The sequence below is a fragment of the Micromesistius poutassou genome (assembly GCF_964030765.1).
Source record: "Micromesistius poutassou genome assembly, chromosome: 4".
NCBI lineage: Eukaryota > Metazoa > Chordata > Actinopteri > Gadiformes > Gadidae > Micromesistius > Micromesistius poutassou.
Window position 1 is genome coordinate 1198029 of NC_140274.1, and position 53754 is coordinate 1251782.

At 45.2% G+C, this 53754-nt stretch overlaps 3 protein-coding genes across 4 annotated transcripts; 2 read left to right on the forward strand and 1 right to left on the reverse strand.

The window, feature by feature from the left end:
• The first annotated feature begins 9988 nt into the window (after positions 1-9988).
• On the forward strand, positions 9989-12023 carry LOC311341713 (TLC domain-containing protein 3A-like). The gene is made up of 5 exons (XM_084466516.1): positions 9989-10253; positions 10348-10431; positions 10968-11181; positions 11309-11404; positions 11519-12023. Exons 1-5 carry the CDS (start codon positions 10132-10134, stop codon positions 11795-11797), a joined length of 795 nt encoding a protein of 264 aa, XP_084322642.1. The 5' UTR covers positions 9989-10131; the 3' UTR covers positions 11798-12023.
• A 285-nt stretch (positions 12024-12308) lies between these two features.
• Positions 12309-18809, reverse strand: gemin4 (gem (nuclear organelle) associated protein 4). The gene is made up of 6 exons (XM_084466664.1): positions 18658-18809; positions 16145-18193; positions 15701-15854; positions 15137-15407; positions 13044-13778; positions 12309-12570 (listed from the first exon to the last, which is right to left on the reverse strand). Exons 1-6 carry the CDS (start codon positions 18665-18667, stop codon positions 12349-12351), a joined length of 3441 nt encoding a protein of 1146 aa, XP_084322790.1. The 5' UTR covers positions 18668-18809; the 3' UTR covers positions 12309-12348.
• A 161-nt stretch (positions 18810-18970) lies between these two features.
• On the forward strand, positions 18971-35025 carry LOC311341685 (tapasin-related protein-like). Of its 2 annotated transcripts, XM_084466485.1 has the most exons (8): positions 18971-19123; positions 19357-19533; positions 22720-22995; positions 24207-24539; positions 32083-32463; positions 32802-32894; positions 33002-33021; positions 33233-35025. In XM_084466485.1, exons 1-8 carry the CDS (start codon positions 19078-19080, stop codon positions 33245-33247), a joined length of 1341 nt encoding a protein of 446 aa, XP_084322611.1. In that variant the 5' UTR covers positions 18971-19077; the 3' UTR covers positions 33248-35025. The 2 variants fall into 2 exon arrangements, with proteins under 2 accessions (XP_084322611.1, XP_084322612.1); XM_084466486.1 differs by lacking the exons at positions 32802-32894; positions 33002-33021; positions 33233-35025 and adding an exon at positions 32537-32728 and having other exon boundaries at positions 32083-32486.
• The last annotated feature ends 18729 nt before the right edge of the window (positions 35026-53754 follow it).

Here is a 53754-nt window from a genome sequence, read left to right on the forward strand (position 1 = left end):
ACTTTGCCTTAGAAATTTTGCACTGATGTTGGCATCATCAACCTTCTCCACCAATCCAACGAAATTATAGGTTGTAGTTTTACCTGCAAAGCTTACAATGACAAAGTCACCGGCAGATAGATCTTTGTCACCATCATCATCATCATTCTGGCCATCTGAACTCTCATCAGTGTGTCGTGTGGAATGGAGATGTCAGACTCTTCTGAGCTACTGTAGACAACCACTTTCTTTTTGGGTTTGGTTGGTTTAAACCCTTTCTTCTTATATTCATTCCTTTTCTCCTTTTCAGCCCTTTTACTTTCTCTGTTGTGTGTTCTCCAGGTTACTCCTGGGCAATAAAACAATAAATGATCGTATCGTAATAGACTTTTGATCAATATCAATATAAAACATGTTCAATATATATCGATAAGAGACTGGACCACCATCTAGCAGCTGGGTTTGTTACACAAACACGGTTCTATACTTATTTACAATATTTGAGTGTTTTTCATTGTTGTATCAACAGTAGAATTGGAGTATTTATCAATGAAGTGAAAACAGTGGAAGGTCAGATTAAGTGTTAAACAGAAGTGTTTAAATCCAGCATGGTAATTCCTAGTCTTTTTAGGACATTAAAATGATCAATAGTTATCGATATCGATCAATATGATCAAGTTATATTGTGATATGTCTTTCAGCCATATTGCCCAGGCCTACTCCAGGTCATCTTCTGCTTCATCGTCAGTGGTGTCCTCAAGTGGAATGCCCATGGTGCTTTCTTCTGAGCTACTGTACACAACCTTTTTCTTCTTGATTTTGGTTTGATGTGAGCCTTTCAGAGCCCTTTTATTCTGCCTTTCAATCTTTTTCTTTTCCTTTTCAGCCTTTTCATCTTCTTTTTCTTTGTGTGCCTTCTCCAGCTTCATCTTCTCAGGTGTGTTGGTCATGATTCTTGTTTTTACTTTCTTTCTTATCATTCTGGGCCTTCTTGCTGTGGCTTTTGGCAGAGGATGTATGACTTCTGGAGACACATAACCCAAATGAGCACAAGAACCAGTATCGTCACTTGATGAGTGCTTGGGATTTGGTTCCTGAAGAGTGGCAGGTGGCTCCCCTGGATCTACACCTGCTTCAAGACCTGTGGCATGGGTTGGCTCCTTGTGTGATGGTACAGGCAGGTCAGCAGCAGCACTGGTGGAGGACTCTTCTGGGTTTGGCCTGTCTGTTACCATTGATGGGGCATAATCTTCATCTGGGAAGATATCCCTGTTTAACGGGACCGTTGCTCTGAAACCTGACGTGATGTGTGTGGGTGTCATTGCAGGCATAAATACTTGCTTAACAAGTTCTGCAACCTCGTAAATCTATACGGTTCGACCAGGATGTGTGCGCATCCAACCAACACTGTTTTGTCCAATGGTTGCAAACGGTGCGAGGTGTGAGGTGGCAGGGTGAGCATAACTACACCATTTTCTTTAGCAGTTGTGACCGCCTTCAGTGAGATGTGAGATTTATGGTTGTCCAGAATGAGCAGGACTGGGTGATCAATGGAGCAGTTGGTGTGGCGGATGAAGTGCTCCAGGAAGATGGTCAAGGCTTCTTCATTCATCCATCCAGACTTTGTAGAATAACCTATGGATCCTGCAGGTGAGCCGTTCATGAAGTATTCTTTGAAACAGACACGTGGGAAAATAAACATGGGTGGGACTGCATTTCCAGTGGCGTTTACTGCACAGGCCACAGTGACGAGCTCTCCTCTTTCAGCCGATGTAACTGAACCCACTTGTTTCTTCCCTATGTGTGGAGGGAAGCTATGCCTGGAATGAGATTAAAGTTAGTGCTGTTGATCAGAGAAGTTTAGCTCGCAGTTTTAAGGCCGCCTCATACCTCTGGATCCGGACAAATTTCTTGGACTAACATGTAATCCCATCAGCATATCAAGGCCAAATGATCATTACCTGTCCATCACTGTAGAGAGGTTATCAAAGAACTCCCCCACGTTGTGCTGGGGGAGTTCTCATGGCACTTATACCGTGAAACATTGCTGCTAGTGCCTTTATATGGTCTGCCAGCTCTGTCTCCATGTTTTCATTGAAGACTTGGTTGGCATGTCCTGTTCTCTGATACCCTGTATTTGTGACTTCTCTCTTTTTATTCTCCATAAATCTTTTCAAGGTCATCCTGCAGATCTTCATATCCCTTGCCACCTGATGTATGGACTATGGACCCCTGTTGCACCTCTTTCACTGCTCTGTTGAAGCCCTGTCTGTCTTGTTTATAAATGCGTGGCATGATGGGTTTTGGTCTAAAATTAAGAAAAATCAAAATTAAAATCAACAATTCCAATAAAATTGTATATATAATAATAATAATAATAATCATAACTAGGGGGTGAGTTGTGCCAGTGGCCCTTTGGCACAAATCACCCCAACCCCACCATTTTGCAAAACTAGCATGATTCGGCAGCGTTCCCCGGGTCCTATGTTCCCGGTCACGACAAACTCGCACACTGACTCCTAACCCTAACCCTAACCGTGACCCTAACCGTAACCGTGACCCTAATATTCATGATTCTTCCGGATTCCGCCTACGAAAAACGTATTCGCTCCCCGGTCACATAGCTACAAAGCGGGGAACATAGGACCCGGGGAACATAGGGATGACCCCCATGATTCAGCAGTTTAGGGATAACATTGTGCTAACTGTATAAACTCATAGTGTAGCATACTAAATCACTAAAATATGTCAAATGTTTTCAAACCTGTCTATAATTGTTCAGATGCAACAATCAACAAACCTTGATCATAGAAATTGTACTTTGAAAGGCAAAAAACATTTTGAGCTTAAATGTGCTTACCTCTCATTCCATGAGTCAAATGGATGGCTCTTCAAAAAAAAATGTGGTCACATGAACAATGATTTCTATGGTTTCTAGAAACAAGGGGTGGCACTACTTCCCCACTTGCACAACTTAGCCCACTCTCCTCTATGTGAAATATATAAATACTATATCCTAAGTGTCATGGTACATTCAATTTGGTTTCTTTACATTTCACTTTGAATATGTTGCTTCTACATCAGAAATGTCTTTCAGGTGTTATGATCGAACAAGAGGAACCCAAGAACAGACAACAGATGTTGAATTAACCAAGAGGTTTATTGTAGTGAGGACGAGATCAGTAGGGAACAACAGGAGATGGACAGCAAGGAAGGATTCCAGGCAGCTAAACAGGCAGATGAGCACACGGGGTGGATGGCAGGCAGGTACGGGCTGGTGATCCTGGGCCAAGGAGAACACAGCGATTAAACACTGAAAAAACACAAACGGTATCTTGTTATCCAAACATTTGCTAGTTCCGCGACTGGTATCTACCACTGTAGTTGAAACAACGATCTGACGATGAGTGGCTGAAGAACTGTGGGGTATTCCAAGAACGGAGGTTTAACAAACAGAGTTAACGCTGAACTCTAGGTTGATTGATCCTGTGCCGACTAACCCAGAGCTGTCGGTTCCACAGCACCGGTTATGAATTAGTTCAATCAACACGGGGTTGGTTAACACAGGGTTGTGCGCGTTCACGGCAAACCTATAAAGACGTGATGTATGGATCATCCTGATCAAAATGGAAATCCTGATCAAAATGGCGAAACGGGCCACATATTTTACCGATCTTGAGCAGAAATTCAAAGTGGACATGATATTGCTATTCAAGGTACTAATTATATTATTTTTCCTCCCTCAGCAACTAAAGAATAAAAATGATGGAAGAAAACAGTGTTTGGTGTGTTGTTTTTTTAAATTGAAATGATTTCTGCAAATGTGGTCGCATCCTTTGTCCAGCCCTTACAAACATTTGCGGAATGTGTTCCTCCTCGAGGAACGGGTCAAAGGGGGGAGGCATCTCTTTGCGCAGAGTGGCTATATTGTGGAGGACGGCGCATGCAACAATTACATCGCATGCCCGTTCCGGACAAACTCTTAGTCCACGTAGGCATTGGAATCTGGACTTCAATATCCGAATGTATTTTCAATCTTAACGCGGGTTCTGCTGTGTGCCCGGTTAAATGTTGTCTGTGGTCCAGGAGCAGGGTTACGGTACGGGGTGATGAGCGTCAGGAGGCATGGATACCCTCGATCTCCTAGGAGATACCCGTCGAATTGCCCTGCCATCAAATACAAACTTTGAGCTATCTTGCACAAGCACAACAATTATATGAGGTCTATGATATGTTCATAATGCAACACACCCTGTTGAAATGTATTGCTCACATTGGATGTGTGCCATCAATGCACCCAATTACATTAGGAAATCCTGAAATATAACACCCAGATGAAAAGTCAACAAGGATAATTTCGGTGCCATTTGGGAACAATTAAAGTAGATAATGCTGACCTGCAAGTTGGTGAAACTCCATTTTAATGCGTCTCATGGGTTTATGGCCTGGAAAAATAATGAAGTTACGCAACAACCCCTTCAGCGCAATACAGACTTTACGCACTGAGCAGCAGACGGTAGCTTTGCCTATGTGCTCAGCATCTCCTACACTGTACAAAAAGCTACCCGTTGCAAAAAAACTGAAAGCTATGCAAATTATTTGTAGTGAACTGAGGGCAGATCCACGATTGGTAACATTTGCAATGTAGGGTTGGAGAAGGCAAATTAAATGTATCAAAGAATCACATGAAAAACGATATCTCTCCAGCAAAAAGTCATCCGGAAAGGACAATATGTCAAGCCGTGGTCTAATTAATCTCTCTGTGAATTGTATGAATTATTTGCGCTCCGATATCAACAGGCCTCTCGTCAAAAGGACATGCCATTGTGAACACGTAAACGCTGCGGTGAACGCGGGTTTAAATACCCTGAGCAAAACCGGGTTATCCTCCAAACTTAACCGGGTTTAAGTAGAGCAGAGATGATGACTGGAGATTGATGACAGGTGTGCAAGTCCGACAGCTGTAGAGTTGGGGACAACGAGGAAACACCTTGCCCAAGAGGGGGAGGCAGAGCTGAGCATCTGCTGGGTACGGCCACGGCAGTACCCTCCCCTCAATGGGCGCCTCCAGGCGACCCACCAGGTCTATCAGGGTGCCTTGGACCAAGGATGCATCTAAGCGGGGCTGCCAGCTACGCTCCTCAGGGCCATAACCCTCCCAGTGGAAACAGTTAAGTGTCCTTTTAAGATGACATGCTGAAAGCATACTTCAAGTATTACAGCAGCAGCATACTTATCATTAGTAAATCACAGTTGCGCTTGATGACATCCTGGCTGAAATACACTTTATCTGAAATATATTCTAAATAAACTTGAAAAAAGATCAGTTATGTAAGTATGTAAGAAGTATACTGAAATTATCCTTCAAATATTAAAGCAGTAGTATACTTATTTTCAATAGACTAAAGTTGAGCTTGATGACATCCTGACTGAAATACACTTGTATATATTCTAAATAAACTTTTAAAAATATCAGTTAAGTATACTTGTAAGATGTATACTGAAAGAACACTTTAAGTACATTAGCATTGGTATACTTATTTCAAGTACACTTACATTGAACTTAAATAGATCTCAGAAGAAGTATACTTTTCCAAAAGTCTACCTAAAATATAGTTAACATGAAAGTATATTTCTGAAAAATGTACTTGGAATGAATTATGTACTTCGGAAATATATTTTTAATACACTTCAGTGCACTTAATTTTCACTGAGGTAGAGATGGCATGTTCCAGTGTTTTAGAGAGGAATGAAAGAAGTGATACCGGTCGGAAAGCACCCAATATGGCATAGGTAGCCAGCTTGTATGTTCCGCTATACTAACCCAGGACTGCCAACTTTTGGGTTTTCGCTGGTGTGAGATGCTGTAGAATCTTGTAATGCATACCTTATAGCAGGGTCCGCGGGTGTAAATGGCTGGGGGGGGGGGGGGGGGGGGGGGGGGTGATCGGGATTGATCGGGGGTACAGACACGCAATGGTGGTTATCTCGGCCATGGTTGATGAGAATGAATTGGCATAAAGCACCGTTGGCGGGCAAAAGATGTTGTCAGACAAAATTCACTGCACGACAAAGTTTGCCTGACATAACTGCACACAAAACTGCACAGCGACAGATTTAGATTTGTCGCGCGGCAACATTTGCCTGTTCGTGCGAACAGGTGAAAAGTGTGTATTTTGGTGTGAACGCACAGTTCCTTCTCACCATGGGCGAGATAAACGCCACTAGGAGTCTTTACTTGTTGTGGAAGTACCAGAGAGTCGGAGAACCAGACGCAGTCTGTAAGATTCATAATATCAGAGAATACCCCCGTCAGTTCGGCCACGGCGCAATGAATGAATAAAGATCGTAGTTACTACTTTACAACCTTGTTGATGAGCAACATTTAGAAAAACATGTACTTTTAATTCAGCCTTAGGTGAAATCGAAGCGTAGTGTTTAGTGAATGCATGTTGACGATGATACACTCCTTATAGGGGGTAACTAAATCTAAATCGCTTATCCGAAGTGAGTTGACAACTGTCTACTGAAAACATCTTTCTCCCACAGGAGCAGCCCGTCCGTATACGGCATTCCCCGCCGCATCGCAAGGAATGAATAAAGATTGTAAACACGCCTGGAGAAAAAAACATTTATTTTGACAGAAGTTAAAGAAGTTAAAGCCCGAAGTTACTACTTTACAACCTCGTTGATGACCCAGATTTAGAAAAACGTGTACTTTTAATTCAACCTTTAATGAATGCACACAATTTTTATAGGGTTAACTACATTCACTGGCTTCCTCCATCTTCTGCGCCACCTTTTTAAATAAATCGCCGTTTCTCGTTTTCCGACGGCGACAACAACACGACTATCGTCTCCTTCTACTTCCAGCTCACGGCCCCGGGAAAAGATCTCAAGCATGCGCAGAATGCAATTCAACGCATAATCCAATTTGACTCCGTACATGCACGCTTAACTCGACTATGAATCGCATTATCTAGGGGTCTTAATTCGACTATGAGGAACCCAATTTGATTCGATTTTAGCTTGACTAAGGTGTATACATGCATCTTAGTAATCCAATCATAGTTGGACTAACCCAATAATTCGACTTTCTTGAGTGTCATGTAAACGCAGAGTGTTGTTGTTTTTACTAACACATAGTTTTGAGTCCCGGGGAACGTGACAATGTTGTTAACCGAAAGTCATCATTACTCAAGGCATCATTTATCTTGCTTTGCTAATGTTGTTCTCTTTCTTTCTTAGACAGTATCGGCTTACCGGCATTTCCTGGAGTGGATACTGCAAGGCCAGAGACTTGGGAGAGGCGGTCGCCTTGTTTTGCCAGCCTGTGTTGTTTAGCAAACGCTCCCTACACGTTTTATTTTTGTAAATAGTTCATATTTTTTCATGTATAAAACTTCAAATTCACGTTGGTTGTTGTGATTTGTTTACTAACCCAAGTGCTGTTATACTAACGTAGGCCTACTGTATAAGATAAACACTTATTTCAACTGGGGAGAAAAGGTTGAGTACAAATACTTGATATGCTGAGCTACTGTAATTAGCAAATGTTTTTATGCTGTACAGTAATATACAAAAGATACCTAAAGTACTTGATATTGTTATCTATTCTTGCTACATTCATACATGATGGCTGTATGCTGAACCTACTTTGCATCTTCGTGATTTATACCACATAAATTGTAGTTTTAAAAAAACATGGAAATAAGGTAATCTGACAAATGTAAATAATTATTGCAGTGCACCCACAAGTTTGTTATGGTGAACATGGGTTTATACAGGAGTCCAAGGTAAGGTGGTAAAAACAATATAAGATTTTATTCACAAAGGAAAATTATCCAATATATCAACATTACAAAGATAAACAAATGCTTTAATATAAAAGATAAGTTAAAAAAAATATATATATATATATGTACAATGTACCTATCCTATCCTATGGCTATCACAGCCTAAAAACAGCAACGCCACCTTCAACAGACCCAGGCTCCGTACATGCAAGCTCCAGGTAGTGACAACGCCCATACTACCCATCCCCATGGAACATGGGTACTGAGCAGTGCACTTTGAAGACCTCCAGCTGCCCTGTATGCAATAAAATAAAGGGAAAGAATATGAAAATTGCCCGCAGCCATCATTTGCAACGCTCAATGTCTCTCACTGGCAAAACGTGAAAACTTACTTTCTGTCCCTTCCTAGACTTTTCGGTGCAACCGGGTACCAAACAACTATTGGGCATTTTTTGCATTTGAAAAAACGAGAGCAGGGGCCTCATGTACTAAGACTTGCGTGGATTTCTGACTAAAACTTTGCGGACGCCAAAATCTGGAAAGCTGCTGCGCACAAATAAATCTGGATGTATCAATCCTTGCGTAAGCACGATTTCACACAGATTCTCTTTGTACATCCCATTAATCAACCAATCGATTATTGCCACATTTTGCGCATGCTTTTATATTCTCATTTATTTGGATGCATGCTGACGGTTGTTCCCATACACCCAAGGTGTCAATAATATGTCATCGAAATCGACCGACTGGTTCATTGATAGATTGAATTTAAGTAACAATGGCTTGTTCTTACTCCACGCAACATCAAATAATAATACTGTCAAGAATCTGACGACATATGCATGAAGAGAGATCCATTAGCGATGTCATGCGTGGTCATGAAATATGTAACGTTTAATAAACAAGTCATCACTGAAAATAATATTGCTGGGGCTTCCTTTTAATTTCCTTTTAACTCCAATAGTAACAATATATTTTTATGGGTCTGTTTACGTTTAGCCTAATATCAACAACAGTGTCACATTATGCGTCTCGACAACAATAATGTATGATTGAAGTGCATTTAAGATCACACATCCCGACGTTCAAATCCACTTTGAACTAGCCTCATATTGCAATATTACTTCATCATGACTCGTGATCGAGTAGCTAAGGCCTAATGTTGTTGCACTGCATTGCCTCTACATGCCGCCAACTGACAAAATGCAGCAGAAATGTGCGTAAGCCAGGCATTTAGTTTGCGTGGAGAACCGCACTTTCTCACGTCAAGTCAGTCTTTGTACATCCGAACGTTTGCGTGAGAAGTTGCTTACGCAGCTTTTTTGTGCGTAAGCAAGCTTTGTACATGAGGCCCCAGAAGTCTAAACTAGTCAACGTATCACGGGGATATGTTTACGCAAAGTTTGCTCGCGCTACCACTCACGCAGGTCCTTCCCCCTCCAAACTAAAACAGGCGGGCGGGGCAGCGAGCGCAATGCACTGTGGTAGTTGGAGGATTTCTTACTTTTGAGCCAGAGAGACCATAAAAACACTCTTTCTGCCTTTCCTCAGGCTAGGATGAACCAATTTCAATTTTTTTTGCACATTTATAATACATAGAATTATTTACTTCATACAACCTTCATATGTCCACCGGTGAAGTACCTCTTTAACCACCAACTTCCCCACTGCCCGAGCATCGTTATATTGTTTCTTGTTTTTGCAACAAACTCAACATTCCATTAAATAATATCTTGGCTTGGAAATCCTTGCCTATCAGATTCTCTAAGGTGGAAGTTACTTTTAATGGATTAATTGCTTTAAACCCCGGATCTCCCTGATTATCACTGATCTTAACTTTAAACAGCACCACAAACTCTTCACTTGCTCCAGTTCTCCTCACTTTATTCCCTTCATCTCCTGACATTTCAGGTCTTTCACTTGATGCCATTCTCTTATTTCCCCTCTTCTCCCGACACACCGTCTGCCCGAAAAAGAGTGAAAAAAAGAAAAACAAATAAAAACCGAAAGCCCAACGCAACGTCAGATACGATCTCCCACAGCTGCCATCGGCTTCCGCACTCCAGCGTCCCGCCTGTCAGCCCCAGACGGTCGTCCACCATGTATTCTCGATGCAGCCCCTGAATTGGGACACGGCCTATCACTCTGCTCCTGAGCTGCTGCCGCCCACACACGCGAGATCACGCTAGTCTCGCGAGACTTCTCGCGGTCGCTCCTATAACTAATAGCCTGATAGCAGAGTCCTTCAAGGACTTCTCCTTCTGTGGTGTCTCTGCTGATAGTACTCAAGTCGACTGTACTTATATTTGGTTTTCTTTTGTTCTACAAAGTGTGTGCGCTCGTTAACATTCAGATAATGCTTTCTATTTTAGCGTGTGGGACGGTGTTCTTCCCAGGTCTGTTCTACGGCTTGAGGAAAGTGCTAAAGTCCACATTTACACACTGGAGTGATGCGGATGTAGTGGTTGTTAGCGAAAGGTAATGGTTAAAAAGTGATCGTCTAAAATGTTAAAATGGACAGTTTAAATGGAGGTAAGGTGAACCGTATGTTAACGTCCCACTCTGGCTCCAGGTTGGTCTCCTCCGTCCATGCGTCCTTGGCCACAGTGTGTGGAGTCATGGTGGTTAACACCTGCAGGGATGTGATGACTGACCGGTAGGAGTTCACACTGCACTAATGAAACTGCATAGCCTACAAACCAAAGCACAATGTGGATCCCCAATGCAATATAATATGTGTCGTGGCAATTTCTTTAAGAGATATTGCGTCTAGGACAGATGAGACTTCGAAAGAGCACACGATAGTTAAAAAAAGTATTTTAATGTTTGCATACACTAGATTCCTCTCTAGCAGAATGAGTCCAGAATACCTTTAGGCAGAGCTATTTAAACAGTTTCACATCCTCCCCACAATGCAGATGTATATAATCAAATCAGGTTATGTTTACCCAAGACACAGCCTGTGTTCTCATCAAGCAGAATAATGCATAAGGGGATGCTTCTCCCTTGTGACTGGTTTACCCCAGGCTTAAAGGTTCACATTTATACAACACTGAGAAAAGGTAGGGTGGCTAGACAAAACAAGGAATAGGAAACAAAACTTTAGATGATTGAAAGGAAACAACATATGGATTTTCCCATCACATTCGCCTGCCTACTCACACAAACTGGCTTTGTATCATTGTATGGTAGACACTGGCTGGTGAACAGCTTTGTGCTCTTTGGGGCGCCCTACATGGCCTACGACATCTACGCCATGTACCTGAGCCACTACCACCAGCAGAGACTGATGAGTACTGCTCACCACAACCACTCTCTGCACACTGTGAAGGCGTTCCTCTCCAAGCAGTGGCTGCTGGTCGTCCATCACATGGCCCTCCTTCTTGTTTTCATGCCCATTGTTCTGGTACGCAACACTTCATTGAATCCTGTCAATTATGAAACTCAAACTGTAAAATGCTTTATGTACTAGATGAACCGTGAATAGAGAGATGGATCAATATGTGGACTGGCTGTCTGTGTGTGCCCATCAGTTCTTCAGAAGAGGCCTTGGAGACTTCTTTATAGCTTGTTTTTGGATGACAGAGTTCAGCACTCCCTTTGTTTCATTGGGGAAAATTCTCATTCAGGTAAAGTGGTTGTGTCCATTTTTAACAAAACATACTGTTAACTTTTAGTGTCTTAACTCTTGGGTACTAACCAATTCCTAATCTCACTAATGGTTTACACTTGCTTATTTCTAGTTGGGCCTTGAGAACAGCAATCTCCACTGGATCAATGGGGTCATGGTTCTCTGCAGTTTCTTCACCTGCCGAATACTGCTCTTCCCTTACATGTACTGGATGTACGGTCACCAGTTCGACATCCCCTTACACAGGGTTCCCTTCCACCTGCCATTGCACTGTAACGTGGGCAACCTTTCCATCTTGGCCCCCCAGGTCTACTGGTTCATATTGCTGGTGAAGAAGGCACACAGACTCTACCTGAGGAAGGGTAAAGCCCAGAGGCCAAAACCAGAGTGAACCTTTGAATGGCACCTTTAAAAACTATTGAAAGGTAGTTGAATTAATTGATGGTTTGTCCCGAGGCACTAAACCCTTCGTGAAAGTGCCATACGGAACAATATGAATGTATAACTTCAAAATCTGACAGGATCTTGGCAAATTTCATCCTTATAGACTCAAGTTTGTTTTGTAATGCACGTGGCTTTATGGGGAATTTCAGTCTTTCTAATGAAATAAAGTATACCTCTATTCTGCTTGTCAACATGTTTGTAAAGGTCTTAAACAAAGTCAAAGGCTCAGAGATGAGATGTCCCTTTCCTTGTTCTAAATGGGCAATGCAGTCAAGTGGTAAGATAAAGTGAAGAGCCATATTACGGATAGATGGCAGTGATGCTTCAAAATATTAGCTCGATTTTACCCTGGTGGTAAAATCCTTAACACAATCCCAGTGTAGCACGAAACTATGACCAGTTACATTTTTATATAACCTTTTTATTTATATTTCAAAAAAATCTTGAGGGCGGCATTTGACCATTCGACACAAAGGGAGCAGAGAGCATGGCTTTTTTTTAAGCCATAGAAGACGAGAGCTTGGCTATTTTCTGCTGCAGCACCGCCTTCATCTCCAGACTCTCCAGGTTGTCTGTGATGGTGGTGAAGAAGTGGCGCGTGTTGGCGCTCTCTAGGGGAGAGCTGCTGTCAGGGTAGGCGGCCATGACGCTCTCATACAGGCTCAGGGTCTCTAGAGCGCACAGGAACAACGCCTCGCACTGTCCGCCCGGCATCATCACCTCATGAAGGGAAACAAAAGTATTACATTATCACAAACACCGTCATCTCGGCTGTACTGAACAATTATTTGCCGAAGGCGAAGTGAATAGAAGTGAATGAATACTATTCACGGTGAATAATTGTTTAAGTATATATTACACGTGAACACAAAAATAAACAAGATAACACTTTTTGCCGGGATTAGTTTGATTTTATTAGCGGTTTATTTGTTTTCATTAGCGTGACCAGACGACCGTCACGCGCGATGAAAACAAGTTTGAGATCTCAATCTCGGGATATCGCCCAATATCCAGAGATAGCGAACCAATCAAATTGAGCCATCTTAGGAGGTTCACGTGTAGCATATACTAAATCGGTATATTATATATGCAAGTTGCATTTTTCCCCAAGACAAGCCTAGGCTTATGGCCCTACAATTTTTACTAATTTGTGACGTTGTGAACACATTAAGGTGTCCTATAGTATTTCATACCTGGACATGTTGGACATGACAAAAGAGTTGGCCGAGTACAAAGAGAACCTCAGCACTCCGATCTCCCACTACTCCCTCTGCAGAGTGGACCACGGCAGGGGACTGGGGGGGCTTTGGATGGAGGCTGGAGGAGGACTTCTCAGGAGACGCCTCTCTCCATGGTTCAACCTCTCCAGACTGGGTCCTGTTCTTGTTCTTGGGAGGATTGGGTGAGCCGGAGGTCGGGTCAGCCGAGCTGACCGATGAGGACGAGAGAGCCAGCTTGGTCCTGAGCACCTCCAGTGTTTCCCTGATGGCGTAGGCGTACAGCCTGCCCACGTGCGCCCATCCCTGGGCCGGCAGCCAGCCGTCACAGCTGGAGCCACAGAGGAACTGCAAGGCACGCAGCAGCAGCACAGAGAGGCGCAGCTGGCTGGAGAAGCAGCGCAGGTCCAGCAGGGGCAGGTAGTCTACGTACTCCAGGGAGTACGGCGTGTGGAGGAGACCCGAGTCCAGCAGCTCCCCCAGGGCCCCCAGCAGCCGCCGCCACTCAGACAGCGAGCACCAGGGCAGCGTCTGGGCCAGGGCCACCAGCAGGCCCTTGCTGAACATGTTGACGTGGTCGGGCTGACGGCGGTCCACGCAGAGGTGGGAGAGCATTGTGGAGCGCAGGGAGTCGGACACACAGCAGCACTCCATCCAGGCCAAGAGGCCTGACCCCTGGCCGTACTGGGGCAGCTCCAGACCCGTCCACTCCTGGAGAGAATAACAGAGGTAACAATGAATGGAACTGCACACTGAGACTAACATGACACTTGAAGAAAAGACAACACCAAGATTAGGGATTGTGAATGTAGAAGTTTGAATGGGACATACCGTAGGGACAGTGCCAAACATTATGGTATAGTTTGTAAATGGCTGAAATTGTTGTCAGTTGGGACACAGAACAGTCGCAAAGCAACAGTCTGACCACTCAGTGCAGTTGTTACGTTGCTGTAGGGGCAAATGTGATATTTTGCGCAGCTGCGCTGCTCTGCATCTGTTTCCCTACAGGCTGGTTGTTCCCGCCGCGGCCGATTGGTCACGTGACGTCGGCTATAAAGACACGCCCAGCCCAGACCGCAGACGGATTGGATTTGATCCCGCACGCACGCACGCATACTGTTTTCCTCGTCGCTAGTCCCGCGCGGTGCCACGCGTGACTAAGTTTGTAATCGCAATTTGCTTTAAAGCACCTTTTTCCCATGTGGGAACATTATTGCTGTTATTTTACTTTTACACGTTGATGGTTGGTGATGGTTGTTTTCACGGTTTTAGATTAGGTTAGTGCAGAGTAGGTAGAGGTCCCGGCTGACTCACATCCCATTTTATTTCTGGTCGGGAGTAGGACAGTTTGGGTCCCCCAGAGTTAGGGTTAGTTAGGGTTAGTTAGGGTTAGTTAGGGTTTTCTTTCTGTTTTGTTATCTTTCCTTTCGTTGAATTAATAACCGTCCCGCCATATGTACTAAGCAGTGTCTGACAATAAAACGTCTGCTTTACAACGCAAGCCCTGATCTCCAGCCTGTGTGTTACTCGGTCCGGGGTGTGACCAAAGTCGTTTTCGTAACAGCAGTGTTTCAGAGATGGTGCTAACCAAGATCATTCACTCCTAAAAATAAAATAAACCGGTGTACCGTAAAACTTAAATTACAAGCAGTGTCCCAATTAAACGCCGAGTCCCCTTTACTGCCGGGTGTGGCTACATGACAAATAAACTCCGGTCTCAATTAGACGCCGGTTCTGTTTTTTCTAGAAGTTGGCGATAACGCACCAATAAGCTGGATGGCAACCGCCGTAAACCAAGAACAAGAAGAAGATTGAAGAGCAAGTGTTCTGCCCTCTACCCCCAGCGCCCTGCCAGGGCATGACAACCTCAGCAGATGTATTTCTGAGCATTACCAACTTTCGCCAGTAGATGGCATCAGTGGACCCAAAAAATCTAAAGGAATTAAAGGCCTGTTCGATATAGACGCCTGCCCCAAATATAAGCCGGTTGAGTTCAGTGATTGAAACAAATAAAAGCCTGGTCTAATAATTGTAGTTTTACGATACGTACATTCAGGTCAAATTATTACCTGCTCAGCAAGATCACAAACCGCCAGCAGAGACGAGGGAACTTCGTTTTTGAAGTGCTCTCCCCAGACGGGCTTGAGATGGAAGCGCACGGTCCAGTCCAGCTCCTCCGCCCGGCCGTAGAGCCAGGACAGGGCCCTGGACCAGGTGGACGGTTCAGACGCCACCACTCGGCCCACGGCCTGTCCCAGAGCGCCCAGAACCCACACCAGCAGCTCCTTGGTGTCTGATGACAAGGGCCGGGTGGCGCCCCCTGCTGGAGGCTCCCAGCATCTGGCAGAAAGATGACATTACATGGAGATGATGAGGTTAATGGAGGACAGAAGACAACCGCCAAGCAGGACACTCAGTGGGACTACCGTAGCTGAATCATGATTAATAAGTGAAAAGTCAAAAACTTTCCAAAAAGGAAAGAGGAAATCTGTAAAAAGAAAAGTCTTATTCAACTATTGTCTTTTAAACTTTAGATGGCTGCAAACTCAAAGCAAAAGTGTATTATTTAAAATAATAAGCAGTGTTGCTAGGTCCAGATAGTCACATTAGTCAGCAGCATGGTAACAGCAGACCTGGATGCTTGGTTGAGATGCTGTGCCAGAACGTAGAGCAGGGGGAACGGAGAACACAGCAGCACCCAGTGAGCACAGGGAGGGGGCTGCTGCTCCTCCACACACAGGGCGCCGTGGAGCACCTGCACAGCCAGCTCCACACCGACGGGCCCGCCTGGAGGAAGGAACATAGTAATTATTCATCCTTCAAATCCTCCCTTACTTGATTCACACAAGATGCTACGCTGTGAGTAATCAGCCTCAGTGTATCCTATGCAATCATTAACACACAGACAGCCTAATCACTGAGATTCAGATTTATCCATTTAATTGCCTCCAATTGGTGCAGGGTAAAGTAACAATGCACGTATGTATCAAGCACTCATTAAGTTTGGGTCTTTTTACGTTTGCTTTGTAAAACAATTTAAAGAAAGAGAAATGAGTGTATCGATAAAGCCATCCTACCGTCAAGAGAAGAGATGTGGGGCAGGACGAAGGTCTTGACAACATCTGCGGGGGAGAGAAAGCATCCCCCCCCGTGGCCTCCCTCCACCCCGCCGTCATCCTGGACCGGCTGCATCAGCAGCGCCACAAACCTCACAAACTGATGTTGCTCGTTTGCCAGCAACGCTTTGTTCCCAACGGCCTCCCGCAGGCAGCAGCAGAGTAGACTCCCCTCTGGGCCCCCCCCTCCCCTCAGACCGGGCAGCTGCAACAGGACCTTGGCCATGAGGGTGAACGCTCCCTTGTTGAAGATGGCTGCACTACAGCAGCTCCGCAGAGTTGCCTCTGGGTTCTGGAACGCCATGCGCGCCACCAGGGACGTGGCCGTGCTCAGGTTGTCAGGGGAGCCAGCTTTGGCGCCCGCCGAGTCCCCTCCCTGGATGATGCAGTTGAAGGCCATGTTGAGTTCCTGGTTGAAGCCCAGCACCAAGGCCGGGGGCGGCTGTCCCCCGAAGAGGCCCCTGCTGGACAGCCTCAGCATGCCGGCCAGCGCCTGGTTCTTCTCCCCCAGCGGGAGCTCCAAGAAAATATTGGCAATGATTTTGGACAGTTTTTTACAACGGCTTACGTCCGCAGTTTCCCTGCTGCATATGCTTACCAGCATGGTGGCAAGCACAAACACAGTGTCCTTATTCCGGAACACGGCCTGGTTCCTTTCCAGGCAGTCTGTCCACTCGCTGCCACTAGTAGCCCAACTGGTCTCCCTGGCAAATAGGGCAGCAAAGTCCAAGTGCTCCTCCAGGCGGTGGTCAATGATGGTCATGGTGAGTCTGGCGTACGCCTCGGGGCTGCAGTGAGCGGCAGGGGAGGTAGAGAACTCGTCCTGTACACCTCGGATTAAAGTGACCATGTCATTCAGCGTCTGTTGGTCTTCTGCTCCGCTCGTTGACTGGTACAGGGCGCTATTTTCCAGAGCCACAAGGCCTCTCTGGAGGCTCTGCTGTAGTCTGAAGGTGGAGTTAGTGGGGTTGGCGCTGTCAGACACCTTCAGAAGACCCTTCTGAAGCCAACACTGGGTCAGCTCGGTGGTGAGCCGAAGAGCACGGGGCAGTGTTGTGACGTCGGGTCGAAACTTGGACGGCTTGCTGCAAGCGCGAAGGTCGAGCTGGGCCTCTCTGAGAAGCGCCAGGCTCCCCGTGTTGTCTTCTTTCTCCTTCAGGCTGACCACCATCGTAAGGAAGTGCAACTTTTCTTCTGTGGTGAGAATGACCACTCGGTCCAGTAGAAACGAGGTGTAGATGGCATCAAGGGCGACTACAAGGGCTCGCTGACTGAGGTCGGCAGTGGCTATACAGTCTCTGACGTCCCAAAGCGTGTGAAGTAGCAGGTACAGGATGTCTAAAGTGGGGGGGGGGCGCAACGCCGGCAGTGAAGGTTCTAACAGGAAAGATGTGTCCAACTTGAACCTCTTGGCGGCCTGATGTGACGCGCCACCGTTCTCAGGGGACGGCTGGGAAGTGATACGTGCAAACTCATCGGCAAAGACGTCCTCCGGGACGCCCGTCCCCCCGGCCCCGCCCCCTCCCCTCCACAGCTCCCACCACACGTCCAGCAGCAGGCCCACGTCGGCCTCGGAGGTCGGGCTGCGCGCCACATGCTCCGCCATCAAGCTGAGCTCGGAGCAGATCTGAGGGTGGGGTAGACGGAGGAGCAGCTGGCCGTACGTAGCGGCGGCGCCCTCCTTCACCAGCTCCAGCAGCACCACGCGGTTGACCTCGGGGAGGCCGCTTTGTACAGCGAAGAAGGGGTTCTCCCTCCAGGCCGTGTCCACGTCTTCTCCCCTCTCACTGCACAGCAGTTTGCACCACAGAACGGTCACTATGTGGGCCTTGCAGAGGACGGCGCTCGAGGCCGGACCGACGTTGCCTTCGGCTCGTTCGCAGAGTTCACCGACAGCCTCTAGGATGGGCCGTCCCACGCGGCCCCAGTCTCCCTTCTGAACGGAGGAGAGCGACGAGGGATGGCACAGCTGATTGGCTGAGAGGAAGCCTCCTTGAAGAATCGCCGCCTCTGAAAGGTTGGGAGAAGTGGCTGTTAGATGTTGACGCTTCAAGGTCCCGGCAGAGGGGTTCACATCACGGCTTTGAATCATCCCCTCCACTTTATATTACAGCTGGCCCACGTCTGAAACAGACCAGTCGGTCGATATTAAAAAGCAGATTGCATTGGCTGCTTATTTGCCATGGCCATATCTGTTGCTTTTCAAAAAATGTCTCAGAAATTGAGTTTTACAAATAATAAGTAATGGCCAAAGGGAATAAGACGCATTGTGCAATCTGTTGCTCAAACGGTAATAAAAACCCTCTCTCCCGTCTCAGATAATATCTCTCACACACACACACACACACACACACACACACACACACACACACACACACACACACACACACACACACACACACACACACACACACACACACACACACACACACACACACACAAAAACCATTTAATTCATAACTATTTAACCTCACCTTTGTCCATATTTAATCTGATGGTCAGACGGATAGGATTAAGGATACATTAAATGTCCACAACGGTACTACCACGCTATTCTGGCCTTCGTTAGTCTAACGCATAGACTTGATTACACTCATATTGGCCGTGCGTGGCTCTGATGAACTCCTCCGTGGTGGCGTTTGGAAAGCACGCGCAACGTTTCATATATGTTAAGTACTTCCGGTTCTCGCAGCCAACGTGTGTTCGTCCCGAGACTGTCTGACGTACTCTCGCGATGTTACAGCGCCACCCAACGGGAGACACGTTCCGATTAAACGAAAGTGAAAACTCAGGAGTCAAGATCCCCTAACGCTTCAGCCAGCCTTAAACTTGAAAATCTGGAGGGTTTTACGACGCTTTGCCTTAATATAGGAGTATACCGTAGATGAACAAACATGGGTGTATTTCTAAAACTATTTATTTGCATTTATTTGTTCGGAGGTAAGCGTTTAATTCCGTTGTGTTTCTGTTTGTATTTGTTATACACTGTGCGTTTGGTCTTGACGTCGGTGTGTGTGTGTGTGTGTGTGTGTGTGTGTGTGTGTGTGTGTGTGTGTGTGTTCTGTGTGTGTTCTGTGTGTGTGTGTGTGTGTGTGTGTGTGTGTGTGTGTGTGTGTGTGTGTGTGTGTGTGTGTGTGTGTGTGTGTGTGTGTGTGCGTGTGCGTGTGTCCCAGTGCTCTGTTGTGAGGAGCAGGTCCCGTGGCTCGCTTGTACGTTCATCGATGAGCGCGTGTACCTGAACGCGGAGGGTCACCGCGAGACGGATCTCCACCCCAGAGAGGCGCTGCTGCAGTTCGGCCCAGCGGGCGCTCCAGCTGTCAACCCCCACACCATCACCTTCATGGTCACCGGTAGGGATCTCAAGCCGTAAACTTCATGGTTGCTGTTAGCAGAGATATTAACGGGAGGACGCAGTGGGGCAGCGCTGCTGTTTGGACTGGAATCAGGGACGGGGCTAAGGGGCGCTATAGCCCCGTCAAAAATCAGTGTAGCCCCAGTTAAGCCCCTGTGTATCATAGCTGCTTTTATTGAAAAAAAAACAGAACCTCTTTATAAAGTAACTGAAGTCGTGAAAATCAATTATTTTCTTAGCACCGCCACCTATCGGTCAAGCTCCCCACTAGCACCGGGAGAGAAGAGCTCCGTGCCTGACTGGAACTCAACTGCGGTCCAGCCAGCCGACACTGTCTGTACGTGTATATACTGCCATTACGGTAATAGCGACTCAGAACTGGGGCCTCTAAGAACAGTCAAATCTCCTGACCTGTATGTCTTCTTTCCTTGACCTTTGTGGAAAACGTCATCGGGTCAAGGAGAGATGAAAGGTGCTTCGAACTTAGGAAAAGACCGCAGTTTAAAATGAATTCGACTCCACTTTTCCTAACCGACGTCATTGAATTCATTCATTGCTGGTTAATAAGCACATAATATACACCATAAGAAAATAAAATGCAGACTTCACATTTAAGAAAGACTACTGGGGGCAGTTAATTTCAACATCAACATAAGTTTAGCCTCTTTTTTTTTCACATATGAATTGGGATTCAAGTAGCCTCAAATATTCCCGTTGGCCTAGTCCGACCTAAGTGATTCTCACTGTTGGCGATAACCTGATTAAATCAATACGACAAGAACGCATGGATCAAAGAGCGCTTGTTGTAGTCCCATCTTCGGAAAATTGTAGTTCCACACTAGAGCCGCTAGAGGTCAGCAATACCCGCCGTCGGTTATTAAAGTGGAGTCTAATTCATTTTAAACAGTGCGGTCTTTTCCTATGTTCGAAAGGAGGCACCTTTCCATCTCTCCTTGACCCGATGACGTTTTCCACAAGGGTTAAGGAAAGGAGGCATAAAGGTTAGGAGATTAGACTATTCTTAGAGGCCCCCGGTTTCAAAAAAAGCATTTGTCGGGTACTTACCAAAAGACAGCCAATAAAAGCAAATAGGCCTACTGTCAAAGGAAATGTACAGACTTTGTGATGTATACTTCCAAAATAAAACCCAACTAATTGACAAATATGAGACCTATTGCACATGATTTTGGATTCAATTTAAAAGGAAACACCCTGTTATCATAGACAGATAGATAAATAGATAATTAGATAGATAGATAATTCCACATCAGAGTTATTGTACACTTACTTGCTTTTCCTTTAAAATTTAATCCAAAATCATGTTTAATATGTCTCATATGTACATTTTTTGGTGGGCTTTTAATTTGAAATTACACATTAGAATGTCTTTTTACTTACTGGGTCACACTATGGGGTCTTGTACTATAAACCTGAAGTGGAATTAGTCTCTGATAACAGGGTGTTTCCTTTTAAATTGAATCAAAATCATGTTTAATATGTCTCATATGTACATTTTTTGGTGGGCTTTTAATTTGAAACTATACACCAGAATGACTTGAAACTTCGTGGGTGGCAATATGAGGCGGTGTACGTGTACTATTACCCTGAAGTGAGACTAGTGTCTGGAACAGGGCATTGTTCAAATTCCAATTAAAAAATGATTGGCTTAAGCCTACATTTATTGAATTTAAGCTTACTTTAATTTTGAAAGTACACATCACAAAGTCTGTACATTTCCTTTGACAGTATTTTATTTTATTGACTGTCTTTTGGTTTGTACCAGTCGAATGCTTTTATTTTGAAACCAGAAGTGGTTTCAAAAGACGCTATTACCGTAATGGCTGCAGTGTTTATCAACACATGCTCACTGGACCTCTCCTCTACGTCACATGTTCATTCAGGGACATCCCATTGGCTGCCGCTCTACACATAATACTTTTTGTGACAATGGAGGGCATATACTTATACTTATACATGTCAACAATGTTCCCTGTATTGAAACCTTTTATATTGTATGGCCTTGTTACCGTTTTACATTCTATTTTGTTCTATTTTCACCCACTGGGTGTTCAGAGCCAGCGTGTGTCTACTAGGGAGGGAAATGACTCATTATTTAGTGAGTCGACGTGTTGGAGTCATGAATCGCGGGCGGCACATTAGCTCAGGAGGTAGAGCGGTCGGCTGGTAACCGCAAGGTTACTGGTTGGATCCCCGGCTCCTCCTAGCTGAGCGTCGTGGTGTCCCTGAGCGAGACGCCTCACCCTAATGGCTCCTAACGAGCTGGCTGTCGCCCTGCGTGGTCGACTCCGCCGTCGGTGTGTGAATGTGTGCATGAATGGGTGAATGTCAGTCAACACTGTAAAGCACTTTGGATAAAAGCGCTATATAAATAAGGACCATTTACCATGAATCAACAAAATCGTTTTTTTTTTGTCTCCGTGGCTGCAGCAGTTGCGGAGCTCAAAGGATCTGCGCTGTCCTTTAAGACAGTGGCCCGCCCGTCATATTTCAACGGTTGCGCTCAGGAGCACACCAATAAGGAAGTTAATAGAAATGATGATGAACAAATATCACAGAGTGTAGAGCAGGGGTGTGAACGTTTACGTTTACTTTTAATTAGGATATTGATACTGCGCGCCTCCTCTCATGGTGCTGTCACTGATTGAGATTATATTCATAAATGCCACGTTAACGTTAACCACGTGTTCCGCAGTGTCCCTCTCTGGCATTGAGCGGGTCCACAGGATTGCACTCTGCACAACCAGTCAGTAAAGAAGTGAACGGTCACGTATGACTCCGTAGTCAACGCTGTCCAAGCATCGGTGGTGATGGCAACTTTCTCCGCTAAGGACAGGATCTCACGGAGCGAGGCTGCTGCTTCGCTCTACATTTTCTCCAGCCGTCACAGTTTGGCGACACAGATCGCGGAACCCCTTCCCCACGACTACGCTTATGGGAGCATATCTCCGGCTATCATTTTAGTTAGTTATTTTGAAAACTGAAATGGGTTACAACGTTTTGGACAGGACATTGAAGAAGTTTATGTATATACATTTTTTTATAATAATTTAAATATATATATATATGTTGTATATTGTTGACATCCCTAGTGTCTACTAATCCCTAATGTCTCTGTGATCTAAACCAGTTTTAAACGTCCTATCTTCATTATTATCTTCATTAGCCTCCAGAGTGGACCTGCGCTCCTACATGGAGGGGGCCAGCCCAGAACACCTGGAGTGTGAGATCCGCAGGTACAGCATGAAGGGGATCCAGTGGCTCTGGCCAAGCCCGGGGGCCATGCCTTACGACCTCTGGTTCACCTGCACCGTCAAACATCTAGAGGACGCCTTCACCTTCACCGGCTACCTCAGACACACGCCCAGCCAGCCCCCCTCGACCATGGAGGATTATGACAGCTTTCCTCCTGTTGGGGACAGAGAGATGATCACAGCCTCAGGTAGCCACCAGCCTCACCCATGTGGACCACCTTGGTACGGCAAATATCAGCACAAAAATACACAACCGCAAGTAAGGTCAGAACTCTGAGACCGTAAAAACATATTCGATATGAATGGGCTCATCTCTCAAGCACCGGCAAGGCGCCGGACTACAGACAGAAGGAGCTGAGTCGGAGCCGAGCTACCGGCCGCGGTGCGCGGCGGCCGCGGACCGTGGCGCCCCGAGGCGGCTTTCTGTATTCAATCGCCGCGCCCGCGGGACTGCACCGCCGGAGCCCGGGAGCTCGGCCGCTGCACGGCGACCCGGGCACGGCGACCCGGGCACGGCGACCCGGGCACGGCGACCCGGGCACGGCTGTCGTATTTCAAAAGGAACAAGTACTAAACGGTTTCTCAGGGAATGAGCCCTTTAAGCACGTGTTAGTTGTCATGAAAGTAATAGGGTTTATTTAAGCAATAGATCACGACAGGCTGTGGAATGTGCTCATTATACCACCGTTAAGGGGCGTTGCGACCCCCTTAACGGTGGTATAATGAGAACATTCCACTGACTGAAGTGATCTATTGCTTTTATAAAACGGTTATGTAAGTATGGCGAAATGAAAGTCATAGACACCCTTAATTTTGAAAAAACGAGAAAGTCGGAAAAGCATTTTTTTTAACAAATACAAAAAAGTAGTCCCTCCTGGCTGCCTGCAAAGTGTACGGCGGTTGCTATGCAACACACTGTAGCGTCCTTCAGAGAGAAGGCTAGAGACGGTAGCTCGGTTCGCCGGCAATTTAGCCTACTGTCGAGTTCACTCACCGTGTGCCTATTGCTTTACAACATTTCCACCCTCTCCATCAATCAACATGTTTTTAGGCTTCAGTGAACTATGCTATTGCTTTTATATATAAATAAACAACAGTTCAAGTTAGGCGCGGAGTGATACTGAACTCCGTAAGCTGAACGGGCGTCATAGCAGTTATGTATACGCTCATTATACAACAGTTAGGAACCAATCAGATCTCTTGATTTAATCCACCCGTTTTATAATGTTTATTAGTATGAAAGACAAATTCCTGCCCGATTTGATTCCATCTGGCTCGCTCTCTGTCCTCCTCTCTCACAACCTCTTCCCATACGTCCTGCAGGGCCCTGTTCTCAGTCTAACATAGGTCTCTAGGCCCGTCCTCGTCCCATCCTGTGTGTGTGTGTGTGTCCTCCCAGCCTCCATGGTGCTGCACGCGCGCTCCGTAGCGTTGAAGGTGGGGTTGCGGTCCCAGCAGAAGCTCCAGTGTCGCTTCGCCGTGGACCACAAGGGGCCCAAGTTCAAAGCGGGGTGGCGCGCGCAGATCAAAGGCGACTGGGTGCAGCTGTACAGCTACGACAGCCAGTCGGGGACGACCCGGGGGGCGGGGGTCAGTCAGAAGAGGCTGTTGGCTACAGGGGACGCCACCCTGTCCATCCCCTCCGTCAAGATCTCCAGCGAGGGGAAGTACATCTGCTCGGTGTCTGTAGGGCAGCTGGACGCCAGCCTGGACCTGCTGCTGCACGTCTACGGTGAGTGAAGCAGAGGGGTGTTGAATGATAAAACTGTTTAGGAATTGGATAAATGAGAAGATGGAATGACGGCCCAGAGTCAAATCAGTCTCAGGCCACCTTACATACTTGAACAATGCATTTAATACTGGTTAAAGCTATAATATTTCATTTCTAGGGGGCGCTCAATCATAACAATAACAAGAGGTAGTTTGATGACGTAGTGAAGGTGGGATTATGGGAGTTGTTTTCTTCCAGCATTGCCGGTGACAATCGGTCTGATTTGAGTTAGGCAGAAATCATGTTCGCGGACAAATTAATGAATTCAAGTTTTATCTGTGCTACGTTTAGTCACGTTATGTCATTTCTTTCTAATGAAAAATCTGCAAGTAACATAACGTTATCTTGCTTACTTTCCACTGGATGAGCTGACTGCTTTAGACAGCGCTGCTCTGTGGGGCAGACCAGCGCTGTTGTCTGCAGTCCAAATCTTTTTTTCCCATGTGTTATGGTGAAGTAGAGCCAGTGGACACAGAGTGAAACTAGAGGGTCTTTACTGAGGTCTTTACTTTACTACAAATAAGTAAAGGCTGGACTTGGGGCCTTGAAGACCGGCGGGTAGTCTGACAGGGGAGGGTCAGCTACAGGAGGGTAGTCTGACAGGTGGGGGTCAGCTACAGGAGGGTAGTCTGACAGGTGGGGGTCAGCTACAGGAGGGTAGTCTGACAGGGGAGGGTCAGCTACAGGAGGGTAGTCTGACAGGTGGGGGTCAGCTACAGGAGGGTAGTCTGACAGGGGAGGGTCAGCTACAGGAGGGTAGTCTGACAGGTGGGGGTCAGCTACAGGAGGGTAGTCTGACAGGTGGGGGTCAGCTACAGGAGGGTAGTCTGACAGGGGAGGGTCAGCTACAGGAGGGTAGTCTGACAGGTGGGGGTCAGCTACAGGAGGGTAGTCTGACAGGTGGGGGTCAGCTACAGGAGGTTAGTCTGACAGGTGGGGGTCAGCTACAGGAGGGTAGTCTGACAGGGGAGGGTCAGCTACAGGAGGGTAGTCTGACAGGGGAGGGTCAGCTACAGGAGGGTAGTCTGACAGGTGGGGGTCAGCTACAGGAGGGTAGTCTGACAGGGGAGGGTCAGCTACAGGAGGGTAGTCTGACAGGTGGGGGTCAGCTACAGGAGGGTAGTCTGACAGGGGAGGGTTGGCAACACTGTACACAGGGAGGAGATTGTTAGGCGTAACACAAGGAAGGAAGGCCGAGCTCCGTGAGCGACCAACGACGTGCGTCGCAACGTAGGTCTCATTGGTCGCTGTGTTGGTCTCATTGGTCGCTGTGTTGGTCTCATTGGTTGCTGTGTTGGTCTCATTGGTCGCTGTGTTGGTCTCATTGGTCGCTCGTCTGGCTGCTTGTGGTGGCTGTGGTCGCTGGCTGGCTTGGTCGCTCAAAATCTATGGTCAAAGTAGGCCTGGGCGATATGGCTGAAAGACATATCACGATATAACTTGATCATATTGAACGATATCGATAACTATTGATAATTGTAGTGACCTAAAAAGACTAGGAATTACCATGCTGGATTTAAACACTTCTGTTTAACTCTTAATATGACCTTCCACTGTTCTTCATTGATACTCCAATGTCAACACAACAATGAAAAACACTCAAATATTGTAAATAAGTATGGAACCGTGTTTGTGTAACAAACCCAGCTGCTAGATACGGTGGTCCAGTCTCTTATCGATATATATTGAACATGTTTTATATTGATATTGATCAAAAGTCTATCACAATATGATAATTTATTGTTTTATTGCCCAGGCCTAGGTCAAAGTCATTTTCTTCAGCACAAGAGGCGTGATCAACGGGCGGAGTTAAATTAACTCTGTACGCAATTGGCTGCTTGCCGTCACTTCCCTGTCGTCATTGTGTTAAACCAGCCAATAGAGCGCCAGGGGGAAAAGCCAGCTTGGTGATTGGCTCCCGCATAAACTTATTGAAACTAGAAAGAAATGAATTGCTCTTCTCCAGACCCTTCTGCAGGGCCAACTCAAATCGCCAGCAGAATGGGCGGGGCTACCCAGTCTAGGTATCATGCACAGAGACTGAATACAGGTTGAACCGACTCAAAATAGACATATTGTATATAATAAAGATTAAACTGACTTTCCGTATGTACATTGGTGGAAACTATCGTGGATTTTCTTCACACCCAAATAAGCGCAGACAAAACGAAAAATCTCTAACACTACAGTGTGTGGCTCATGTACATCACTCATTATAACACTCATAATCAACCTTACCTTGGGTCTTAATCATGGGGAAGCAAGCATGTGAATTAGTGTTTGAGCTGAAACAGGGGTTACACTTCCACTTTAAAGGACGTTTGAATAATCCCTCTCCTAGGTTGTTTTCCATGTTCATTTCTTTATTGCTTTCCCTCTATGCAAATCATTTTCCATGCTACTTTAACCAACACTGGCACCACCTGTGCCACTGCAGAAGTAGAAGGAGAGGATCAGCAGAGACAGATGTTATCTTGTGCATGGCCTGACGCATTCTGTACTATATACACATGATAAAAACACAATTATTAAAAGTTTAGGGAATGGTCAAATAAAGGAACTGCTATATATAAAATTAAAGAGGGCAAAATTATTTTTCAAAATTACAATCATATTCAATTGAAAATAACAATAAAAAATGTCATTAGATAATGGTTTATGAGTATGTATATATGTGTGTATATAAAGCAGGGTTGCCGCGGATCTTGAAAAGTATTAAAAGTCATTGAATTTAAGTTTCCATATTCAAGGCCTTAAATGTCTTAAAAAGTCTGGAATTATTGGGTGGGCGGCATTAAATTTAATCGGGGGGAGAATTAATGAGCGGGTGTATTTTGTTTCATTTCTATTTTTGTATCTTGTATATTTGTTCAGTTTTACGTTTCATTTTACAACCTACAATGTCCGGTTGGTCAAACCGATACGCTAGAACAGTGGTTCTCAAACGGTGGAGCGTTCTCTAGTGGTACGCGGAGTATGAACGTTTTTTTTTATATAAAGTTGAAGCAGAGCTGGGTTCACCGTAATCACGGGTTCACCGTGTGACACACGCTTTTGCCTGCTTACACACACGCCACACATCCAACAACAATAACAATCCTGATCACTCCCCCCCCCCCCCCACGTCAAAAATCCCGATCGCATTGTTAATTTATTACATAAATGAACTGGCTACAACAATGAAACAATAAATGATTTACAATGCTCCGAATGAGCACATGTGTGATGGCCGTGCAGTGTTTTCCACACATAGGCCAATGTGTGGCGCTGCGCCACAGATTGAACAACGAGCGCCACAAATTGATTACGTTTTTCTTATTTATTTTTACTTGAACGCGATTTTTAAATGTAACTCCGCCAGCCCGTAATCGCGCCCCCGTAATGCTGCCAGTCCGACGTGTTCCCATTCCGACAGTTCTGTGCGCGTATGCAAATTAGCCATGTGCGCCAAACAGAAGAAGGGCCCTATCTTGCGCCCGGCGCAATTGACTTTCTACACCGACGCATGTGTCGTTGCTAGTTTGCACCTGGCGCAAAGCTGATTTTCCTCCGCAGCAACCAGGCACCACTACACTTGCATGTTAAATATTATGATGTCAAAGATTATTCATACGTGTGACACTGCATAGAAATAGCGTGTGGATTGTGGAAACTTTTTTTTCCCTGCATGAATGAACATGAATGAAGTATAGTAGGCTATGCCATGCGGTTAAATAATAATAATAACAATAATACATTCGAGCAAAGTATATTCCAGGCTTCCAAAACAAAATCTAGTTTTAGGGTAAATGATTGGTTAAATGATTTGGGAAAGAACAGCTGATACAGCGGTAAGTTGTACTTTTAAATCAATGCATCTGCAAACACCGTACGGCAAACACATATGTTCTTGACCCAGACATCGTGTACAAGCCCATTACTTTTAGGATTGAAGAGTATTTGATCGTGTGAAAACAGTTTTACCGCGAGTGAGTATTTAATAGAATGAATGAATGCGGGTGATGCTTGGTGCGCGTGTGTGTGCGCGCCTATCTGTCTAAACACACGCAAATTAAACACGTAAGTGTGAGAAGGAAATCGAGTTAGTCGACCTGCGATAAGCAGCTGATTCTGAACGGACTCGTCTTCGAGATGGACGTGTTCTAATGCATTTTTAATCAATGAAATGTTAACACAACAGTATATATGACCATTTAATTTTCGAAATTGTAGGTGAAGCCGAGCTTTCCTTGCAGTCGAGAAGTCGCCACTACGAAAGAATGCAATGTATCCAACTAGCGGGATCTAAACAAACACTGCGGTCAAGCTAGCCGTCCCTCGTTTTCGCGTGGTCAAGCCAGCCGCTCCAAAATTTTCCAGTGCGCCCTTATTGCTGACTTTATGGCAAATACTTTGCAGCGCTAGTTTACTGCAGCGTGTGGAAACTTCCGGTTTTCAAAATAAAACGTGGGTATTAAATGTATTAAACGTTTATTTAAAAAATATGAAGTGTTAACATTTGATTTAAAAAAAATGAAGTAAGAGTTGTGTCTCATAAAACAAGTAGGGCCTATGATCCTGCACTAATTTTGAGCCAATAGGTCACATTACCTGGAAGGAATGCTCATATTTACATTATGAAATGTACTAATAATTCATCAAAAATATAAGGGGAAGTAAAATGCTATAAAAAGAGGTGTGTCTCATACAGCAGTGTAGATCTACTGTCCTACACTCATTTTGAGCCAATAGGTCACATGACCTGGAAGCTATTGAGCTTTAATGCTCATATTTACATTATGAAATGTATTAAAAATTCATATACCATGATGATATATAGGCTAGGTTTTTTATACAACAAAGTATGCTATTAGGCACAAATATTTGATATTTGTGACTTTGAATATTGCTAATGCCAGAGAATGTCTCATAAGGGTGCTAACATTCTTATCAGAAAAGCTGGCTGTGTTTGGCCATGGAAGAACGTAATTTAGCTGTTTGGCCATTCAATGGAAAACTTGGGCAACTCTGGCTTACTTTCCTCTTCCTCGAAAAAAAAGTCCTTATGTCCATCTCGTGTCGCTGTCGTTGATCCGACTCTCAACATAGGCTTGCTTCGGTCGGCTTCTGAGTGGATTTCTATTTATATGGGTATTCCCCCTACTGATAAAGTGGAACGGATTTGATTGTGAAGCGATGGAAAGAACGCTGGACTAGTAGACCAGTCATGCACTAGTATTTTTGATGGCAAATGTGGGGGGGTCGAAACAACTTTTTTTCAAGGGTGGGGGGGACGTGTCCCCCCCCCAATTATATTATGGTGACGCCCATGGTCGTTACTATTCGTTACTCAAACTGAATAAAACTCATAATGAACGGAGTATATAGTGTATAGTCTCGATTTTTTTGCAGCGGTATTGGTATTAAATTTTCCTTTTAGAGGTCTTGAAAAGGTCTTGAAAGTCATTAAATTTGTACTTTAAAAATGTGTAGATACCATGATATAAAGATGTACGGTGTGGTTTGTAGCCTCATATGGTTAAAGTGATGGTGTACTGATAGAGCAGGAGTGAGCGTGAGCAACAATAATGGTTGAGATAAGGTCCCTACTTTTTTGCCGTTGTGGCACTTACCCATCGCTATATGTTGGTCTCCAACATGAAATAAGCCTCTGTCTCCTCTGGAAGCATTAGTTCCCCTGTAATCATTATTTGATCTATTACATGAGTAACAAGTAATGGAATTCATTCATAAAAAGCCTCACTGTCATGTTTTATTCCGTTAAGCCCAGTTCAGACCAAAGATTTGCGACGCAACTGCTTGCAACTCGCAACTCCTTGTGACTCCTTGCGACGAGACGGGCTGAGACGTTCTAAAAACGGGGCAGTTCACACTGCTGCACCGGGCGGCGACGGCAGGTGGTTTATAGCAACTGTGAACGCTCTGGCACAGCTGAGAGCCGCATCAGCATCACTTCCATCCTGTAAATAGTAACCTAACTTTGGTTTGCGATTAGTTTTATTTTGGTTGAGAGTAGGCTAGAGTTGCTGTGTTTCGCCATTCTCCACTACGTCTGCATTGTAGTAATTCGCTGGAGCTTAGTTTGTTTAGATCCCGCTAGCTGGATACATTGCATTCTTTCGTAGTGGCGACTTCTCGACTGCAAGGGAAGCTCGGCTTCACCTAAAAATTCGAAAATTAAATGGTCAGATATATACTGTTGTGTTAACATTTCATTGATTAAAAATGCGTTAGAACACGTCCATCTCGAAGACGAGTTCGTTCAGAATCAGCTGCTTATCGCAGGTCGACTGACTCGATTTCCTTCTCATACACTTACGTGTTTAATTTGCGTGTGTTTAGACAGATGGGCGCGCACACCCACGCGCACCAAGCATCACGCGCATTCATTCATTCTTTTAAACACTCACTCTCGGTAAAACTATGTTTTCTCACGATCAAATACTCTTCAATCCTAAAAGTAATGGGCTTGTACACGATGTCTTTGTCAAGAACATATGTGTTTGCTGTACAGTGTTTGCAGATGCATTGATTTAAAAGTACAACTTACCGCTGTATCAGCTGTTCTTTCCCAAATCATTTAACCAATCATTTAGGCCTACCCTAAAACTAGATTTTGTTTTGGAAGCCTGGAATATACTTTGCTCGAATGTATTATTGTTATTATTATTTTAACGCATGGCATAGCCTACTATACTTCATTCATGTTCATTCATGCAGCCCTATGGAAAAAAAATGTTTCCACAATCCACACGCTATTTCTATGCAGTTTCACACGTATGAATAATCTTTGACATCATAATATTTAACATGTGTAGTGGTGCCTGGTTGCTGCGGGGGAAAATCAGCTTTGCGCCGGGTGCAAACTAGCAACGACACATGCGTCGGTGTAGAAAGTCAATTGTGCCGGGCGCAAGATAGGGCCCTTCTTCTGTTTGGCGCACATGGCTAATTTGCATACGTGCACAGGACTGTTGGAATGGGAACTGGCAGCATGTAACCATAACAACGGCTAACGTGTAACGGTAACAGTGGTCCCGTTAAAATAATGTCAATGAATCAGCTCAAGCCTAACATTATCTACAATCGTTGTTCTGGAACCAAAGATAATACCGTTAGCATCTCCAACTTATAGGCCTATTTAATAAGCCTAAATTGTTCTGTGCTGTGTCCTGATTGGCTGAACAGAAATAGCCACATCGTTGCGTTCTAAAACTGGACCTGGCGATTTGACATGTTCAGTCTTTGGCGACTCCTTGCGCCGCCTTGCGACGACCAGTTCACACTGCTGCAACTTTTCCCCTGCGACGTTCTAAAACCGTCTCGTTGCAAGTCGTTGCGTCGCGAATCTTTGGTCTGAACTGGGCTTCAGTATAATACACATAAAAAATGTAATTCTATCTTTGACGGTGGGAGAGCGTGAGTCCCCTGTGGTTCTCTGGAGGAGGATTCCCCCGGTGGTCTCAGGGCAGTGACCTCCCCCCTCCTCCCCCCTCCTCCCCAGAGCCCCCCAGAGTGTCTCTCAGCGTGGGGCCGGAGCTGGCCCTGGAGGGCGGCCTGGGCCCCGAGCTGGCCCTGGAGGCCGGGGCCGAGCACAAGGTGATGTGTAAGGCGGAGGGCTACTACCCTCTGGACGTGGAGATGGAGTGGTACCAGGAGCCCCCCGGGGAGCCGGCGGGCTACAGGGCCGGGGCCCCGCTGCCCACCAAGCTCACCAACGTCCTGCTCTCCAGCCACCGGCTCAACTCTGAGGGGACCTACACGCTCACCGCCTTCTTCTACCACCGGGCGGCGCTGCAGGACACGGGCCAGCGCTTCACCTGCAGGGTGATGCACCGCTCCCTCAGGACCCCCGTCCGCAAGAGCTTCACCCTGCTGGTCCACGGTGAGTGTGTTCGCTGGTCCACGGTGAGTGTGTTAGAGGCGCTGGTCCACGGTGAGTGTGTTCGCTGGTCCAGGTGAGTGTGTTAGAGGCGCTGGTCCACGGTGAGTGTTCACCCTGTGGTCCAGGTGAGTGTGTCAGGTTCACCCTGTGGTCCAGGTGAGTATAAATGAACATCCTTTTCACTCAGTCACTTTATTACGGTTTGCTACCACAGGGGCCATAGCAATATGTAACTTATGACAAACTGATGGAAATGATTATGACAACACTTTAGGATGAGGTTGAATGATGACAATATTGACAATATTCAATAATATGTTGCCAATATTCTCTTCCAGAGCCCACCAGTTTGATGATCTACCTGGCAGTTGGCACAATGGTGGTCATATTTCTGATCATCATATTCATAATGCTACGCTACTTGTACACAGGTCAGTCTCTGTAAACTCTGTACCAGTGACCAATGAATGTATTTTTGATCCTGGAGAGTAATCATCCTCATCTTCTTCTTCTTTTTCTACTCATCATCGTGTCGTAGCCCGTCAAGAGTCGAGGAAGGTAAGATTACGCAAAACATTTCAGGCTACAGGTTCCCAGATTGATCATAGATTAGAAACCATGTCTTCAATGTAACCACACTGATGGTGTGTGTGTGTGTGTGTGTGTGTGTGTGTGTGTGTGTGTGTGTGTGTGTGTGTGTGTGTGTGTGTGTGTGTGTGTGTGTGTGTGTGTGTGTGTGTGTGTGTGTGTGTGTGTGTTTTCTCTGCAGAGCAAACCCTATTAACTGTTTGAAAGCAACTTCCAGTGAATCCCTCTCTGTGTGCCTGGTCTACGTAGGGCCCCTGCGTGGGGGCCCCTGTACAGGCTGAGGGGTCCTCTGGGGCTGGGGGTTGTGATTGGGATGGGGTCAGGGGTGGTCGTAGGGCTGGGCGTTGTGATTGGGATGGGGTCAGGGGTGGTCGTAGGGCTGGGCGTTGTGATTGGGATGGGGTCAGGGGTGGTCGTAGGGCTGCTCGATTATGGAAAAAATCATAATCACGATTATTTTGGTCAATATTGAAATCTCGATTATTCAAACTATTATTTTTGAGTTTGAAAACATGATGCATGTATTCATAATTTCTCTCCAAAAAAAAAACACTTTGTAAATGAGAACTTCGAAATTTCCCCTTAAAAATATATACAAAATGGTCAAATAGAAAATAAAGTCCAGATATGAATCAAGCTGTTCTGCAATTTCTATAAAAAAAAAATTATTATAATAATTATTATTATTTTTTTTAATCGTTTCAACTCGATTATATTAGTTTGGTGATCGTTTCACTCTGAAATCAAAATCGTGATCAAAATTTGATTAATGGCCCAGCCCTAGGTGGTCGATGAGAGAACTCTCTCTCTCAGGTACATTCTACTTTATTTGGATCTACGAGGGGTTTGATGATTGCTGGTTCTCCACACATAAGCTTATTTTAGGGTTGGGGGTATATGATGTGCGGGGTTGATAGATGTGATGAGACAATTGTGTGACTGTAGGAACTTTTCTCAATAAAAAGTTGACAAAAAGGTGTATTTTACCTATATAAATATGTATGTTCATATGTATGTTCATTCTCAAAATTATATATGTATGTTCATTCTCAAAATTATAATTTGTTATATTTATTATTTTTGGATTGTTATTATGACTATCATTTATAATATTTTATTTGAAAATGTGTTTCAATCACATGCTTGGTAAACCAAGAACAATCGTCTTATAATGGATCTATTCTGCAAAAAATATCAAGTTTAACACTAAAAAGGAGGGTGGAACAAATGTATTATTTATGAATGTCGACAAGCACCCCCCTAATGGTGGACGATAGCTAAGACAATGACACATTTAAATAAACATTCATTAAAAAAATACAACACACATTTTTTACATTATCTTCTAATCTAATCTTCTACGTAAAAAAACAAACAAAAAAACGAAACAAAAAATAGTTCCAGTGATTAGGCCATCTGATAGAGATGGGAATTTTGGTTATTTTTAGTGAGCCGGATCATTTGGATCAGCTCACCAACAAGAGCTGGCTCTTTATATTACTACTTATACCTTTTATAATTCAGCCAAATGAAGCCCCTTTAGACTGATGATGTGTAGGCCTATATATCACTTAAATGACTACGTTCAGCACTACCTCTCTCTGCGAAAGTGGCTTCTCAACTTTGGTCCAGCTCGAGTCCAAGAAGAGGAGCAGGTTGGACTCTGAGCTTGATCTGAGAAGCTCTGTCGACCATCACCCCAGACTTTGAAACTCTTATCAGGAGAAAAGCACACCCCAACTATCTCATTAGCTTCCCCCGATGCTCGTTGAGTAAAAACTGTCTGTTTAGTAGGCCTGCTTGAAGAGATCATATCTGTGTGATCAGTTATGATGTTCATCGTTTTAATATTCACCAGAATCAGCAGCACGCAGTATGGATGGATCAGTTTGTTATTGCTAGAGTGCTCTGTATGCAGGGATGAAAATTTTGGTTATTTAAGTGAAAAAAACCACCATGATGACATTGTGTATGTGTGATTGTAACGGGTAATGAGCGAGAGGAGACCCAATGTTCGGGAGGAAGAAGTCTTTATTCGCCCCCAAGACGCTTAAATAACAACTGAAATAGCACGTTGCGGATTCTACTCCATCGGACCACATAAACTGAAATAAACTGATGCTCTGGGCAACTCGTCGTGTCCTCCCGTCCGCAACACCTTCCTTCTCTGGTTTTTCTCCCCTCACTGAAAAACAAAGCACACATAAATACAGCTCCTTGATTGGCCCTGATCGCAGGCACCTGTCCGCAATCAGGTCCAATCCCCCCCAGCCGATCCGGTGTGCTCCCAACCGTCCTCTACCTCCCCCCGCAGGCCAGACGTCGCACGTCCCCCTCCACAGTGATATTTTAGAGAAATAAATTTGCTTGGTTTGAATAAAAATGGGTCGCGACATAATGACCATGGAAAATGTGGGTCTGAAGACCAGACCAGTTGAGAACCACTAAATAGCCAACAGTCCTACACAACAGAGTTTCTTTAAAGGTCCAATATTATGCTTTTTTAGGGAAAGAGACGAAAGAGACGCAGAGACACAAGGGAGAGGGAGAACCCCAGAGACACCAGTGGGGTGTACTACGAACGCCCTGAACATACCCAGGCTTTCTTTTTCCTGGATCGACAAATAGAAAACTGGCAATTGGAGTTAAATAGTACCACAAAGCTCACCTACGAGTTTATCGCTTAATTTTACTCACCTTTACAAAAAGGATAGAGCAAGAGCGGTCTATTTCACTCAAGAGGAACAGATGTCAGATGTCACGTCATAATGAATGACGTGCCACCAGGTGAGGTGTGATTAGCCGTTACAAGCCGTTTTGGAAATCTGTCTTATGACATCACAGGTGGGCGTGTCCACCTAGCTGTGTGCTGGATAGATCAGTGTACCAGCCTTCCCAGTGGACCGTAGCAAACGTTGCTCATCTAGCCATCACACATCTAGGTGGACACGCCCACCTGTGATGTCATATGGGTCAGATTTCCAAAACGGCTTGTAACGGCTAATCACACCTCACCTGGTGGCACGTCATGGCACCTTTAGTCAAGAGATCTTTATTGTCCCCGGAGGGCAATTTGTAGTGCAGCCAGCAGCATAAGACAACAGTAAAAACCAAGTACAACAGTGACACAACATACGCTAATAATAGAAATAGCAATAAAGTACATACACAGGACAACAATTAACAATAGTTAATAAAATAGATAAAACAACCAATAAAGTGCAACCATGCCATCCTGGAAGAAACAGGATTTAAAGTGACCACAGTGCTGTCAATTGTTAAGAAGGCCAATGGCCACTGGAACCCAGGTATTTTTAAATCTGTTGGTCCTGCATCTTGGCACATGAAATCTGCGTCTGGATGGGAGCAGTTTAAATTCAGGTGCCAAGGGATGGCTAGGGTCGGTCAGGACGAGTCTGGCTTTATTCAGGGCCCTAGTTTTGTACAGCAAGGAAATGTCTTTCAGTGGAGCACCAACAATTTTACTGCACACTCTGACTATGCCCTGAAGTCTGTTGCGGTTCTTCAGGTTAATTGACCCAAACCAGCAAATAAAAGCAAAAGTCAGGACAGATTCGATAAAACAAGAATAAAACATTTCCATGAATTTAGAGTCCATGTTTATGTTCCTGAGCTTGCGCAGAAAGTACATGCGCTGGTTGGCCTTTTTACACACTGCATCAATCTGATGCTCAAAGGACAGCCTGTCATCAATTACTGTCCCCAAATATTTATACTGCTGGACAGATTCTACAGCTTGGTCGTTGATCGACAGGGGGACAGTGGCTGGGCGGGACTTCCTAAAATCAATGGTCATTTCCTTCGTTTTTGAGACATTGATGGTGAGGAACACACACAAGGGAGCTGCTGCTGCTGCGTGTCGCCATTACCAGCGCCACGCTACTTTAAGGAGTAGAAGTGTCAGAATGGGCAGACAGCTCCGCCGTCCACCCATTGACTTTCATTGTAAAAAAAAAATCGGAAAAAGCGTAATAGTTTAAAAAGTTGAAAAATGCAGAGAGATAGCCATCATGTCGTTAAGGAGCTGGACGTTTTGATAGTTGAATGGTTTCTGTTGCTGAAAGTATGCAGGAGCAGTTAACTGCACAGAAAACAGGCACACAAAATAAAGAAAACTCTAAATAAACACTAAATAGGCGTTCAATAGTAAAACGACTCGTCGACTAAAAAAATTGCCCTTGACTCATTTTCATGGTCGATTACATACTTAGGGCCCACTCACACTAGGCCATCTGTACCGTGCCCGAGTACGTTTGCCCCCTAAAGTCTAGAGCGTTTGGTTGGTGTGAGCACGCCGTCCGTACTCAAGTACAGTTCGCTTCCGTGTCCTCAGTAAGGCAAGGCAACTTTATTTATATAGCACTTTTCATACACAAGGCAGACTCAAAGTGCTTCACATATAAACATTGTCATACAATAAAAGAAAATAATAGATAAGTAAAAAAGTAAAATAGATAGAAAATAAAGGCAAAGTTAAAAAAAAGTAAAAAGCATTTTAGAAAGTGTAATGTATTTAAAATCAACAGTCTCTGATACCCACGTGGGGACTCCAGCCGACCTAAAGGAACCTGGTCCAGTCCACTCCAGAGAGGTGTGCTCAGGCCACGCTACAGACGCTAATGAGCCGACACGCGCACACGCACGGAAACGCAACCCATATGTTCAAGAGGCCACCGTACTCAGGCCCAGTGGAGACCGCCCAGTGTGAGCACAGGCCAGTGGGGGGGGGGCCCTTAGCCCAGTGTGAGCACAGGCCAGTGGGGGGGGGGCCCTTAGCCCAGTGTGAGCACAGGCCAGTGGGGGGGGGGGACACTTAGCCCAGTGTGAGCACAGGCCAGTGGGGGGGGGGGACACTTAGCCCAGTGTGAGCACAGGCCAGTGGGGGGGGGGGGGGGGGGGACACTTAGCCTAGTGTGAGCACAGGCCAGTGGGGGGGGGGGGGGGGGGACACTTGGCCCAGTGTGAGCACAGGCCAGTGGGGGGGGGGGGGGGAGTGCGCCCTAAGTCGACTCATCGCGGCAGCAGTGAATTACACTTTAAGTCAAATCAAACATTCAGGAGCCCTTACCCCCATTAAAAGACCAGCACCCTATTCAGTCAATCTAAAATATATATGCAAACATTTTCAATTATTATTACATAAAAAATCAAATGTCATTTTTTAAATTAAACTATAATCATGAATGAGATAAGGTTACATGAATGATGTTGTTTATTGATGTATTTTCCCATTAATTTTCCTTCACCAACCATCTTGAACTTCGAGCATTGCAGAATACTTTTTGCCAAAGCACCACCCCTCAAAATAATGATTAATACGTGGTGGCGCCTCAATTCAAAATTTATATTGTGGTCAAAGTCAAATAGTTTCTATAGTTAAATATATTGCACAAGTTGAATTTGCATGAGCCAAAAGTAAATCGGTCTGTTTGCTCTAGAAGCCAATAGAAGAAGAAAATTCAGCTGTGTGGTTAAAATTAAAAAGAGAAAAAGAGAGGAAAGAACAAACACACAAGGGCAGTGTTGCTGCGCACACTTCAACACAACCAACTTTTACACTTCAACAAGATTGGATGCATTCAATACTTAAAGGACGATTCCGGTATTTAGCACATTGAGCCCCCTTTTTGTAATTGTATTTTTTTTTGCATGAAAAATTCACAAACAACATATGTGTAATCTGGGGCATATAAAGACTGGGACCAGAAAATAATTACTTTCTCTCCATTGAAACCCATTCATATTTTACGATCTCATAGGTCCCACGGGTACCACCGGAAGGGGCAGGACTTACTCTAGCTCTATGTCGGTGTCAAACACGCTATTTCATCCAGGCCCCCAGGAGCAGGGCCTACTTCCGCAATCCACCCGTGCTCAGTGGCCAAGCCTGGTATTGCAGTTTTTTAGCGGGCTGTGGACAGGTCCCTCAAATCATGAGGCCCGGAAGTAGATATCTCTGTTTCACTCCAATACAAATGGGGAACAGGATTGTGTCTCCGCAAATGTTCTCTGGATATCAATCAAAGGCTCATAATTATCTTTGGACCATGTACTAAGTGTAAAATGTAAGTTTTCTCTTTTCAAAACTCCACCTCAAGCGTTTTATTAGCCGGAGAAGGAGGGGTGGGCAGCTGAAAGGAGTCGTAGTGAAACAAATGTTGTTTCGCCCTGGCCTCTGAGAGGGCTCAGTGCACGTATAGTATCACATATAGAGACTAATCGGGGGGTTAGTAACTAATACTGCCATGGTCGGTAAACAATGAGACTGTGCTCGCTCAGACCTCTCGCTTATGATGCTACAATGCTAACAATAGAGAACGAGAATATTTCTACATCCGTAACGTCATGCACTAGGGCGTGGCTCTCATGATGAGGAAGCAGTTCTCTCCTTGATGTCGCCCTGCGCCACCGAGCAGCTTCCATAGGAATGAACGGGCGCCATGTTTCAATCCGGTGTCCATTCTTTATAGGTCCATGATTTCATCCTAGACAAACCAGAAAGGGGCCTCAATGCCTGAGGTTAGAGCTCATGTACTATGTTACGTACTCTCAAATGCATGCACACACACACACACACACACACACCTTATTGTGTGATGCTGTGTGTTGATTTCTCCTTGTAATGTGGTTTTGTGAAAAGCCATGGGCCATAACACTAGTTATATATATATATATATATATATATATATATATATATATATATATATATATATATATATTCATCATTCAGGGAATGAAAATGACATGTCTTTATAATGTTTAAATACACTTAATGCTTCTTATGTGATATATGTATAGTAACCTATATATAGAGTCATCCAGTCACTTTCTACTGCGTGGCACTGCCGTTCGTCACCACCGCTAAACGGGACCAGACAACATCTGCCCGGGGACGTGAGAGAGCGCTCACATAAAGTTTACAACTGACGCCAACAACGACACCACTTCAAACCCAACAGAGCCTGTTTGACACACTAGGATTCACACAATAAAAATGGGAAAAATGTGTCTACTTAGTGCTATAAAATACAAGGATATACAGATAGGTAGAATAAGCATAAAGAAATGCACTGCCTATCCTTCCTCCGCTATCCTGTCGCACTTTTAAACTGTGTTCTGTGTGTGTGTGTGTGTGTGTGTGTGTGTGTGTAAGTGCTTTAAAACGTGGGGCCACACATGCTCTCATACAATGGTCCGTTGCGTTTGTGCCCTGAGCACCGCCTACAGCAGCAGTGCTATCGCGTCCGCATAAAGAACGAGGAGTCAGCATATTCAACAAGAGGGGCGGGCTCTGCCTTCATAGGGCTCAGACAGTGAGGGAGGGACAAATAAATGAAATAAAAACATATCTACATATATTAATTGGAGAAGTGTGTGCGTGTGCGTGTATGAATATTTGAGAGAGAAAGACGAAACATAGGTTGTTACCCAAACATTTACTCAGCAGTAATTACTAATTAGTGTGGTTGCTATTGCAAACACATCTACTGTTCTTCTGAAGTTTTCTTTATTCCGTTTGCAAAAAACGTTTATCAAAACATCCAGCTCTCTAACGACATGATGGCTATCTCTCAGCGTTTTTCAACTCTTTCAACTTTTATGTTTTTTCCGATTTTTTTTTTACAATGAAAGTCAATGGGTGGACGGCGGAGCTGTCTGCCCATTCTGACACTTCTACTCCTTAAAGGTGCCATGACGTGCCACCAGGTGAGGTGTGATTAGCCGTTACAAGCCGTTTTGGAAATCTGACCCATATGACATCACAGGTGGGCGTGTCCACCTAGATGTGTGACGGATAGATGAGCAACGTTTGCTACGGTCCACTGGGTCGGCTGGTACACTGCCAGTCTAGCCAGTAGTTAAACAGACGTTTCATAGAAAAGAGCTTTAAACGCGGATCCTCACATCCATACAAACCAGCGCTGCACGGCTCATCCAGGGTTTGGTTTAATCATGGGTCCAAACAAGCTGCCGCCCGTCTTCCCTTCCTTTGGCCTAAATGTACTACTGCTTCTCGTTTTTAGCAAGCTGATGATGACTGATGAGACTTTTTGTGACGGGGAGATTTTTTTTTTTTTACGGTAATGGGACAGGAGCGGGAGTCATTCTTCGGGATTTCGAGTGGGACAGGATCGTTTTTTAAGCCCCACCACGGGAGCGGGACGGGAAGGGAGTCAAAAGCCACTCTCGGAGTTCAGTTCAAGGAGGAACGTTTTGGATTCCATGGAAATGCATCTTAAACTCCAATAACTGTTCTTACACAACTTGTTTATTCCAAGCTCTCGATAGCATAACAATCCAGCATTGCCACAACGGAAACAACTAATCACTGCACGCTCTCACGTAAATGGCTACCGTAAATAATATATTAGAGGCGCCAACAAATTTAACTTGAAAAATATTTTGTCTGTAACTGACATATGCAACTCCTTTCATTTTTCATCATGTTAAGTTACATTTGTTGGCGCCTCTAATATATTATTTACGGTAGCCATTTACATGAGAGCGCGCAGTGATTAGTTGTTTCGAGCCGTTGTGGCGATGCTGGATTGTTATGCTGTCGAGAGCTTGGAATAAAGAAGTTGTGTAAGAACAGTTATTGGAGTTATAGAAATTCCAAAACGTTCCTCCTTGAACTGAACTCCGGTGCATTCGGTAATCGACTTGTATTGACTTCCTGGAAACATGGACCTACCGGTAAGGCACAGACTTGTAAAACAGTCTTTTTTAATAAACTCCTGCTATGCTAACTAAGTTGCTGATGCTTTGTTTTATGTGTAGGGACCCTAGCCATGCAACTGCAGAGGTTTGGTGCTATTTTGAGCTATATTAGTGCTTAAAAAGTGCAGATTTGGAAGAGTTCCCCGCTGCCCCTAGCCAATGCACTGTAAGCCATTTGGGCTGTTAGTGTTGCTCCTTGCAGCTCTATACTGGTTGATCAACGAAAAAAAGTGTCTGGAGGGATTATTTTATCTGCTTTCATACCGAAAAAGACCCTGGGTTCAATTTTCGCCGAGATTACACTTTAATGTGGATGCCACTCTAAATGAAGAAGTTGCCCATCATGTCCGGTGCGTCTCTACTCGCTCTGTCCCTCTCAGCCTTCTTCTTTTTCACAAACCTTTCCTCAGAGCTCGTTTCGTGTGGTTGGGTTTGGGGTTTTGCTCTCACTCACCAAGGGAGTCGTAAAAGGCCAGAAATACATGCTGCAGCCTGGCCGCGATGAGCTCATATTACTATTAAACACATGAGCAGAGGTTCAGCCCTGCTGACACCTCGCATCAGAAACAGGGAGCGGGAGTGTGTGAGTGTACATGTGTGCGTGTGTGTTGAAACATTGTTGCATAACAAGCGAAAGAGCGATTTGCGTCAGTCTCTGATGGCTGAACAGTGAATAAGACGGGCTTTGTCCTCAGCCTGCCCTCCATATTGTGTTAGGGACATCTAGAAAATATATGGCCATGCTCCAATTCATATGGGAGCTTTTCCAAATCTTTTCCAAATCTTTCTTGCCCAAAAAGTTGGTTTTGTCCTTCTTCTTATGTGTTTTACACATACAGCTCTTTGAATGTGGGTGTAGATATGCTGCGGGGGGACTTCAGGGACGTGTTGTTGCTCAGTGAGTAGTTTTGGTGCGGGAGCCTGGGGTGCTCTATAATGATGATATAAAACACTATCCTGTCCTGCTGGTTTTTCTGTGTGTTCATGGAAACGGCACTGGATTAAATGTTATTGATAGAAGACAGTAACATTTTATATTAAGGTCCTTGTAATAAGCCCTATTATATGCTTATTAACATTCATTGGTGTTAATAAGACTATATATAAGTGTTAATAATAACGCAACCTGTTTATTGTGAGATTATAAGACTTTTATAAGCACTTAAAAGAAACGTGTTAACTATTTATTGATTGTTTAATAACATTAATAATGGTTTTATGAGTTTCTTATAGTTAATAAACACATTACAAACATTCATTGAGTCTTACTAACTTATGTCGTTGTTAAACCTTGACTAAGCATTTTCTTTGCTTTATGAAGGTAAAAACAGCTTTATTATTCATTTATTAGCAGTAAAATATGCTCTATGGAACAATGCATATTAAGGTTAATACATCCTTTATTAAACTGCTAATTATGCATTTTGCAGGTACGGGATCTAAAGCGGGAACAATGCTTATTAAGGTTATGGTGGTGAAGCACAAGAACACACTTTAAGACAGCTCTTTTGAAAAATTGATGTTTTTACTTTTAAAAACTTAAATAAAAAATATTCTTGAACAGACTCGGACAAATCCGACATCTCCGTGACCTGAGGGGATGGTTGAGTTTCTCTGGCTGGTCTTTCTTGTTACTGTATAAAGAAACACAAAGAAACATTGACCACAATAGACAGTTTACGATGAGCAATTAAGCCGTTTAGGGTTAGTACTTGGTTCTATGAACGTCTTTACTCTAACGACAGCGATATACTGTTTCACTTCTTATGACAAATGTACTTATTGTAAGTCGCTTTGGATAAAAGCGTCTGCTAAATGCCCTAAATGTAAAAGTAAATGTTATTAACACCAATTAATGTTAATAAGCATATAATAAGGGTCTTATTACCATTAACTGAGGCTTATTACAAGGTGTTACCGAAAAGTACTATTAAATGCAAACAAATCGAATGGCATATGGAAACTGATATTGACTGTGTTAGTGTCAACATTGAAGTTCCAAACCCCAGAGAACGCGGCCCACTCCACCACGCAGAGGAGGACGTGGCCCCGGGCACAAGGGGATAGCGCTGAGAACTGCTGCAGCAAACCTCTTCCCTGCAGAATCACCCTATTCCAACACTCAGGGGGCGCACCGGGCAGCGGACATCAGCCTCAAAGGGTGCGCGATAGACAATGAGGTCATTCTTCTGCCTCCAAAAAAACGGTTAAGCAACAACAGGACGTGGCTGCGGAGAAGAGAGCCTCACGGCCCATGAGTCGAGGCAAAGCCCCAAGTAGACCAGCCGATGACAGGGAGGAGGACCAGTCTGATTCCAACTGGTGGCGAAGCCCAAGAAGTCAAGATGATTTATCACCACCATGGTGTCTCTCCTCACAGCTTCCTCTGATTGGCTCAGGATCAGTGATTCGTCAATTGGGTCTCGCTAAAGACACATAGCACTCAGAGAGAGGGCAAACAGACAGCCGGTCAGAGGAGGGCACCAGCTGGGGTCCTGACAGAAGACCAGGTCCCCCTCGCTGAGGGGGAGGCATCGGGGCGGTGTGCCGGGGGGATGCAAGCGACCCCGTTTCCTGACGGCCTGGCTGGCGGTGGGACCGATGCTCTGCGCCCCGTTCACCCAAGGCTGAATTAAACATACATGTTTTTCTAAATGTGGGTCATCAACGAGGTTTTAAAGTAGTAACTTCCGGCACATCTGTCAAAATAAAGGTTTTTTTTCTTCCGACGTGTTGACGGTCTTTATTCATTCATTGCGCCGCGGCCGAACTGACAGCTGTCTGCTGAAAACATTTTTCTCGAATACCGTTTGTTGTTGCTGGTGACGTAAAGAGGTCAGCCGGTGGCTCTACTACCACTAGTTGAAATGGGCACAGCGCCACCTATCGTACCGAGGCATGACGCGCTTCAGCCAATGAATCGATTTACTCACCGCCATGTGTACTCGGATAATTGCAGTTGTCCAATTGAGGAGCATAGTCGAACTATGGCTGTAATCTGATTAAGTGGTGCATGTAAACGTACTGACTGATGTGTTTGTGCTGATGATCCGCCATTGGCTGCATCCAGCTGTGAGGCTAGAGGGTTGAAAGGAGACCAACACACACACACACACACACACACACACACACACATTTGATTGGGCTTCATGTGGGGAATGGCCATGAATGCTGACCCGTCTGTCTTCTACTGGTCTGTCTCTTACTGGTCTGTCTCTCACTGGTCTGTCTCTTACTGGTCTATCTCTCACTGGTCTGTCTTCTACTGGTCTGTCTCTCACTGGTCTGTCTCTTACTGGTCTGTCTCTTACTGGTCTGTCTCTTACTGGTCTGTCTCTCACTGGTCTGTCTCTTACTGGTCTGTCTCTCACTGGTCTGTCTCTTACTGGTCTGTCTCTCACTGGTCTGTCTCTTACTGGTCTGTCTCTCACTGGTCTGTCTCTTACTGGTCTGTCTCTTACTGGTCTGTCTTCTACTGGTCTGTCTCTTACTGGTCTGTCTCTCACTGGTCTGTCTTCTACTGGTCTGTCACTCACTGGTCTATCTCTCACTGGTCTGTCTCTCACTGGTCTGTCTCTTACTGGTCTGTCTCTCACTGGTCTGTCTCTTACTGGTCTGTCTTCTACTGGTCTGTCTCTCACTGGTCTATCTCTTACTGGTCTGTCTTCTACTGGTCTGTCTCTCACTGGTCTGTCTTCTACTGGTCTGTCTCTCACTGGTCTGTCTCTCACTGGTCTGTCTCTTACTGGTCTGTCTCTCACTGGTCTGTCTCTTACTGGTCTGTCTCTCACTGGTCTGTCTCTTACTGGTCTGTCTCTCACTGGTCTGTCTCTTACTGGTCTGTCTCTCACTGGTCTGTCTCTTACTGGTCTGTCTCTTACTGGTGTCTCTCACTGGTCTGTCTCTTACTGGTCTGTCACTGGTCTGTCTCTTACTGGTCTGTCTCTTACTGGTCTGTCTCACTGGTCTGTCTCTCACTGGTCTGTCTCTCACTGGTCTGTCTCTCACTGGTCTGTCTCACTGGTCTGTCTCTTACTGGTCTGTCTGACTTGTTTTCTGCGGTGGATTAGACCTTATTGATTATATGACATCATGTTAAGACACTTTTGTTAATGTTAAGATACTTAAGATACTAAGATACTAAGAGTTTGAATGGATGCATTATTTGAAAACAGCAATATATTTTTGAATGAATGCATGTAATCATTGTATAGTAATACAATGATTACACATAAAACAAAATAGAAGGCTGGCTTTTAGAGGAAGGGGAGAAAGGATAGAGCAGAGGGATTTCACCTCCTGATTATACAGTTATATAGCTCAGATTTGTTTGTATTAAGAAAAGATATATACTTCTTTGGGGGGGGATGATTGGACCTGGTTGACGTGGTGCTGGCGACGGCCGTGTGCTCCACAATGTGTTCTCAGCAGAGGTTTGGAGGGAGTCCGATTGGTCCCGCCCACCAGGTAGTGAGGTCACCTTGGCCCACAGCGACCCCCCTCATCTGGTGGGGTGGGGGCCATGGACACCATTAATAAGTAAGGGAAAGAATGAAAGAAGAAAAGAAAATACCAGAGTGCAAATGTGTGTATGAACTGGTGCATGTGTGTATGAACTGGTGCATGTGTGTCTGAACTGGTGCATGTGTGTCTGAACTGGTGCATGTGTGTCTGAACTGGTGCATGTGTGTCTGAACTGGTGCATGTGTGTATGAACTGGTGCATGTGTGTATGAACTGGTGCATGTGTGTATGCAGCAGCTTTATTTCTCCACTTGCTGTTTTACTGTCTGGGACTCTGTCCTGCTGACCTTTATGTGGAAACACAAAACAGACACACGCACGCACACACACACAAACACACACAGTCACACGTACACAAATACACACACACACAGTCACACGTACACAAATACACACACACACAAACACACACAGTCACACGTACACAAACACACACAGTCACACGTACACAAATACACACAGTCACACACACACACACACACACACACACACACACACACACACACACACACACACACACACACACACACACACAGTCACACACACACACACACACACACACAGATCATTCACTCCTACTTGAGAAGTGAAATATATTGAATGTTCGTGTGCATTTGGCGCCAGCTGCAGAATTCAACACCTCAAAGTTCAGAGATGTCCAGAGAACATGGGCCAAACAGTGTGTGCGTGTGCGTGTGCGTGTGTGTGTGTGTGTTTGTTTGTCTGAACATCAACATTAAAAAATAGACTTGACTCAGACAAATCCGAGTCGGACGTCTCCTTGGGGGATGGTTGAGTTTCACTGGCTGGTCTTTCTTGTTACTCTATTGAGAATGAGGAGTTGTTGTCACGGCACAGAGCCCCCCCCCCCCCCCCCTTCCCGCCATGTTGAAGGTACGCCCCTCCGAGTGCAGCTGAGCTTTGCGTTGTTGTTGACACGGTAGCTGCTAGCAGAGGAGGTTGTTGCAACTCTGTACTGTTTTAACAATGCCTGGAAATAACTGCTGCGTTAAAAACTGCTCCAATGCCTCACACGATCGTCGAGGAAACCATAAGAACAGCGGGCTACAGTTTGTCTGGTTCCCTAATTGGACAACGCAGTTGTCCCACACTACAAGATTTTTTAATCTTATGCGATTTTTGAGTCGGATGTACACCACACACATAAAGAGAATCTCAGCCGATCGTAAATACAAATACATGAGACACACTACAGGACAATCTAGTCCGCTAATGTCCCGCTGCAGGGCCGTGGAGGTAGAACTAGAGCCACTCATCAACAGTGAAGATGGATCAGCGTCTTTTGACAGCAGTGGTTTCCGCGGTGCTTATGCTGACATAATATCAGAGAATATCCGCGTCAGTTCGGCCGCAGCGCAATTAATGAATAAACATCATAAACATCATAAACTGAATGCTGTACAAGTGTTCTGAGTCACGGCTGCGAACCGGCAACTTAAAAAAAAAAAGTAGTGCCGGTTTGGTTCCGTGCCGTGCCGTGCCGTGCCGTATCCAGTGGAATAGCCTACATTGACTGTAATGGTTTCTAATGTCTTCGGCGAACGTCTTTATTGCCGCGCCGCCTCCGTGACGGTTCTGGTGGACGTTGCCTTCACTCGACATTCTGAACATATCTATCATGTTGGATAACCCCGATTTTGAGATCGGGTGGTCTTAAGTTTATGAGATTATATCTTAGAACACTAGAGACAGGATAATCTTGGCCGATTTTCGTCCAGATTCGGCTGCCATGGGAACGCCACCCCGATTATCGTAAGGGGCAAATCGGGCCGGATATCGGGACACTTCTCTTGTAGTGTGGGGTCAGCTTTAGGAGGTATCCGACATCACAAGGAGACGTCGGATTTCTTGGGTGGCTGCAATTAGAAGAAAGGACCTTACTTTCGATCACATTCCCAGTCGATGAGAGTGTGTTCTCTGTATTGTGGCGAGCGGCACGGGAAGGACGAGACGGGAGCCCAGGTTAACCAATCAATCAATCAACTCCCGCACCCCATACACCGCTCGGCAACGGGAGTTGTCTTTATTAACACACACACACACAACACAGAAAACACGGCACACCTGGCCAACATGAACAGCACTCTCACTCATGGTGTTAGGCTACAAAACAAAAATGTGCTAAACCAATTGTCCCAGTATGCTTTGCGGCACCTGGAACACGGCGACCACGCCCACGGTCGCCACAGTATTTTCACTAGGACCCTTTTCCTTCGCCTTATTCTTCTCCATTTATTTCTTTATTTCTATCTCGTAATGTCTCCTGCGTCTCTATGTTGCGTATTTCCTCATGTCTCTATGCCGCTCTGACAACGTTGCCCCTGGCAACCGATAGCCGTGGATGCCATCATGGCGGACGGGCTCAAACCCCTCCCCTCCCCTCCCCAAAAATCACGTGACTCCTCATTCTCAATAAAGAAACATTGACCACAATAGAGTCTATTTAATCTGTAATGGTGACATTTTTGAAAAAAGTAATTATTGACTTGATAAGCTAAACGTTAGCTCAAACATTTAGCACGCCAAAGCCTCTGAAAGAAAGTAATGTAAGACAAAAAGGTTTGGTAGCAAACAACAAGCTAGAACCAGCTAACGCTACTGCAGCATTCCATTGTTAAACTTAGCAGAAGAGTGGTCCTCCAGTCCGACCTCTTCCTCTGATCCGTGTGTTCTGTGTTCCTGTCCTTTGTCTGTCAGTTGTTTGTTTGGGCTGCTACTGATTCAGACACTTTCTCCAAACGTTTGTCAAACACTTCATCAAGCATCGGCGTCAAGTCATCAGCCACTTGCATAAACAGAATTATTATTATTATTATTATTAAGCAATCAATAAATAGTTAACACTTTTCTCATAAGTGCTTATAAAAGTCTTATAATCTCACAATAAACATGTTTATTATGTTATCATTAACACTTATAGATAGTCTCATTAACCCCAATTAATGTTAATAAACATATAATAAGGGTAAGCTTATTACCTATTAACTAAGCCTTAATACAAGGACCTTAACATAAAGCGTTACCACGTTACCCATATCTATTGTTACTCCTTCTTTCTGTTTTGTTTGGATTCATTCTGTGTCTTCCCTACAAGTCACTCCATCTCTCAGAAAGCGAGACGGGCCTTTGTCAATACCAGACTTGGGTTCTTGGGGAGAGCGTTCTTTCTACTCGTTCTTGGCAGAACTTGCAAGGTTGTGAGCAACCAGAACTCTGTTGACAGTTTGAGACGATGCGATCTTGCTGGTGCACGCAGCAAAGTCCTGCAGTCCTCCAAAATATCAACCAGGCTTTATCACCCAAAAAAGTTTTACGGATTATTGCTCAACTGTACACTACAGACGTGATGTCTATTCATAATAAAAAAGAACCACTGTTGTTTACTCCTTTTGTTATACAGTTGTCCCCTCTCGCTCCACTGTGCGTTAGCTGCAGTGGTCTGTGGGCGAGGGGTCTACGAGCCAGCTTGCCCCAAAGGCACTAATGGAGATTTTCGACTCCAAAAATGTTGTGATGAAATAGCATGGTAAAAACCTTTCTGTATTGGTCTGCTCGGCTGCTTGCCACTCCTCACAATTAATTCCTTGATATCTATGCTGCCAAGTATATATATATCTACCGGTGGGTAGATTGTTACCAATGAGGTGGAGGGTGGCTGCTGTAAAGACTGTGAAGAGGGTGGGGGCAGTAATGCAGCCTTGTTTGACTCCAGTTTCAACCTTGAACGGTTCAGTCTCAGAGCTGCTGCAGAGGACAGCTGCTGCCATGCTGTCACGGAGGAGTCTCAGGATCCTGATCTACTTTTCTGGGCACCCACACTTGGACAGGATTGTCCAGAGGGCCTGGCGGTTGACTGAGGAGATCTATGAAGGCCATGTATAGTGATTTTTTTTGTTCCTTGCATTTCTCTTGTAGCTGTCTGGTTGTGAAGATCATGTCAGTCGTGCCACGGGCAGGACGGAAGCCACTCTGTGTTTCAGGGAGGACCTCCTCTGATAGAGGGAGGCATCTCTTAAGAAGAATGCGGGTGATGATCTTCCTGGTGGTAGATAGGAGTGAGATTCCCCTGTAGTTTCCACAATCTGCTTTGTCACCTTTCTTGAAAAGGATGACGATCAGTGCATGAGGTCTGATGGTATCACCTCCTGGTCCCAGATCTTCATAATGAGGGTATGTATGTGCTGATGGAGGTTAGCCCCTCCGGCCTTCATCCCATCAGGCCCGGGGTGGCTTTGCTGTTGTGCAGTGCTGAGATGGCATCGCAAACCTCCAGCAGGCTTGGTGGGTCACCATGCCTTCCTTCACTGGGTATTGGGGACACTGTGAAGGACCTGCTCCTCCACTGTTGTTCTCTGGTGTAACAGATCCTCCAAGTGTTCCTTCCAGTGTGCCTTGACCTCCTCTTTTTTCAAGAAGTTCCTTCTGTCTTTCGACCAGAGGGGTTTGATCCCCGGTGCGTCCATGTTTTGCTTTGGTGGCACTGAAGAAACCCCTGGTGTCTCCTATGTCTGCCAGATGTTGGATTTCCTGTATTCTTCAATAGATGACGTTTCACAGCTACACAACAACACAAGTACAGACAGACAAGGCAGATTGAAAAAGGCCTTCAGAGTGTCTCTCTCTCTCCCTTTCTCACTTTCGGTTCCATATGGAGTTCATTACATGTGGGCTTTGAAGTGATGATGACATCATGACTGCCGCTCCCTCTGGACCTTCTCTGGTTGCTGACAGGTTCCCATGGAAACTCATGACCTCATGGGGACGAGTGATGAGGAGGGGTGTACTTTCTTTTTCCAGGTGACAGCTAATGTATGATATAGGTAGAAATGTGTGTGTGTGTGTGTGTGTGTGTGTGTGTGAGTGTGTTTGTGAATGATGGAAACACTTAGGCCATCCAGCCAGCAGACCCCCAGTCTTTACACGTCCTTTGCAGGACGTCCTTGTTTGTACATGCTGTGCATAAAATACAGAACTTTTATTCCACGGCTCTTCTCTGTGGAACGCTCCGTTCACTTGCATGGGCCTTCCCGACTTCTGGTGGTGAATTATTTTTCAATATTGACCGTTGCTAAGCATATAATGACCGCTGTCAAGGAAAGTGGAGTGATTCAGGTCTTTCGTATCACTGCGCAAGTAGTTCAGTAACTTATCAACCCCAGCGGATTCGGTTCCTAAGCGACGTCAACTTCTTTGGCGGACTATTTCTCTGCTGATCAACACTAGTAGCCAAATGTAGAGAACAGGACACCGACAAGAAGCGGAGGAGTCTTGATTCTGTCGGGGCTTATTTCCCGGCGTTCTATACATTATCCCTTACATATACTAAACTCTGAGCGTTTAAGAAATGCATGACCCAAAGTAACTGCCTTCAACTGATCGACTTAGAGAGAGGGGCTTTGTGGCTGACAGGTGACCTCACATCAAGAGTCTGTGTTGGACAGTAAACACACAAGGCAGGCTCCAAAACCCTTGCTTGACCCACTCCAAAACATTTCTGAAATGTTTTTTCAATAGTGTGTGTGTGTGTGTGTGTGTGTGTGTGTTTAATGGTAACAGGGAGTGAGCTTTGACACGTATGTCTACTGTCCAGTGGCCCAGTGATGTGGATGGTGGCTGAGTGTGACCCTAGGGCCAGCAGGAAGCCACACAGAATCAGAGTTGGGTTGAACCAATAGTGGCTCCCATCACACTCCTAACCCTCGCTGCAAGAGGATCTCTGCCTCAAGAAGGACATCTCAAGATGTCTTCCTTGCTTATAAAGGGAGTTTTGTGTGTGTGTGTGTGTGTGTGTGTGTGTGTGGGTGTGTGTGTGTGTGTGTGTGTGTGTGTGTGTGCGTGTGTGCGTGTGGGCGTGTGGGTGTGTGTGCGTGTGTGCGTGTGTGTGTGCGTGTGTGCGTGTGTGTGTGTGTGTGTGTGCGTGTGTGTGTGTGTGTGTGTGGGTGTGTGTGTGTGTGTGTGTGTGTGGGTGTGTGTTGGGGGGGCTGAGGAGGTCTGTGGTGCAGTCTGTCACTAGCTGTGCAGTTTCATTATGCTGAAATGATCAAACCATTAACTCTATTTCTAAACGTAACGACCTCTTCCTCCGGGGTGTAGCGTCGACCATCAAACGACTGCCTTCTCATTTTCATTTCATTCCTATAAGAGTTTTGAAATACTTCCTCTTTTAAGTTGAAAAAGGCATTCTACGCTTTATTACGTTAGGGGCCAATCAGGAAGGTCCCTGTGGTTGCCATGGAGACCAGGCCTTTGGTGTCTTGGTGGATCAGTGGGTGGTGGTCAGTGTGTCCTCTGGGTCACTTGTAGACGTAACGCCCGTTGTTGACCCGTGGTTGACCCGTGGCGCGTGGCGTTGGTTCCTGACGCCGTGTGGTGAGGGGTCACCAGTCATCAGTGCGACGCGATACAAACGAGGACACTGAACAGAGCTCAGCTCTTCCAGAATCACACATTTGCATTCCATGGAAGATTTCCATGTTCTTTTGAATGTATGTAAATTGGCATTGGTGGGCGGCATTAGCTCAGGAGGTAGAGCGGGTCGGCTGGTAACCGCAAGGTTGCTGGTTCGATCCCCGGCTCCTCCTAGCTGAGCGTCGTGGTGTCCCTGAACGAGACGCCTCACCCTGATTGCTCCTGACCAGCTGGCTGTCGCCCTGCGTGGTCGACTCCGCCGTCGGTGTGTGAATGTGGGCATGAATGGGTGAATGTCAGTCAACACTGTAAAGCGCTTTGGATAAAAGCGGTTATGCAAGGTAAAGGAAAAAAGTTTAATCCAACATTTTTTTATTTTTGTTGAAGAGATCAAAAAGTTATGTTAGTAGTGGAGAGGAGTGCCTCTACATTATAATAAGCTGTGGAGTAGTTTAATAATGTTCTGATTTTATTATTATTCATATTTAACGCCATCTGAATAACTGTCGTGACCATAGCTGATTTATACAGTAAAACAATAGAATATAGAATATGTGTGAATCTATTTATAAAGTCTATGATATGAAGTTGTTTTTGCTGTTTTAATTACTGGCATTAAAACCTGCGTTATAGAAGTGCAGGTTTTGCACAAAAATGAGCCAGAATAAAAGTGTTTTATAGAGGAAAACTCCCTGGATGGATTGACTAATGGATTGGCACATTTTATTCTTGAGAAACTTTCAAGTTCTGATATTTTTTAGTGGAATAGCTTTAGTAGAAGAGTAACATATTGCACGTTTAAGATCTAAATGACTCATTAATGTACATATACATGTATTAATATGCAGACTTGCCTCCCAGCAGCTTTGTGATCATTATCTTTAAGCGAGCACCGTTCAGTATGAGCAGTGTGATGATGGACGCTGCAGTGAGCCCCACTGCGCCGGTACCCGCTACACGTCCCAGGCTGAACCCTCTCAGCCAATCAGCTGCTGCCCAGACGGAGCGC

Coding starts and splice junctions, on each gene's coding strand:
- LOC311341713 (XM_084466516.1), top strand. CDS start 10,132: ATGCTTTCTATTTTAGCGTGTGGGACGGTGTTCTTCCCAGGTCTGTTC. Junction 10,432..10,967: donor AGGGATGTGATGACTGACCG/GTAGGAGTTCAC, acceptor ATTGTATGGTAG/ACACTGGCTGGTGAACAGCT. Junction 11,405..11,518: donor TGGGGAAAATTCTCATTCAG/GTAAAGTGGTTG, acceptor GCTTATTTCTAG/TTGGGCCTTGAGAACAGCAA.
- gemin4 (XM_084466664.1), bottom strand. Junction 15,855..16,144: donor CCACATCTCTTCTCTTGACG/GTAGGATGGCTT, acceptor TCCTTCCTCCAG/GCGGGCCCGTCGGTGTGGAG. Junction 15,408..15,700: donor CATCTCAACCAAGCATCCAG/GTCTGCTGTTAC, acceptor TCTTTCTGCCAG/ATGCTGGGAGCCTCCAGCAG.
- LOC311341685 (XM_084466485.1), top strand. CDS start 19,078: ATGGGTGTATTTCTAAAACTATTTATTTGCATTTATTTGTTCGGAG. Junction 19,534..22,719: donor CATCACCTTCATGGTCACCG/GTAGGGATCTCA, acceptor TATCTTCATTAG/CCTCCAGAGTGGACCTGCGC. Junction 32,464..32,801: donor CTTCACCCTGCTGGTCCACG/GTGAGTGTGTTC, acceptor ATTCTCTTCCAG/AGCCCACCAGTTTGATGATC.